Genomic DNA, 72,089 nt, shown 5'->3' with positions numbered 1-72,089 from the left:
ACCTTTTCCCTTTCATTTTAGGCCTTTGCATTTCATGCTAGTTATAGGGTCCATTTGCCTGAGAAACCCCCTTGGGTAAGGGAAACGAGCGAGTGTGGCTACTCGATAGCCTTAGCACGCTAGTCTCGCCTTCTAATCAAAGGGAAAATCGAAGTCGAAAAGTTAGGAGTCATTCCCATACCCGACCTGATGCATTCCCTTAGGTTCATTCATTCTCATTTATCACTTACTCATCCTTTTCAATTCACATTTTTCTTTCCTTATTGTTCATTTTGATTTCTACTTCACAAAATTGCACTTAATTACACCTATATGCACTTATCACTATATTTCATACACTTGCACACAAACACTTGGATTTTTCATACAATTTCACACATGCACCTTTTCATACACTTGCACACAAACACTTGGATTTTTATACAATTTCACACGTGCACCTTTTCGCACACATGCACACTTGCACTTTAGCCATCATTTGCATTAATCGACCTCTATAAGGTTTTCCTTCATTGGCCGCCACAACTCATGTGGTTGGGACCAAAAACCTTACAAGAGACATTTTAGAGTCTAGGATTGCATTTTTCTTTCCGTTTTGCATTCAGTTATATCCAACGTGCGAACATACATTGGGTAGAAAAATTAGGAAAATTGGCTTAAGTCACGCAACTAGCCTTGGTTAGGTCGAAGGGGTGCCTTGGATTTTTATCCTTGCCTTCCCCTTCGTCAAATGTGACTCCCGAACCTTTTTCTTTGTTTTACGTGGACTAGGAGTTGTTTAAAAAGGGTTTTCTTACTTTTTTCTTTAAAAATTTCATTTTTTTGGGTGACTTGGTACACCCTAACTCTATACCAAGTGGCGACTCCATTTTTGATACAAAAAACCCTTTTGAACTTCACTTGGCCAAATCGTCGCATTCTAAGTCCCATGGCCTTTTACTTTTCATTCCGCACACGTTCACATGTATATCACACACACTCACACCACCACTCCACAACACTTTTCTACGATCAAAAAGTGGGGCGCGACAGTTGGCGACTCCACTGGGGACTTCCTAAGTGGGTCCGAGCATTTGATTTAGCCATTCGTTTCCTTTTTCTACCCTTTTTATGCATTGCATTTGGATATTAGGGTTGCATTTTTATATAGGACTTTTTCACCTCGTGCGCGTATCACACTTTTCCCTCACTCACGTATGTGTGATTGGTTGATTGGATGTTGTTTACTTGATTATCTCGCGCTTGCATTGCATTTGGGGGGGTGTGTCACCTTTAGAGCCTCGTGTGGTTCTCAACCCCTTCCCTCAAAATAGGGGAACACTTCATACGTGCATGTTTACTTGCTTTATCCCATTTTATTTTTATTTTCGTGGGCGTTTCCCACACCACCTTGTAGGATTAGGATCGATTGCCTTGGGTAGGCGGCTGGTGTGCTCTGCGCCCATAGCGCTACCTAAGGGATCACTCGAGCCACCGATCGAAGGCCCTGGGAGTGATGACCCTTCGCCTTTAGGTCTGAAGGCTTGGGAGCCGAAACTTTATCGAGTCTAGGCATTAATGAACCAAACCTCATGCATCCATATTAGCATTTTCCTAGGCTAGAGTCAGCCTCACCCTATTTTAAGCACATTAGGCACGAGGGAAGGGGTTCCACCCCTTTTACTTGTTTTATTGTATTTCTTTTCTTAATTGCTCCCAATGTGTTATGTGTACTATCAATTGCACTAACCATTCTTTTGTTTTCCTGGCTTGCATTCATATGCCTTAGCAATAAGAGGCCTCTTTGGCGCTCTTTTAGTGACTCATCCACTAGATGACTCACATGTCTAAATTTCAGTCTTTGCACTTACTTTTCAGTGAATACATTTCATGTTTAGACCTTTTCCCCCCGTTGCATTATTTATATCCTTTAGGCCATATTTGTTGCATATTTACATTGCTTTAATAAACTGGCATCATGCATTAACCATAGAAAGGGAATGCCACATAGGGAATCCCGTGTTTAGGAATAAGCCACCTTGTGTCTCGGATACTTAATCCAATGAGACTTGCACGTTTATATTTCATGTACCATCCAAAGGGGTAGTGCACAAGGTAAGGTAAGATCCGATCATTTTCATAGAGTGATCTTTGGAATATGAGCATCTAATAATCACTTTTTGGCCATTGCATAAAAAATTGGTAAAATTCCCTTGCGTAAAAGGACATTAATTCGAAGAAAATTCACAAATGATTCCTCATTGTTGAGACGATAAATATAGAGGCCAAATTTTGATTTTAGAGGCTCATAGACCAAGGCATTGTAATGATTTCTTGAAACCACCCAGTGGGCGAATAATTCAATCGATTTTTGAACAAATCATCCATCTTATCCAATCCATTTTTTTTTCAATTCATTCAATTTTAGTACAATCTAATCATTTTTGAATAAATTCATTTCATCCAATTCATTTGACCAATTTACCCTTTTTAGGGTTATTTGGTCGATTTTGAATAAATCGTCAATTCATTTGACCAATTTACCCTTTTTAGGGTCTTTTGACCAATTTACCCTTTTTAGGGTCATTCGGTCGCTTTTGAATAAATTAACAATTCAATTGACCAAATTACCCTTTTTAGGGTCTTTTGACCAATTTACCCTTTTTAGGGTCATTCGGCCGATTTTTGAATAAATCCCTAATTCAATTTCATTCATTTGACCAATTTACCCATTTTTAGGGCAACCGAGCCGATTTTGAATAAATCAAGTTTCGTTCAATCTATTTGATCAATTTACCCTTGTAGGGTGATCTGATTAATTTTGGATAAACCAAATGTCATTCAATTCATTTGACATGTTTCCCTTTTTAGGGTAATCCAGTCAATTTTTAATAAATTGTCAATTGACCAATTAGGGTTTCGATATCAAATTTCAAATTGGGAAATCTAGTCAATTTTTGAGAAAACCATCCATTATATCCAACTATTTAATCAGTTGGGTTTTTGACTCATGCTTCACTGAGGAAATTTGTCGACAAATTCCAATCTCTTCGATAGGAGTTCGTCAAGGTCAAACCCATGCGTTTTGCAAATCAAAGGTGATCAATCTATTCGGACTTGTCCTCATTTTGACAAATCCCTCGTCACTCCAATGGTCAAATTTTTCAAATTATTTTTCACTCAATGAATTGATCAGATCCGTCAGGTATGGTATAGTGCTTACCCTAGAGGATTGCATTTTCATGCTAGGCCTACCCTTGGCATAAAAAGGGCTCCCCAATAGGACATGCATCCGAATTTTTTGGATAGTTACTAACTCTTGCCTTTTTCTTTTCCTTTTCTTTATTTTTATTGGAATAACTAAGCAAGGGTTGAATCTAAAGACAATTCCTTTCAAAATTCTCAGGTAATATTTAAATATAGCTTCTCGTCGAAGCCCCATCATAACGCGATCCCGTAGTCAAGCCCAGAGGAGTCGTGTAAACATGAGTTCACAACCGGAACAGTCAGATAGGTCTGCTACTACCGCTCAACCCGAGACTGCAAGTTCGGGGATTCAGTTGACTGAGATGCTTACCAAGTTTGGAGAGATGGCGTCTGAGATGGTCGCCCAAAGGAAGTTGAATGATGAGCTCATTAGTAGCGGAGTTCAACCCGAACCTGTACCCGCCAGACAGCCTGAGCAAGAGCCGTTTGTCCTACCTTCGGCCCATGCCACTGTTACTCCATCATTTCCTATTGCACCCGAAGAAACTTTCACCTATCCCACCACAAATTTGCCATACACTTACCCTCCTCATCCTTCATTTTCTCTTACTCACATGCGAGGTCCACAACCCCAAATCACTTCAAATGTACCACCTGAGCCACATACCTTTTATCACCCTGTCGCTGAGCCATTCCTACCAGACCATATTGTTCAAACCAAGGCAGAAATGGGGGAATCTTCTGCTCCCGTTGATATAAAGCTGCTCAAACGCCTTGATCGTTTTGATGAGTTTATGAGGAAGAGTCAAGGGTTGAACAAGCAAGGAGTCCTGGACTACGATGAGCTTTGTCTCTTTCCCAATGTGCAATTGCCCGAGGGGTTCAAAACTCCGAAGTTTAACAAGTACGATGGGACGGGTAATCCCAAGACACACCTCCGACTATTTGCTAACAAGTTGGGAAAGTCTGTAGACGACGAGAACCTGCCTCTAAGGTTGTTCCCGGAAAGTCTGGAGGGGGATGCCCTCGACTGGTACTCAAATTTGAAGTCCGAAGAAGTAAAAACCTGGATTGACTTGTCCAATGCTTTTGTAAGGCAATATGAGTATAACTGCGAGCTGGCTCCGACACGAACCACGTTGGAAGGAACAAAAAGAAAACCCTCCGAGGATCACAAGACTTATGCCAAGAGGTGGAGGAAAATAGCTGCAAAAGTCGAGCCACCGATGACTGAGGACGAAATCATACACACTTTCATTAAAGCACATGATCCCCCGTATTTTGAAGAAATTTTCCGCATGACTGGATGCTCGTTCGCCGCCATTGTCAATAAACTTGAGGAGTACGATGACTTCGTGAAAGCTGGGAAGATTGTTAATGTCTCTACCCTCAAGTCACAGTTGGATGCTTTGCAAGGTCAGGGGACTAGTGGGAAGAACCCGCAATTCCAAAAGAAAGAGGGGGAAACTGTTTTTGTCTGGGATCGAAACCCTGTCCCAAGACCCAGACCTCGACAATACCCTACCTACTCAAACCCTTACCATTCAAACCATCATCCCGTTTATCACACCAATACCACTCATCCTCGACCTCGCCCAAATTATGCCAACCCGCCTACAACCCCTTTCCAAATATCTCAACCAAGCTTTCAACAAGCTCGTCCTCGGCCTCCTTACCACCAAAGATTTCCCCCACCAAATAGACCCACCTACAACTATCCCCGACCCACTGAAACCTACAATCAAAGCCGTACCCGAACCTTCACCAACCTAGGCAGGCCTTTGGACCAATTGTATGAGCAATTGAAGGTTGTCAACAAAATAGGCGTGATTCCCCCTCCAACTTACCTTCATGGCATGCCTGCTGGGTACAATCCACATGCTATTTGTGCCTATCATTCGGGAGTACCTGGTCACTCAACCGCCGATTGCAGGGCACTTAAGCACAAAGTCCAAGACATGATCGAGGCAGGAGAAATAGTGCTAAGGAAAAAAGGTGAACAAGGGCCGATCATAAGTACAAATCCTTTTCCTGAACACCAGGACACCTTCGAGGCATCCACCTCCAACGACGAAATTTGAAAATCCTGAAGGAGCTTTGCACAATTTGGATGGCCGAGTATCTTCCCTCTCGAAGGGAATTTCGGTAAATCTAGGGGTTGTTATTTACTAAAGTTCACAAAAACCATTTCTTGCATATGTGAATAGCTTCATGAAAACATCTTTCGCAATTAAGTTTTTGTCTTGTTTCCGCTTTGATTAGTTTTTCCATTAAATGCACAATTTGTTTATTTGATTATTGTCCTGAATTTTAATTCTTTTAAATGGCCAAAGATGAAATTATTTGACCCTTTGAATATCACTGTTCTGGATTCCGATAATACCATTCATCCAAAAGTCCCTTCATTAAGAAATCCCTTCATTGAAAAATTCCTTCTTTGAGAAGGTCAGAAATCCCTTCATTGAAAAATCCCTTCTTTGAGAAGGTCAGAAATCCCTTCGTTGAAAAATCCCTTCTTTGAGAAGGCCAAAAATCCCTTCATTAAAAATCCTTCATTGAAAAATCCCTTCATTAAGAAAGCTCTTCATTGAAAATCCTTTCGTTAAGAAAGCCTTTCATCAAGAAATCCCTCCTCTTCCAAGTTCTAAGCTGATTGGTTAAAGCAGCGTCACCGACGATTGATTTTGATGGATGAAAAGCAGTTGAATATCGTATGGCCTGTGTTCATAACAAAAAGGTCCGCCACCGGTCCTTTAGAGAAGAAGGACAAAGAGTTAAAGCGAGATTTGCCAATGCAAGATGAAATCAAAGACGAATTTGGCCTAAACTGGTAAGGCCATTTGTCATTCAAAAAGGTGCTACCGAGTGGAGCACTTATCCTTGAAGAGATGGACGGACAAACAGTCTCTCAACCTATCAACTCAGACATGTGTAAGAAGTTTTATTTTTGATTATGCAAATTTCTTTTGGAAATCATGCAAGGGACGAGGCAAAGGTCAGGCTATCTTCCTTTCCAATCAAAACATTTCATCCCTAGTCATCCCTTTTGAGCTATCAGAACAATAATTTTCGTTTGGCAGCCCCTGAGGATTGCAAACCCTACACTGGGGCAAATTCATTTTGGAAAAAGAAAAGAGAAAAAGAGAAAAGAAAAATGATCAAGGCAAACCCCACACTGGGGCAAATTTATTTTTGAAAGAGAAAAAAAAAGAAAAGAGACGACAAGAAAACCCACACTAGGGCAAATTTAGCTTTGAGGAAAAATGTAAAAGTGAGGGAAATGCAATGAAAAATGCAAAGAGAGAGAATTCAATCAAACTGGGGCAAATTTCCCTCAGTTTCGTTCGAAATTGAAGATGATTTCAAAATGATGCAATCTCAGGTTATTTCACACCTTTCATCATACCTGCTTTCAGGCCTCAACCTTTCTTGAAACATCCCACCTGACCTCATTACAAAAGACAAAAGTCCTGACTTTCGTCCCTTGCTGTATTTCTATCAAGAAAATTTGCTAATCAACTGGCAAGTGATGTCCATAATGCCTTCGCTTAGGTTTATAAGAGAAGCGCATTTTACTGATGTCAGCAATCTTCAACTTACCTTCCTGAGTCGATCATGGTCAAGCTCTTCCATTTGCTGCCGTAGGTGAAAATCCGAGAGTGCACCTTAAAAAAAAAAAAAGGTGGGGGCAACCTTGGTAAAAACCCGAAAGGGCGCTAGGTAGGTTTCTTCAATGAGCAAACACGAGGAAGAACAGTTGATGACTTGGTTCATTTGGAATTTCTCTTCATAATACTTCTGCCAGTGTCGAATTGCAGAACAAAGATATTCAGGGACTCGAATATGACATCCGTTGGCCAAAACTGTGTCGTTTTGTAAAAATATTTCTTTAGCAAATTCATTCTTAGGAAGCTCATTTTTTCTCAATTGCTTGTATTCATGGCATTTTTGTAGGCTTTAAGCACAAATGGTTTGTATTTGCATTCTTTCACATATTCATTTCTGCATGATAGGTGAAATTACTTTTTAATCATCGAATTTTTGGTGAATGATAACCCCATGGTTTATTCAAAGCATACTTGGGTTCAGTCATCTTGCGAAAATGGTTGAAATTCAGCAAGGTCGGTTACGCAAGCTTCACAATATGGCAAAATGCACGCTCGGTTAGTCGGGAAAAATCAGAGACGTTTAGAAATGACAAATCCAACCAAGTCAGATGCCACGGTCAACTTTGACGAAGGCATCCAAAGACTCATGTTTACACGATTCTCAAGGACAAACGGATCAAATAATGGTGGCGATTCCTTTGTTTTTTCTCTTTTGCAGGAAATTTCATGCATGGATGAAAACAATCACACCTTGCACTGAAATCGGTGTCGGAAAGAGTCCTAATGAACAAAGGCAGATTGAAAATGTCGCAAGCAAATTTCATCAAAAAATGCAACGGCATGGCAATACAGAATCAACTCTGGACTCACATTGCAAAAAATTCATCATACTGGGGCAAATTATTTTTTTGGAAAGATTTTCAAAAGTCAAAAAGAAAAGTTAAAAAGAAGCAAAAATCATCAATCAAAAACCAAAATCGAATCAAATTTCGTCACGGCAGGATCGGGTTTAATCCCACTGACCGATGATCAAAAACATTTTCGGGTCAGTCCCTCGATCAAAAGCATTTTCGGGTCAGTCCCTCGATCAAAAACATTTTCGGGTCAGTCCCTCGATCAAAAGCATTTTCGGGTCAGTCCCTCGATCAAAAGCTCATTCGGGTCATCCCTCGATCAAAAGCATTTTCGGGTCAGTCCCTCGATAAGCAAAAACATTTTCGGGTCAGTCCCTCGATCAAAAGCATTTTCGGGTCAGTCCTCGATCAAAAGCTTTCGGGTCAGTCCCTCGATCAAAAGCATTTTCGGGTCAGTCCCTCGATCAAAGTCATTCGGGTCAGTCCCTCGATCAAAAGCATTTTCGGGTCAGTCCCTCGATCAAAAGTTTTTCGGGTCAGTCCCTCGATCAAAAGCATTTTCGGGTCAGTCCCTCGATCAAAAGTTCATTCGGGTCAGTCCCTCGATCAAAAGTTCATTCGGGTCAGTCCCTCGATCAAAAACATTTTCGGGTCAATCCCTCGATCAAAAGCATTTTCGGGTCAGTCCCTCGATCAAAAGCTCATTCGGGTCAGTCCCATGATTCAAATATTATTCGGGTCAGTCCCACGATTCAAAGCTTATTCGGGTCAGTCCCGCGATTAAAGCTTGTTCGGGCCAGTCCCATGATTTGAATTTCCTTCTCTAGTCAGTCCCAATTTTAAATTTCTGCTCGGGTCAGTCCCGTTTTAATTTCCTGTTTGGGTCAATCCCATTTCAAAAAAAAAAATGTGTTAAAGAGGTCGATCCTCATTTCAGAAGCGTCCATTGCAGCCGAATAACACAGGTAAGTATTTGGTGTCTACTTCTTTGTCTCAAGTTTTTTCAAAACTCAGACAAAGAGGGGCAAACTGTAGACACCAAATTTTGGTGTAATTTCATTTGCTGTTTATTTTTAATTTTTTCATTTTAGTTTTATTCGATTTTTAGTTTTAGTTTCTAGTTTTATTTTTATTTTTAAGCTGTTAGCATAGAATCTCTTGGAAAATGAATGAAAATGAGAAAGTGAAAAGAAAAGAGGAGAGAAAAGAAAAAAAAAGAAGAAAATTGCCCACAAAATATGTTTTATGTCTTCTAAATTCAATCTTTTGGCATTTTGTTTATTTTTGTTAAGTTATTTTAAAAAAAAAAGAAGAAAAAGAAAAAAAGAGAAAAACGATGAAAATGGGAAATGGAAAAGAAATGGAAATTGCACTTTATTGTTCTAGTTTATTTTTCATCAAATGTTAATTATTTTGTTTTGGTTATTTCTTTTTATTATTATCAATTTTGTTTGTTTCAAAAAAAAAAAAAAAAAAAAAAAAAAAAAAAACATCTCCATTTCTGCCGGAGTGCCGACCAGCTCCACTCACAACACCTCAATATATACATTTCACCTCCCTCATCCGAGACAGAGTTTTCCATTTTCAGCAACCCCAACACTCCACAACATAATACCATTTCAATTCACCTCACTCCTTGTCTCGGTATCATCGACAGGAGCAAGAACCGAGCTGTTTAATTTCTTTTGCTCCTTTCAGTCCGAAAACTAGAGTGAGAAAGGGAGAGCTTCACCTCGTGATCATCAACGAGAGAGAGAGAGAGTGAGCTGCACCTTGCAGCCGAGAGGAAAGAAAGAAAAATCGCGAGCTGAATCTTCTCTGGTCTGTCCGTGAGCTTGAGGGAAGAAAGGAGAGAGCAAGTGGAAATCGTGGGAGCTGCTGATCGTCACCACCTTCATCAGTCCCAGCCGCAACTATTGCAACCAGAACCAGCACTTCAAGCCTTGCGCGCGTGCCGAGAGGAAAAAAAAAATTCAGCTCTGCCGTGTGAGTGAGTTGCACTGTGAGGTAATTTCTGGGCCATTTTAGGTTGATCAAGAGGTAGATTGAGCCATCTAGGGGCATGCATGTATTGTTTGTGAAATCGGATGATGAAACCAAAGCATTAAAGAAATCTGATTTGGAAAAGAATTAAAGCTGTCGAAAGTTTGAAGCTGGAATTGCAGCTTGTTTCTGGAAATTTGCTGGAAAATGGTTGACTTTCACTTGGGTAGGTGCTTGACTAATTAAAATCAGAAGGTTAAGCTTTGCATGAAATTATCAGACCGGCTAAGCAAGAGAAATAAAATAAAAGAAACCGAATCTGTTACATGCATGTTTCATCCGAGACTTGTTGGAAAATTCTGAAATTGTGGATGATAGTAGTTGCTGTCCGAACTTGATTTAAACCAGAGCTGATAGTAATTCCATTAATTAGTCATGCATGTTGAGTTTGAGTACTTAAATCACTGAATGAGCCGAGGAAATATGTGATTTAAGACTAACGAGCTGCTGGAATTTTTCTTTGGTAACCCAAGAGACTTGAGCTGGAAAATTTAGATGACTATAGTTGTTGTTTGCATATGATAGTGAACTGGAAATGCTAATCCGTTAACTAAGTGTTTACAGGTCAAATTTGAGTAAGTAATACTACGTTTTAGCCAAGAAAATATTGGATTTATGAACACTTAAGTTCTGGAAAATTTTGATGGCCGTGAGTTTGAGCAGGGAATTTCAGCTTTAGTTTGTTTGATGATCTGAGCTTAGTCTTGAACCAATTTGATAAATAGCCTTTTATTTGGTTTTTGCTATGGTGAAAGGGATAGAAAATCATGGCAGAAAATGGCAGCAAATGAAACATTTCAGAAGCTGAAGTTTCTTGCCATTGCACGCATGCTTTCCAGATTTTTTTTTATGATATTTGGCTGAGTTTTGCTTGTTTGGATTGGGATGTTTATGTGGTTAGTTCCTTAGCCTAAAACTGTGATGTTGGGAACGAAATGCAGCTGGTTTCTTTCTCAAATTAGTTGCGGAAGCCTGTGCATAAAAGCTGCTGCAATGAGCTCAAAGCTCTTGGCCCTGTTGCAGCAGTATGCGCAAATATCTTTTCATTTCCTTAGATGGCCGAAGCTTTAGCTTTGTTTCAAACGTTTGATTTGATTTGTAGCTTGACTGAAATGTCCTGTGCATGATTGGTAGTTTGGTGCCGAAGGTCATCAGTAATTTCTGGTTTTGATAAATTAGTTGGCATGATGAAACGACAAGTTTGGAAACAAAAAATGCAGCAGTTTGGTTTGTTTTGTTGCAAAAGCTTTTCGCCTTCTTTTGTTATATGAGACCTGCATAAAGTACTCCAAGAATCCCATTTGTTGTCAAGTTGTATCCATGTTTGATTGGGAATAGATCAAAAAAGTTGCATGAATCTTGCTTGCCGAGAGTCGCTTGGGGTTGTGGTAGCTTTTGTTTTGCTTTGCTTGCATGAAAGTTTTCTAAAGTTTGCATGATCTCAGCTTCAGTTTGTATGATTGGAATGATGAATGTTGCTGTTGGTTTGGTTTTAAATTAAGACTTTGATGTTTGGCCAAAAAGGATCTTGTTCAAAAATGGTTTCTGAGGCTGAAACCTGCGACTAAGAACTGAAGTTGAAGAATTGCATGCGAATGGTTGCAGAAACAAATTTCCCACGTAGCTTGCATGAACATGCATGGAAATGTTCTCCAAATTTTGCACTTTAACCCCTTAATTTGGGTTTAGTGCCACTATGGCCCAATTAGTTGAATAATTTAATCAATTTTGTCATTTTAGAATCTTAATTGCTTTTGGTACCTTGATACGATTTTGGGTAAGACGTTTAGTGAGTTTTAGGATGCATTTTGAGGTTCAATAAGTTTTGATAGATTTTTAGCTTGGATTTGTGTTCTAATCACATTTTTGATAATTTTGATGTTTAACTGGAACAAATAGATTTCCATTCACTTTTGATGAATCTATATCATTTGATTTTAATAGGTCTCATCTTAAGCCATTAATTTTAGTATTTTTATTTTAGACCCTTTCATCAATTAATCTAATTAAGTCCTTGTTGCTTTAGTTTCTTGTATGTGGTTGGCTTGTCTATGTAAATACTTTAGTTGACTTAACTTAGTGTTTAACTTTCATTTTTCATATTTAATTTTTATTCCCTAATTTAAATGGTACCTTAACCCGTTTATTATTTTGGAGGGTAAATTAGTAATTTCATTTCATTAGGGCGTCAATTCAAGGGAGGTACACTCTATCCCTCATTTGCACTTTATTTGACCCAACGTGCTCCTACGTGTTATATGAATATGCATGTCTACTTGTTTTACTAGTTTTCTTTTAATTTCTTTTATTTATTTCATTTACTTTTGTTTTTTTTAAGTTATTCTTTTTGCTTTTTATTTAAGTTATTCTTTATGGGGTATGTGTACACCTCTTGGTTTGTAATAGATAGGGCTTGGAGGAGCATTTGATGAAGACCTCTTGAAGACATGTGCCTAGCTAGCAAATGTAATAGTTAAGGCTTTAATTGTCTTATGTGTCTTGCATGCTTAGTTACTACGTGTTAATTTGCTTTGTTAGGGCCTTGCATCTAGTCGAGCATGCTAAATGTTATGTGCTATGTGTTTATAAGTGTTTGGCATGTCTACTCGCTTTCCATAGCCTGAATGAATGTGATGAATGAATGTACGTTTCCACTGGTCCAACGCTAGTCGGAATTCATAGAATGGGCTAGTCCAACGCTAGGCCCTTAGGGATTTCCCCTCGTTAGTACATGTTTGCATGTTCACTACATTTCATGCATTTTTTAGTTTTTTATGGCATTTGGCATGTCCCTCTAACCTTTTCCCTTTCATTTTAGGCCTTTGCATTTCATGCTAGTTATAGGGTCCATTTGCCTGAGAAACCCCCTTGGGTAAGGGAAACGAGCGAGTGTGGCTACTCGATAGCCTTAGCACGCTAGTCTCGCCTTCTAATCAAAGGGAAAATCGAAGTCGAAAAGTTAGGAGTCATTCCCATACCCGACCTGATGCATTCCCTTAGGTTCATTCATTCTCATTTATCACTTACTCATCCTTTTCAATTCACATTTTTCTTTCCTTATTGTTCATTTTGATTTCTACTTCACAAAATTGCACTTAATTACACCTATATGCACTTATTCTATCTTCATTCATTTGCACACACAAACACTTTGATTTTCATACAAATTCACACATGCACTTTCTTTACACATTCGCACACAAACACTTTGTTTTTTACATCATTTCATACATGAATCTTTTCATACACTTGCACACTTGCACTTGAGTCACCATTTGCATCAATCGACCTCTATGAGGTTTCCCTTTATTGGCCGCCACAATTCATGTGGTTTGGGACCAAAAACCTCACGAGAGACATCATAGAATTTAGGATTGCATTTCTCATTCATTAGTCTTTGTCCAAATTGCAAATACATACTTTGGGTAGGAAAAATTAGGAAAATAAGGGTTAAATCACGCAACTAGCCTTGGCTAGGTCGAAGGGGTGCCTTGGATTTTTATCCTTGCCTTCCCCTTCGTCAAATGTGACTCCCGAACCTTTTTTCTTTGTTTGCGTGGACTAGGAGTCGTTCAAAAGGGTTTTTTTATTTTTTTTCCTTTAAAAATTCACTTTTTGGGTGACTTGGTACACCCTAACTCTATACCAAGTGGCGACTCCATTTTTCATATAAAAACCCTTTTTGAACTATTTTTCTTGGGTCAAATCGTCGCATTTTCAAAAGTCCCATTTAGACCCATTTTTGTTTTTATCAACAAAATTCATTTTTCCCAAATCAATAAAATTCAACAAAAAAAACAATTATTTTATTTTTTTCCAAAAAAAGTGGGGCGCGACAGAGAGCTTTTTTGTATATTAAGTATTCCACATGGGGTTTTTTGTTTTTAACCCATTATAAAATCATATCTTTTTTCACCTGAACTTGCAATTTGAGGTGGTCCAAATAAATCCAAATGTAAAAGTTCCAAAAGTCTAGAAGTAGTAACACAATTTTTTGGTTTAAAAGCGATCTTTGTTTGTTTTTCAAATTGACAAATATCACAAATCTTATCTTTTTCAAATTTGATTTTTGGCAAACCTCTAGCAAGCTCTTTTTTGGAAATCTCATTTAACAAATCCATGTTAAAATGACAAAGTCGCCTATGTCACAACCAACGTGTGACAGCTCCACTTTCCCCTAAGGCGAACCAAAGGGGTTAGCGGACTGCCTGCCCAACTCTCACCAGGACTACGGATCAGTTGACGTCGATCTAATACGTTCCGGAACATACTAACGCGCGCAAACCAGTCAAAATCACAAAATAAAAAAAATGAAAATCGAAGCCGAAGATGATCAGTACCGGCCACGTCAGAATCCGGCCGGAATCTGGCCGGATACTGGGCAGAGAGCAACCAAGAAAATTTCAATTTTTTTTCAGCAATCCGGCCAGTTTCTGGCCGGATTTGGCCCTGTTCATTCCCGCCAAAAAAATTTTCCTTTGCCGTTTGAAATACGAATCGATCCGAGATCCAACCAAACCTCAACCAAACATAAATACATTGAAATTCAACATTTACAAGCCAAAGCAGCATACCAAAATATCCAACAAGTTCATACATGTGCAATTAGCAAATTACAAATCAACCATTGGTTGAAACAAAACACTTAGGGTTTTCACCCTCAAGGGGCTATTCAAAATATACATTTACATGAGCTCAACTTGACAACCAACTAGCACAACCTTTCCCAAAATAGTCATTTTTCCTGTAAGGAAAACAAATGGAACGGAGTGAGCTAAAGCTCAATGAGTTACTACCACATAAGCAACGAAGAGCATATAGCATAACCTTTCATTTCAAGTACACAATTAAGGAATAAAACAAATCGGTAAAAGGATATGGACGGCTCTCAAGAGCCCCTTTCCACGCTTACATTCTTGATCCAAACTCATTGACCCTCCGTCAATGTTTAAGAGTACCAACCGTAGACCTCACTTCACTTCCATTCCTTCCACCCAACATACCCCAACCGGGCCCGTACTCCAATCAGTAACTTTTGGTAATACTCGAGTTTACCGGAATCAAGAGTCTCATTACTACAAGATTCCCCAGTACAGTCCCCGTGGCATGTCAATTTTCACGACCAAGCCCTTGCCGGCTCGATTCATTTGACTACCAACGGGGTTGAGCTCAGTAACACAGTAAGGCCGTTGGATATTCGTCCAAACGACACCAAATCAGGTTTCCATGAAATGGAATTCCATAACTCATATATCAAGTTCAGTATCACAGTGAAACGGTAAACAGTCATTAACAATATCAAAAGGGGTGAGGGCGGTCAAGTACACTCTCACCTTAACCAATTCCAATGGCCAAGTAAGCCTTCACGGCATCACAATCACATATATCAAAGCCACATTGTAAACATTCATGTGAGTAGTACACTCACCAATCAAGTAGGTGATGTTTCATGCACCGTCGTCAAAAGTACGTCGTGAACCACCGTCACGCCCTAGAACACGCAAACAAGTACAATGAGACTCGATAACGAGTCATAAAGCAATGCCAATCACAACTCCAATAGGGTTTCATAAGCATATACAAGCATCATAGGTAACCAGAAAAATCAGGAAATGACATTAGCTTTAACCCTGATAAAACAATGTTTGACCTCATTTTGCGGGAATAGCACCAAAGACACTATGACTATCGGATTAGGGTGTAAGACCCACCGTTTCAAAGCTAAGAAACAGGGCTACAATAATGTAGAAGGTCACTCAGTCCAATTCCTAGCACAACCAGGTCGAATGGGCAAGATACTAAACCAGAACCACAATAACAGGTTCACAAATTACATTCTGCTGTAATCAGTACAACTCAGTCTATACAGGTCCAAATCCAGAAATTCCAAAGGCATACGGTAGCTAAGACATCAAGCTACATTTCATCAGAAGATCTCAACAGCCAAATCCAAAACAATTCCAGCCAAAACAACCAATTTCAGACGCAGTTCTTACATTCGGATGAATCCAGAACAGCAATAGTGATTTCGACTTTTCTCATTCTACACTACTCCATTGACCTGAAATTTTACAGGCACCTCTAACACATCAATACCTACAACTTTCATGTTTTAAGCCAAGGCCAATTCGGCCTCTAACCATGAGATACAAAACCGCGACAGAAATGAGGGGTATGAAACCCTAACTTTCCACATTTCCTTCCAAACCCAAAATTGCTTGCAATTACCAATCATGTACACCTACTAGAGTCATTAACCATCATTTCCAACCATCATAGATAGCCACAACATCATGATCACATTAAACAGAAAAATCACCAATAAATGGAAAACTTCACCACTTCATCCAAAATCAAGAAATAAACCACAAAATTCAACATTTTAACTACCACTAAGCACAAATTAAGCTTCATTAAGTGAAGGAGAAGGTTCATTCACTACTCACCTAGTAAAACAAGAGAGGGAGAGTTGCTTGTCACCTTAGCTTCCCCAAACACTTCACCAAACCACTTACTATCACCAAATGGAAAGGTTTTATGAAGTAGAAACAAGATCAAATGGTTGGATGATTACACTTAAGCAAGATGGAAGCAAGAACCTTGAAGAGTTTTCTTTCTTCTTTGCTCAAGGTGGCCGGCCACAATGGAGAAGACAAGAGTGAATTTTTGGTGATTTTTGAGATATTTATTCAATTGGTAAGAAAAGTCAAAAAGGTGGATAATGTCCAACTAGTGAAACCAATCACCAAGTGACACTTGTCACTCCATAAAAGCATCCCAATCCTTTTGTTTCCTCTCACATCAATCACATCTCAACCTCTACTTATCTTTTAACACCCGATAAATTTCAACCTGTATCCAAAACTTAACCTTATTGGTCGAATTTTTCCGAACTTTTCGCACTAGTGGGGCCCACGTCCGTTATATATCCGTAATTTTTCAAAAACTATCCAATACTAGAAAATCATCTAAAAACTATAATTACTCTCATAAAATTCACCAGGAAAATTTTTCCTAAGCCAGAAAATGCAGAAAACATGCCATTAAAGGGGAAAAATCCTAGGAAAATTATTAGGGAATTTACGGGTCACACAACGAGCATCATTTGATACTTTGAGACATTTGATTTTGGAATTCTCAATCCTTTCAAGATAAACTATATAAATATCATTGTATTTTTTTCCTTGAAAATGACATTGAAATTAGTATCAAGAATTAAATTTCATACTTCTTAAACAATACATAGAAATCTTTATCACATAATTGATTAACACTTAACAAATTGTAACCCAAATTATCAACTAAAAGCACATTTTGAATGAAAGTTTCACCATTTTTATCATTGTCATCTACACCAGTGGTTTTGGTCTTCTTATCACCTCCAAAAGTGACATTTTCACTACTTTTTTACTTTAACTTAATGAATTATAAAGCATCTCCGGTCACGTGTTTTGAACACCCACTACTATATACAATTTTGATTCTTTAGTGGTGTTTTTCATACATGCTACACAAAAAAAATTAAGAAATAATATTTAGTATCCTTTTATCATTGGATCCATAAGAGTTAGTATAAGGTCTAACAATCCACATAGTTTTCGTATCTTTTCTCATATTCTTTCTAACATGACATTCATTTTTCATGTGACCTAATTGACAACAAAAATTACATAGCATTTGCATCTTTCACACCAGTAGTCTTAATAAATCTTGTTTCTCCCTTCTTAAGAATAGTAAACTAATTGGTTCAAAGTAAACTTTTCTCTTCTTTTGTAAAAGAATTTTGTTTTTTGTTTTGAAGAAATTTATTCAAGTTATCCATTCTTTTTCTTAACAAATGCTGCTCTTCTCTTATCTTTTCATAATACTTTGATCTTTCATCCAATTTCCTTTTGAAATCACTTTGACTGCAAACAATATCAATTTTAAGCTTTTAAATCATCATTTTCCTTTTTCTACCTTTTGTTTTCTTGAAAAAAGATTGAATTTTGCTTTGTATGAAAAAATGATTTTCTGTTATTGTTGCTAGTACTACTTTCGCTTTTCAATTCATTATTTTCATAGTGCAGCCAAGGGAAGCTTTGACTGATTAATGTAGCTTTGCAGTGAAGGGCCAAAAGAATTACAACAACTCATTTACTCGAAAAAAAATTGAAAGTTGGATCAAGCTATTACAAAGACGGTTATATTTCTACTCACAAACATTGTCAAAACTCTACATGAGAATAAGCAAAAATAACGGATCGCTAAAATGCAGCAGTGCACAAAAGCGAGCTCATATAACAAAAAAACTACCAACTCAATTAGGTAAATAAAGGATCCACTGGGAAGTCATGAAGAATGCATCAAGTGCTTGAGCAAGATTACTCCACACAGCCCCTCTTTGCCTTCTTTGATTTAAGACGCACAATGATAGATAGATAGCTGTATATTTTATTTATAAATACATCTCTTAAGAAGCAAAAGATTGTGTTCATTGATGAAGTCTACTAATATTTTGTGTTTGATGATATTTATAGGAATTTGAAAAAAAAAAGAGTCTAAAAGGGAATTTTCCAAAAGGCTGTACATTATAAAGCGTGAGCACGTCTACAAAAGCCATGAAGTCAAAAATTTAGGAGACGCTATCTCGATTCTTTGCCTAATAAAAATCGATGTTAGTTCCTTATTTTCAGCAATTAGAGATGGACTTTGAGTCTTTATTAGTATAAATCTTTTATTTCCTATTGATAGACCAATTAGTCTTATTTTGTCTTATTAGGAAGTAGTATTATTAGAGTAGGATTCCAAAAATAAAAGGATAGACATTTCCTTACAAGAGGAGAGTAGAGAGCCTTGGAGGGAGACCTTTTTTGAGCAGCTCTCTCTTCCTCTTTCTTGTTAACTCTACTTTTCCATTTTATAGTGTTCTTCTCTTGTTACTTGCTTTTCTAGTTGAAGGGTAATTGAAATTTTGTTCTGTAACAACTGCAAGAACTAATTTGATTTTATTGTTTCATCAATTTATAAGTATTTATATATTCTCTGCTCATTCTCAAGATGATTATTTTGTATGATTAGATAACTTGCCACTATTTGTTGGTTAGAATTGATAACTTTTTTAATAACTAATGCCATCGATAAATTAAATTTTAAGAGCTTATTTAGAGTAGGTCAATCGGCAACTTCAACACTACTCTTACTCTTGCTCCTACTCTAACCTATTTAAAGGAGGGTCCAATTGGGCCAAGGAGAATCAACGAGAACTGAACTACCATCGAATCAGACATCATTTGAATTTGAAGAAACCCATATTAGTGGCAAGTGATGAAAGGTAAGAATCGAACTTTTCACCTCTTACCCCACAAAAACACTTAAGGTTGTTGTGATGACAAATGGCTAGGAGACCGTTGGTTAGGATTCTCTTTTTTTTTTTTTTTAGTGTAAGCAGGAGGATTCGAACCCGAGACCTCTCACTTACACTCCTCCCCCTGTACCGCCCAACCCAACCCTCCCCCCCCTCCCGTTAGGATTCTCTAATTAACAACGGAAGTAATCACAGAGCCTATTGTGATGACTGAGACAATAAGGAGAAGTAAGTTGTTGAAACCTGTTAACAACCACAACCAATTTATTTATGAGTAGATGATTTTTATCCTTGCATCAATGATCAATTAAATGAATCAAAACTAAAATTAATCCTTTGACTAGGAGTTTGCATATTATTAATTTATTTTTATTTGACTTTTCATTATTTTTAAATTGTTTTAATTTAATTTCTCAAAATCCCTTCATTTTACTAGTTGTTGTTTTTGCAAAGAAATGAATCAGCCAATTTTTGTGGATGCAACCCTACTTACTATTGCATTCAAAGGTAGATCTTCAGAGTAGGTATTTTGTTTTTGGTGATTTCTATGCCCATCAAATAGTCACTTCTATATTTAATGAAGATAGATTCTCTTTCGACTGACTTTTGTCAATGTCACTACAATAACTCATGATTAGTTTGTCTTCCAAATATAGGCCTTGTTTGGCAAGCAAGTTTTTGGCCAAGTTTGTCTGTTACAAATTTTTTAACAACTTTAGCAACAGTAACCTCAAAAAACTTCTAAAAATTTTTAAACTATGCACTTCAAAATCTTACACATTTTAAAAATTTTTTCTACAACTTCTACAATAAGGTACAGTAAAGTTTTAGATAAATATCCAAAAAACTCACTTATCAAATAGGGCCTAAATTCCACATTATAAATGATATTTCTTTTTTCTAAGCGGGAAGAAGTTTGACTTTGGAGGGAATGCATTCACGATTCATGCTACAGTATACCATATTATATATTAACTGATTCTTTGAATGCCCTAAATCTGAGAGCTTGACATTATTTGATAGGTCTATCAACCTAATATCAGATCCACAACACCAACGTGGATGTAACCGGAGTTGCAGGCTAGAGTAAGACCTAATTTATGTAGTGACTAATATGTTATATGTACAAATGATTACATGAAAAGCGCTGCAAATTTTGTCTTACAAGATTATATTATTATTATTATTATTATTGTTAGTGTTGTTGTTAATAAATAGGGGAAGGGTGGAATTTAATAAGAGAGGAGAGGGAAGAAGGATTTGAATCTAAACTCTTTATTTTGTGAGATTTCAATCTTAGCCATTAAACAAGAACTCATCAGCAACGTTAAAAGATAAGACAGTTAATGCTTTTCTTTTCTTTTTATTTTTATCATCCTTGATTTCCACGTCTTTGGTGAGGAGAAGTTTAGATAAAGTTTTGTCTTCCCATTGTCATCAGCAATTTGATGTGAAAGAAAGAAAAGCAAACTATGGTAATTCTTTTTTCTTACAAGACAGTTATGAATGCAGTAAAATGTTAACTCAACAACATTATAACACAAAACCACACCAAAAAAAAGGGCTCAACCCAAATGTAGCAATCCTGCAAATAAAAATACTGGTATAATTATAATTAGGCAACTAGAGGATCACTTGAAGCTGAGGGTTGATCAACTTCTCCATCCACTGCAAAACAAGTATGGATATATACTTTAGACAAAAAATAGGAGTAACAACAACTAAAAATGTCTTGAAAAAAAATTGAGAATAAGGAAAGATTAAAATGACACATTCATATGCATACAAACATGTCTAAGGGAATACTTAAGCTAGACTTAGGCAAGAGTATCCTATGTTTCTTCTGCCCATGTTATTACATAGTCTCACAAAATTCAAGAATAGATAACCAAACTATACCACTTTGAAACACTGACTTTGAAGTTCAATGGGGGATTGGGGTAATCCCAACTCTACCTAGCTCTAGTCCACTTAGTAGCTAGGAACTGGGGATAACTTGTTGTAGAGGGGCCTCACGCTCTGCATGAGGTAGCCCAGATAAGTACGTTTATTTGTGGTGCATATGCATTGTATACGTAGAACTGGTTACTATTGCAACAGGGATCATATATTTACAGAAGTCACATTTGGACATAGGCTATATAGCCCTTGTATTTACGGTGATATTTGGGATATACGCTGCTAACAAGGCCATCTGTTCATTGAACAGCGCCGCCTGTTCCTTCCCCGGTATCGCTCTTCTAATGTTGAGTCTTTTTTTTGGCGGCATTTTTAGCAACTTAGCATGTACTAAGTGCTAACCCAGTGCCAACGGTAACAAGTAATGGTTAACTATCATACAGAACAATCACTTCCAGAATAATATTGTTCAGAATCTTCAGATACTAATCGAAGTAAATAAGCAATAATATCATGCAAGCAAGGGGCCACAAATAAAGCATGGCATCATAAATGAAAACAAGCAGTCACCAACAGGCAAACGGACGACTGAAATAATCGTATGCAAGAAATGTAGTTACTGCATTGGCTTTCTGTATCCACAAGTATAGTCATCAAGATATTGTGTAGTTGCTAACCTATCATCCGTTGCCATAGTAAGCTGGAGAATGCCAGATGACAGTCAAAATGGAAAGCCGCAACAACATATAAAGAGAATGTTAACAATGGAAATAATGGAGACGTTTATTTCAAAGCCAAGCTTGCAATAGAACTATCCATGTAGATAGTGTTTGGTGCATTATTTATGCTAGTTAGCTGAATCAGCAGATAACCGAAGCACAGGTTTAACGTGTGGAAATTAACTATAAGATAGCCCTTTGCCATTAAGTAATAAGAACACGGAAACTTAGGGTGTAAATTATCTTTTAACACCCCTGGTGATTTGGTGTTTTACCACATTACCCTTTAATAGTTTAAAAACTTATATATAACTCTCTCATAATTTGGGTTAAAATATTACCGTTAGTTTTTCCATTAAAACTTATAATCAATAGTAAAAAGTCAAAGTCAAATTAATAAATTGACAAATTTTTACACTCATTACTTGTTTTTTTCCTCCAAATATAAAAAGAAGATATTGAAATAAAAATATAGATAAATAAGAATTAGAAATTTTTTTTGGGTTTAGAAACATATAATGATATTCATAGTAAAAAACGATTTGGCATTTTTTGTTTCTTATATATATATTTTTATATTATGCTTCCATATTTTATTTATTTATTTATATTTTTCTTACATCTCTTATGTATTTGGAGAAAATTATGATTTTGTAGGCGAAAGTATAGGTTTTCAAGATCATCTCTTCTCTTTTCAAAAAAAGAAAAAGAATAAAAAAGTAATGAAAGGGTGAATTTGTCAATTTATTAGTTTGACTTTGACTTTTTACTATTAATCATTAGTTTTAATGAAAAAACTAACTATAACACTTTAACCCAAATCATGAGAGGGTTATATGTAGATTTTTAAACTATATGGGGGTCATGTGGTAAAGTACCAAATTATAGGGGACAAAAGATAATTTACCCAAACTTAGGTGATGTCAGTTATGCCAAATGCAACATCATTTGGTAACCCAAACAAAACTGCATGGGAATGGACTAAACTTTTGCAGTAAAGTAATAACAACAATCTAATTCTTTTGATTAAATTAGGTAGAGGCCAAACAAACCAAAATCGAATAAGTAAAAGGGAAACAAAGTCAAAGCACACAAATAAGACAAAAGGGAAAGGTATTAAAAAAAATCAAGGAGGACAAAATTGTTTGGGTCTGGGGACAGTAAGTAGACAACGTTCTCAATTAACGATGTCCAACATTGTTTCGTTAGAAAAATAAAACCGGCGCCCAAAATAGTTCAGAGAAGAGAACTATAATGGAAGTAAATTAACCAGCGCCCAATTGAAAAAAAAGTCTATAGCTACCAAAATAGCACTATAATATAACCCAACCAGATGCAGGGTATGGTACATTATTTGGTAAGGAAATGAAACCAACATCCATAAAAGTACAGAGCACAGCATTTCAAGCAAATTAAAAGCAGCTCAATAAGAGAACGTTAACAATGGAAACAACGGAGACATTTTTTGTTCAGTAAAATTTTTTTCAAATCCAAAGTTTGCATTATTTATGCTAACAAAGTGAATCGGTGGATAAGTGAAACAAAGGTATAATTGATGTGTGAAAATGAACTATAAGTTAGCTTTTTGGTATTAAGTACTAAGGACATCGCAATGTAGGTAATGCCAACATGTCATGTCATTTTGCACTACAAATTAAAGTAAATAATCTTGACTGAATTAACACAAGCTTTTATTGTTGGTTTTGATATCAATAAGACTTGAAGGCAACATGATTCTTCTTTATCACCAAATGCTAAACAGATTTTAAGTTTAATCCAAGATATTTGATTAAATAGGGATGGTAATCTAAAACAATTACTTGGGAAGCACAAATAGTTTAAATAGTTATTAGGCATTTTTTACGCCATGCAACATTTTTTTGTAGATGAGTACATTATATGACGGTAACACATACTAATCCATTAAATTTAATTTATGAGAGATTATGTCAACCCATTTCTAAAGATGAGGAAATTAGCAAAATATTTTGATTTCACCTTACAATACGGAAGGCAATGCTTTCAAATATAAACTTACTTCCTCATCACCAAATCCCTTAAACAGTCACGGAACAAGAATTACATTAGATGATGTATTAGATAAACAAAAATAAATATTTTGGAAGATAAAACTAAAAAAAATCTCACAAAGAAAGTGCTATGATCCTGTTTCTTCCGAAGAGGAAAAAAAAGTTATAAAAAACACAATAATCGTTAAAAAGACAAAAGAAAAATATTGAATGATGTTGGTGAAGCTTATCGAAATTGAGATTGCTAAGAAAAAGGGAGTTTTAAGAACCATAAATTGAATATTAAAAAGAGAAAAATTGGAGAAGGAAAAAGTAAAAGGAGAAATAGAGTACCCGTAGATATTAACTGATCGCACATGACTTATTTTATCAAAATCTTCTCCATGTTGACCATTCTCTCTCGTAACTCTGTTGCTGAATTCTGCCGGCATTCTAAAAAGAGATACCTCTTTTAGGGTGGTTACATATCTCAATCCATCTGGAATCATTTTCAATTTTTGACAGTCCGCAATCCATAAACTTGAGAGCTTGGGCATGGCTCCCTCATCCACTTTCCACTCCTTCCAGTTACCCAAACCATGAAGCGCGAGACGTTTTAGTTTGGAAAATCCCATCGAGTGGCAGATCATTTCTTGGCCCACAAAAGAATTTTGCCCAAGTTCCAGTTTTCTTAGGTTAGGAAGCTTCTCGAGTGTTCCCATTGGGTCTTCCTCAATTTTAGTCCACAACAGCTTTAATTCAGTAAGGTCAGGAAACATATGGAATTGGTAATCCGGTAACTTCTTCCAGAAAGTATATCTGATCGCTAATTCATGAATATTCCTACTAAACAACACCCTTGAAAGAACATCCAAACCCCTGTTGTTGTCATTCGAATTGTTGGAGTTGGTCCAGCCAAAATCACAGTCAACGATCCTAAGTGAGCAAATTTTCATAGCCAAGCAGTCCAAGTCTGATATGTGATTGATGATGCGTGCCAAGTCCTCAAGGTTTTTATGCACTATTGCTTTGAAAGCTCTGAGATTGGACAATTTGCATACATCTTCATGATAGCAAAACCTGTTATGGATGATTCAAGTATCTCCAGCTGCTTGCTCAACCGCAGCTTAGGCTGAGGGCACCACTTAAGCTGAGGGTCCCACCACCAGTCAGGAAGATAAAGATATCTCAAACGTTTCAATTTCCATAGGACGTTCGGTATTCTACAACGATGACTATCAGATAAATCGAGAGTTTCCAAGTATTTTAAATTGCCCAGGGAATATGGCAAGTTTATACGATGACACTTCAATTTCAAACATCTCAAATGGATAAGATTACCAACACATCCTAGAGGTGATTTGAGATAACAACTTTGGGAACCCATTTGGAAGGATAAAATTGCCAAAACTCTAAGCATCTTCAAATTCTTGAATTGGGACATTATTCTCACCCCTTGATTAGAATAGTGCTGTTCGCCTACCAACGAGTCACACAAGAATGAGCGAAGATGTTTAGTTTGTTCTTTTGGCGGAAAGTTGTATTGAGAGATATCCTCTGGAAGCAAATGAAGGACTAAACCATATTGTGCTTCAGTTGTAAGAGAAGAATCTCGTGAAGGACTTCGATCGACCAGCTTATACAAATTCTCCTCTTTTGCCTTGGCTAAGCATAGATCTCTCATAAAATCATGAAGCCGACATGACTCCAACTCTGTTACTGCATGCTTCCCCTCCTCATATGCTTTAATTTCAACCATGCATCTTATTGCTAATTCTTTCAAGTAACGCTCTGCAACATCCATCATTGTTTCTTGCTCCCTTCTATCATTCTCAAATATCATACCTTCTCCTATCCACATCTGATATAAACTCTCTGCTTTAATGTTGGAATCTTCCCTGAATTTACCCAAGTGAAGGAAGCATGGTTTTAGTTGCCAAGGGAGGTCATAATAACTGTAAGCTAAAACCTTGGGCACGTCTCCTTCTTTTCCAATTTTTTCTCCTTTATCCAGATAAGATTTGATATTCTTATGCACTTCATTCCATTCCCTGAAAGTTTTTTTAGTTCTAAGAATTCCACCTAGAACCACCACGGCCAATGGAAGACCACCACAATTATTCAACATTTCCTTTCCTAACTCTACCATCTTGTCCAAATCTTCATAACCTGTGTAGCATTAAACAAAACTAAGTTAATATCAACAACAACGAATCCATCATTCATTTCTCATACAATCCTTGGTTCAATCAAAGTAGATCTTCCATAATGTGAAATAAGCATCATGGCTATCATTCAACAACTATACAAAAACCTTAACGGACTTTTAACCGAACAAATCTTCTAACCCCAAAAACTTTGACCTATCAATAGTCTTGGAAAAAGGCTATCCTAAGAGACATGTTTTTAATTTTTTTCAAATCTACTGGATTGTATGAATTTTAAAAGAAAAAAAGATAAAGTTGTTCAATTAAATGGTAACAATGCAAAAGGAATTATGTTTCCATTGTAGTATTTCAATTATTATATATATATATATCCACGGCATTTTTACACAAAATGAATTTAATGTGAATAAAGGGGAAAAATTTACCTTCACCACTGCTCTCCCTCAATGATTTCTTTCGTAGCAACTCCCAACTTTCGTCCTCAGTCAAAAAGCGGAGTTCATGGCGATAACCAATTGGATCAACATGTACCGCCACGTCTCTGTTACGAGTTGTGAGCAAAATTTTGGTTCCATGCTCCGAATCTGGGATTGCATATTTTAGGCTATCCCAAGCATCTGTTGACCAAATGTCGTCGAGGACTATCAAACATCTCCTAGCTCCCAAGTGCTCTCGAAGCAGCTTTGCTAGCCCAACTTGTTCGCTCTTCATTACCTGTTCGCTGTTTTCAGGAGTAAGCTCGAGTAGAATGCCTTGCAAGAGATCTTTTGTTTGCCACCGTTGTGATACACAAACCCACGCAAAACCTTTAATATACTGCTTCAATTTCTCATGGTGATATACCTTTCTAGCAAGAGTGGTTTTGCCTATACCTCCCATGCCGACAATCGAAGCCACACTTATTTTGCGCCCTGTACTTTCACCCTCTTTCAGCAAATGTTCAACCAGCTTGTCAACATCATTACACAGTCCAACCTCATCCTCCTCAGCCACAAAGGAGTAAGTATGCCTTAATTGTTGCTGCCTGGATGGAGCATTCGACTCTCCTTCCTCCGTTCTGGCAATTAAATTTACATACCGGCCAAAATTTTTGGTGAGATTAGAGATCCTAGTTCTGAGACTTTGAATCTCCAAACCCAAATCATGAAGGGTATAACCTTCTGTGGCGATACGAGAAATCCTCTTTAGAGTACTTGTGAAGCCTTTGTTGCTTGAAATTGAAACCCTCCAAGCATAATCTTCAACCAAATCACTTGCTTCATAAGCGACAGCTCTAAATTTCGGAACGCACTGTTGTATAGCGTCCCTTGCAATCTGTTTCGTATCTGCATATCTTAAGAACATTTGTATCCATTCCAGATCGTCACGAAGGAGTGTAACTTGCTCGCGAACGCCTTGTAGAAAGTTTCCTTCTTCAATAAGCAATTTACCTATATTTTCTACTGCAGAGGATAGGATCGAGGACAGGATTGCTTCGGCCATTTTGGATGAGATTGATGTATATTTTCTGTAATGGGTGGAATTCACTAGCAAAAAATGATGGTTTTACTCTTACATAGCAAAAGCTTTAACAGGATTTGTGTTGTTAGTGTTATTCGACACTGATTTATGTGAAGATAAGGACAAGTTATCAGTATAGAGAGACAGCTTTTGCCTTTTTTATTCCCTGATTCTGAAGACGGCAACTTTTACTTTTTCTAATTCCTTCTACAAACGGAAACTGATTTATGTGAAGACAAGGACATGATGTTATCTACTTTCGCTTTATTTGATTCCTCCTCTACCAAAGAGAGACAACTTTTACTTTTTTAATTCCACCTCTACAAAAAAATTCCCCGTCTACGAGAAGGGAACAGGCAAAAGAAAAATTCTTTGGCTTTGCATATAAACAACTTTTGCTTTATTCTATTCCCCCTCCGCAATAAGGTAACAAACAAAAGAAAAATTCTTTGGCTTTGCATATAAACATCATCTTGCATTATTGCTAGTCCAATGCAAAAATGAAAAAATCAAATTAAAACTAAATCTACAATCAATTCTAGCTCTTTGTGTATCTTAAAAATTGTAAAATATTTAACATTAACAGCTAAAAAGTTTCACAATAATAGATGAAAATTACAAGAATAGTATTGCTAAATGATGCGACAGAAAATTGAAAGATTATTTTGTGAGATATTATTGTTGAGAAATATATCAAATGTAAAAAATAAAAAATGAGGTCATTTTCTCATCCTATTTATACTTTACTTTCATAATCGCTGTGTTTTGTAAAATTAATGATAATACATAAAGACCCTAATTGTTTTTCCAATTAGTCCACCTAAATTGGGTCTTAGATTTTAATCCGAATCCAGCTGTTGTTTGGCACATACTCCCCAGCTCGAGCTCCTTGCCAAGTTCAAGTTTTCTAGAAAGATAATTCATGTCCAAGTAAAATTTAAAGTTCCTTTAGATTGCAATTTTTCTTCAAAAAATTTTTACATTTTCTACCTTTTTACTCTCATATACATCAAATCGTTACAATATAATTTTTTACAAAAACTCCAAAAAATACTAATTCAAATACGCTCATTCGCCTGAAGGACACTACTTGGCCAATGGTTCCACAGCGGTGGAAGTTAATTTCTATATGGATCCTTGAGGCACTCTTGAAAATAATTTGATCCCTAAGCAAATTTTTTTTTGGTTATTATTTATTGATTAATCATTAAGGTACAATGCATTCTCCTTTTGGCAACGTGAATTAAGGTCGCTTGACTTTCATATAGTCGTCATTGTATTTTGGTTATTCATTTTTTTTCCCATTTCAAATTGGTAATCAAACTACCATAACATTGCGCCTATTCCACCTAACTTAATCTATGGGTAAATGGTTTTGTCAATTGATGGTCTCACATTTAAATAAAGGATATTTACTTTAGTTACTTTAACTTTAATAGTTTCATAAAATCATTAAAGTAATTATCTATTTAAGGCTTATTTTTCAGCTAAATAATTTTCATATTTGTAAGCTAACATAATTAACTGAAAAAATGATCCCCGGCAAAAATAATTTTCCTTCCTCTGAACTTTTTTTAGACAGCTTGTTGGAAAAAGTTGCACCTGATAAATGTGATTCCATGACATTGTAAGGACTTTTACAGAGTTTAGCGGTGAAGTTTTTCGAGTTTACCAATGGTTTTTTTTTTTTTTTTTGCTTTAACAAAAATAGGAACATATAATGATCAGAGTGATACACAACTAAATATTAATATAAATGAATTTACAAATAATGGAAGAATAAATCAAAAATTCAAATATAATGGCACTCAACTCAGGATCTCTTGCACTCACAGTTTTAAACTCTAATTGCTAAATCAAAGCCTCATGGCACAGTGGCCACTAATTATGTAGCTTTGCAGTGAAGGACCAAAAGTATTAAAGTAATTTGTCTTGCTTTAAAATCAAATCCGAAGTTGGATAAAGTTTTATAACAATATGATATCTATTCAAAAACGCTTTCAGACCAAAACACGAGAATATAGCAATAACAGCTAACTAAGTTTTTTTTTCCAAAATAATACTCTTTTCAAAAACTATTCCCAAAGTGATTCAATTCCAAAATTTATCTCCAATGATGCTTTTTTGAGTCTATTTTCCAAATAATCTTGTTTTGCAAAATATACCCAAACTGATCTAATTTCAAATTTTATTGCTTTTCTAATTTTTTATTTGCCATGGTGGAAAAAATAAAGCAAAACTCTACTTTCTTTTTCTAATCTTTTATTTGCCAAGGTGAAGAAAATATACTATACCAATTTGATATATATGAGATAAAAAAATGATGATAAAAATGTGTTCAGAAAACAATATAAAAAATTTTCGTTAGAAAACTGCAATCCAAACAACATCTTAACAACTTTGAACAAAAGGGAAGCCATGTTAAATAAAGAAAGGAGTAGTTGTTCCAAGTGTTAAAATCAAACAAAAAAAAATGAGAGGTTGTGTGCAGTAGTAGTGTTTTGATTATATCAATTCACTTTTATGCACAGAATTTGGCAAAGATTTCCAGGTGCATTGCTGTACGTTTTGCTCAATTAGTTGAATTAATTTCTGAAATAATGTTATAATCTGATGCGAACTCGATTCTCCAAGGGCCTCTCGAGAAGAAACAAATTGCATAGGCAGCGGAAGTATTTATCTTGATCAGATGATCGACAAATTGGATGGATTCTAAACAATCAAGGACCGCTCGAGATTGATTAGCAAGGTAGAATGACGCCACAATTCAACGTGGTCTTGAATTAATAAGCCAAACTTGAACAAAGGAGACATAACTCACTTTGTATCAAAAGAAGTTCCTAAGGAACAAGAAAGAGAAAAAACTCTCAATTTTTATTCACCTCATAATTGCCTTACAATGGAATAGAAAATGCCTATTTATAACTAAAAGCAAAACCAGTAAAACTAATCCAATTTGGATAAGGATTGAGTCCTTATTTCCCTAACTACTTTTGAATGGCTCAAATAGCTCACATAGCTGGCCATATTTATTCATAGTAATGACTGCTTAACCAACCAAACAAGAAAAATTAAACAAAACAAAAGAAACTAAAAACATGAAGATCAGATAGCTAGCGCTCCATCCCTCCACGACTTCATGCATTCCAATAGGGTCTTGAACATCATGGATTGGATTGAAAAAGCTCTCAAGCATCTTGGCATGAACTAGTGATGGTCCCATTGCTTGTATCATTTCCCTCCTCTTGAAAGTGATTCGTCCTTGAATCAAGATTTGACCAAAAGAAATACACATGTGTAGCAATAATAGAGGAGTTTTCGTACTGTAAAGGGGGATGGTAATGAAAATAAACTGAAAATTTCCCTTTTTTTCACACAATTAAGGATTGAAAATAATAGATTTGATGGACTCCCAAAGATGCTAGAAATTGGACAGCAAAGGAAAGTTGTGCACAATAAAAAAAGGAAAGTCACGAACTTGCTAATCCTAAACAAACTAATAATTGGAAATTCTAAAGGCTCTTCTATAGAGAGACAACTATTGCTTTTTTTTATTCCCTGATTCTGAAGACAACTTTTACTTTTTCTAATTCCCCCTCTACCAATGGAAACTGATTTATGTGAAGATTTCTAATCCCCTCTGCCAATGGAAACTGATTTATGTGAAGACAAGGACGTATTATCTACTTTTGCCTTTTCTTTTTCTTTTTTTTATTCCTCCTCTACCAACGGAAACTGCTTTATCTTAAGAGAAGGAGATGCTATCCGCGTAGAGAGACAACTTTTGCTTTTTTAAAAATCTTTAAGAGAAGGAGATGCTATCCGCGAAGAGAGACAACTTTTGCTTTTTTGATTCCAACTCTACAATAAAATTCTCCCTCTACAAAAAGGGAACAAGCAAAAGAAAATTTCTTTGGCTTTGCATATAAACAACTTTTGCTTTATTCTATTCCCCCTCTACAAGAAGGGAACAAACAAAAGAAAATTTCTTTGGCTTTGCGTATAAACATCATCTTGCATTATTGCTAGTCCAATGCAAAAATTGAAAAAAAATTCAAATTAAAACTAAAATCTACAATCAATTCTAGCTCTTTGTATATCTTAAAAATTGTAAAATATTTAACAATTAACAGCTAAAAAGTTTCACAATAACAGATGAAAATTACAAGAACGGTATTGTTTGCAAGAGAAAATTGAAAGATTATTTTGTGAGATATTATTGTTGTGAAGTATATCAAATGAAGGGAAAGAAAAGAATTAAAATAAAAAATAGGCCATTTTCTCATCCTATTTATACTTTACTTTCATAGTCGTTGTGTTTTGTAAAGCTAATCATAATATCCCTAATTGTTTTTCCGATTAGTCCACCTAAATTGGTTCTTGGATTTTAATCCATCATCTAAATCCGAATCCAGCTGGTGTTAAGTACATACTTCCCAGCTCGAGCCCCTTGCCAAGTACAAGTTTTCTAGAAAGGATAGTTCATGTCTAAGTAAAATTTAAAGTTCATTTGTATTGCAATTTTTATCAAAAAAATTTGTATGTTTTCCATGAATCTATTTTTTAATCACCTTTTCACCCTCATATACATCAAATCATTACAATATAATTTTTTACAAAAACTTAAAAAAAAATAGTAATTCAAACATGCTCATTCGCCTGAAAGACATTAGGCCAATGGTTCCACAAACATCGAAGTTAATTTCTATATGGATTCTTGAGGCACTCATGAAAGTAATTTGATCCCTAAGCAAATTTTTTTTGGTTATTATTTATTGATTAATCATTAATGTCCAATGCGTTCTCTTTTTGGCAACTTGTCGCTTGACTTTCATATACTCATCATTGTATTTTGGTTATTCATTTTTTTCCCATTTCAAATTGGTAATCAAACTACCATAACATCGCGCCTATTCCATCTAATTTAATCCATGGGTAAATGGTTTTGTCAACCGATGGTCTCACATTTAAATAAAGGATATTTATTTTAGTTACTTTAACCTTAATAGTTTCATAAAATCAATAAAGTAAGGGTTAAAAAAAAAACTCTTGTGTTAAAAAAAAACTCTTGTGATTTCAAAACGTACAAAATGATACCTCATATTTTAAATTAAATTATAAAGGTTATGGAATCCGTTAAAAATAACATAAATGACTTATTGGAACCTAAAAACAAATTTTTTATACCTAATTTTTAACAAATATATATGTTCTACCCCTTAATCCACAATTTTCTTTCTCTAGATAGTGAAACAATTGATTTTATTGAGCTGCCTTTTGCTTAGTTATATTAGGACATTTTTGTCATTTCATTATTAGAACCTAAAAACAAATTTTTTATACCTAATTTTTAACAAATATACCTGTTCTACCCCTTAATCCACAATTCTCTTTCTCTAGATAATGAAACAACTGATTTTATTGAGCTGCCTTTTGTTTAGTTATATTAGAACATTTTTGTCATTTCGTCTGTCTCCGTTAATTTTAATAGAGTTTGTCATCTTTACAATTTAATTCAAAATATAAGATGTCGTATTATACGTTTTGAAATCAAGAGGGGTTTTTCTGTATACTAGATTTACTACAGGGGTCTTTTTTATTTTTTACCCTCAAAGTAACTATCTACTTAAGGCTTATTTTTTTAGCTAAATAAATTTTTCATATTTGTAAGCTAAAATAATTAACTGAAAAAATGATACCCAGCACAAATAATTTTCCTTCCCCACAACCCTTTTTTTAGACAGCTTGTTGGAAAAAGTTGCAACTGATAAGTATGATTTCATGACATTGTAAGAAGTTTTACAGAGCTTAGCGGTGTGACAGGTGCCGAACCTGTGCAATAATAATTACTAAAAAGTCCTAATTACCACCTCAATTAAATAATTATAGAACAAATCCAAGTACTGGAGCAGGGACCCTAGGTGTGCAATGGGTTACTTGATTCACCCTGTTCCCGAAGAGTTTGCTTGATCCGATATACCGGATTTGTCTATAAAAATACTAATTTTGCGTACAATGGCAAGTAGGGTCGATTCCACAGGGAGCAGGTAGGAAATTATTTCTTTCCAAATTAGTAGAACGAAATTGGGGGATTTTCAATGGGAGGCAAATAAAAATAAAATAAAATAAAACAAACAAAATTTAAAACTAACTCACAAAGCACAATTCACTGAAAATAGCAATTAACAAAAGTTCTACCCAAAGGATCAACTGCGCAGGCACGGTCCAATTAAATGATCATCGATGCAAAGATATTTCATCCATTTATCACTAGGTTGGTTATAGTTATCAATAAGCTCTGACAACCAGTTCTTCCTTACCTTTTCGACAGTCAAGGTACGACCATTGACTGCTTCCCTAACCAGATAACAACCCTAGGTACGACCGTAGGAATTTAATTACCCAATTGCATTAAAGCTAGAAGAACCCAACCCTAACCAATAAACGCGTTAAGAGGGTTTATTTAAGCTAGATCCTGCGTTTCCCCATCATAAAACCAATTATGGTGGTTGCCACGGGGTGTCAATTAAATGAACAATTACGGATTCTATTTAATTAACGTGGCAGTAGGCTATTAAATTAAATCAAATACCCGGCCGTTGATATTCAATTAATCAAATACCCATGAACAATTAATTCAGGAAACGCACGAATAGCAACAAAATTGGAGGAAATAATGAAAGCTTGATTAGATCTCACAGATATTATGGACCGCGCCCTTGTGTCAACCTTTTGGGTAGAGGGGGAAATTAGCCGCTTCTCATCATTTCAATCCCTCGTGATTTAATTGAATTCATTCAATTATTTGTCAAGGAATTGGGAAAGGGAAATTAACTGCAATAACAACCGAAAAGGCCCTGCCTTCGTCCCTGCTTCGGAGTCCCAATTACAAAGCCAAATCTACGAATGAATTGTCCAGCGGAAAAGTTGAAAGTAAGAAGAGGAAAGCGACGTCTAGCGCCTGGGAAAGAGAAAACTAAAGCTACTGTTTTTTGATTCAATGTCAATCTAGCTATCTAATTTGCTGCCGAAGAAAAAACAAAAAAGAAACGACGGAAAGCGTCTGACAAAAAGTAGACAAGGAGAATTAAAGCTAAGGTCTTGATGATGTGTGAATCCTGCTTCCTCCCTTCTTTATAGCCGCCGCCCAAGAAGAGTCAAAGAAGGAAACGTCTGGTGCAAAGCCTAGTGTTGTCCCCAGAGTTCTGATCCCACGCTCCGGGTTCACGTGGACCACGGTCCGTCTTTCGGTTTCGTCCACCTTCCAAGGCGTGGCCACGCCTTGGAACGGTAAGTCTTCTGGAAATTCACCCCGCGAGATCATTTTTCATGCCTACCACCTACAATTCACACAAATATCGAATATGAGTGAAATTCCAATTCTTAGTACCATAAATAGTCAAAATTAGGACAAGATAGTAGTGCAAAATACGCCAAATAACCGTTCTATCACGGTGAAGTTTGTCGGAGTTTACCAATAGAAGCATTTCTTCTTCCTTCCTTGGTCTTTAGAAAAGAAGCTTGATAGTTTGTGCTATTGGCTTTTTTTCCATTTTTTGCTTTAACAAAAATTAAAGGAACATATAATGATCAGAGTAATACACAACTAAATAATAATATGAATAAATTTACAAATAATGGAAGAAGAAATAAAAAATTCAAATATAATGACACTTCAACCCAGGATCTCTTGCACTCACAGTTTTAAACTCTAATAGCTAAATCAAAGGCTCATGGCATAGTGGCCAAGATAATGACTAATTATGTAGTTTTGCAGTGAAGGACCAAAAAGTATTAAAGTAATTTGTCTTGGTTCAAAGTCAAATCCGAAGTTGGATGAAGTTTTATGACAACATGATATGTACTCAAAAAAATTTTCAGACCAAAACATGGGAATATAGCAATAACAACTAACTAAGCAAAACGTACAGCAATGCACCGGAAATCTTTGCCAAATTCTGTGCATAAAAGCGAATTGACATAATCAAAACACTACTACTTACCACTGCACACAACCTCTCATTGTCTTGTTTGATTTTAACACTTGGAGCAGCTACTTCTTTCTTTATTTAACATGGCTTCCCTTTTGTTCAAAGTTATTAGACATTGTTTGGATTGCAGTTTTCTAATGAGAATTTTTTATGTTTTTTCTGAACATATTTCTATAATCATTTTTTTTATCTCACATATATCAAATTGGTATAATATATTTTCTCCACCTTGGCAAATAAAAGATTAGAAAAAGAAAGTAGAGCCTGCTTTAATTTTTTCACCGTGGTAAATAAAAAATTAGAAAAGCAATAAAATCTGAAATTCGATCGGTTTGGGTATATTTTTCCAAAAAAAATAGTATTTTGGAAATAAACTAAAAAATGCATCATTGGAGATAAATTTTGGAATTGAATCACTTTGGGAATAGTTTTTAAAAGAGTATTATTTTGGGAAAAAAGAAACTCCCAAACGATAAGTATCACTATGGTTAGGTGTGAAGTCTGGAATGAATTTCCAAAATAATGTTATAATCAAAACTATTTTCCAGTATAACACTTTTCTAAAACTATTCCTTAATCTAATGCTCCTCGTGGTTTGTTTAACAAACTATAAACACCAAACTTAGCACTTTATTGTTCCTCACAAACCATAGCCATCATTATCTTCTATCCCTTTACCTATGTTTCACAATTTTTTTTTATGTTCTCCTTTGGTTGGATTTAACTATTCAAAAAATTTGAGATTTTCTCGTTAGAAAAAATTTATTAAGCAAATCTTCATAAGAAACAATTTAACTTTCCCCACACCCAAACCAAGCTTTGTATTCAGCTAAATCCCCAAAACTAATATCCCTCAAATCTCACTTCTCCATTATTGCAATCATCTTGAGTATATCGTAATTTAACAATAAAATAGTGTAATAATCACATTAGTAATTATGTGATAATAACTTATGCATTTTACCAAGTACTAGTACTTCAGCTAGAAGCATAACCAATTGAGAATGGAGAGGTGGAAGAGAATGTTTGTTTGAGTTAGAATAAACCCAAAAAAAAGGTGAGAGACGTTCAAAAGTGGAGGACAAGAAATATTCAAGAGTAATGAGCAGATGAAAAAACTTGTAGTGGGATAAAGTTAGAAAGCACAGAGGTTAGACAACAAGGTATTAAATTAGAAAAGGTAGAGGAAATGTTGTGTCAACATGTCCTTGTAATTACAAACTTTTGAAATAGGGTTAATTACATTTACCTCCCCTGAGGTTTGATCATATTACCAATCAATCCCTATAATTTGTCCAAATAACGGTCTCACCCTTTGAATGATCAAACATTTAACAAAAACCCCCTTAATGCCGAAAATGCCCTTATTGAGACCATGTTGCATTAAAAAAAGAACATATTTTTATTTTATTAACCTTGAAACAATCCAAAAAAATAGAAAAAATTTTTGCTTATTATTTTATAAAAACCATATCTTTGCTTCCATAAATAGTTTTGAATCAATAATTATTTTAAACCTTAAAATGAATATTAAAAATGAGATAAATTGAAAGAAAAATAAAAAAAAAAAATTATTTTAATTCCTGAAGTATGGTTCAAATTGAAGAAAACCCTTGTGCTCTCCGCAACATGCCTTGAACCACAAATTCAAACCATACTTGAGGATTTAAAATAATTGCTTCTTTTTTATTTTTCTTTCAATTTTATCTAATTTTTAATATTCATTTTTAAGATTTAAAATAATTATTGATTCAAAATTATTTATGGAAGCAAAGATATGGTTTTTTATAAAATAATAAGCAAAAACGTTTTTCAATTTTTTTGAATTGCTTCAAGGTTAATAAAATAAAAATATGTTCTTTTTTTAATGCAACATGGCCTCAATAAGGGCATTTTCGGCATTAAGGGGGTTTTTGTTAAATGTTTGATCATTCAAAGGGTGAGACCGTTATTTGGACAAAATACAGGGATTGATTGGTAATATGGTCAAACCTTAGAGGAGGTAAATGTAATTAACCCTTTGAAATATAATTTATATTTTTGTTCACTTGCTGCAAGTCTGCAACTCACGAGTATTAAATTGAGGAATAGTTTTGAGAAAGTTTTACATCAGGGAATAATTTTCATAATTATATTATTTTGGAAATTAACTCTGAAGCATGAAACCCACTTATCAAACACCCCTAAATGTCACCTTAATGTGAATGTAGTAATTGTGCAGATATTTTGGCTAAATTCAATCAATTTTGCACTAAGTATCAAGATGCGGCAAGGAAATTTTAGTATTTAAATTATAATTAATCTTTTTTACACTGACAATATATACACTGTCAATTTTGAATGAATGACAATTATATAAAATTTAAATTTAAAATTTAATTTTTACACATATATCATAAATTCAACGTTGATAATATATACACTATCAACATGCATAAAATTTACTCTTGAAACTATACTTTACGTAAAAGAAGTGACTGCGAAAGAACAAGAGGCTTAGACACAAAATATCATAGCTCTGTCAAAGTCATAGTTAGCCAAAGTTGTCTCAACCTCATTTTGTGGACTTGGGGCGGGCACTGTTCTGATCTCTTACCATCGCATGTGATATTTGTTTTTTTTTTAATATACTATTTGATATACAAAATCGGAGGAGGGGCACCCTGAAGATTTATGACCAAAATTTGACCAAAAAAAATATGGTTCAAATTATATTTTGTACATCACTTTTCACACCATGTGTGAATCTTACAAAATTGTATTCTATTGTTACATATTATTAAAAATAAATTACACAATATATATACAAAGTTATATTTTATGCATTTTGCATAAAATTGGTCCAAACGATTTTCTAACAAAATCATATTAATTAAAAATCATATTTCATGTGATTTTGTCCTACAAAATCATATTAATTAAAAAATTAGTTTTATATAAATAAAATATTTCATGTACAATCTACTGCAATGGTACACTAAATACTATAACAAATACAGAAACCCAATGGGACCGCACAGTACAGTGTCATAATACTGCTTCTCATTAAAAGAACAAGGGTTGTTTTCAATAAATCCCATCGAAAAATGCATCCTCATCACATAGCCCCTATTTGACAAAAAAAAAATCACATAGGCCCCTAAATGTTTAATTGAATTAATTCACTCCTTGTGCTATCATAGTTTTTTCATTCACTCAAGTATAATTGGATCAACAGTCTAATTTCAAACTAAATTAAGCATGTACAATGCATATGATTTTGTGAATTAATCAAATTACCCCTATGTCCTCAATTACCAAAATTTTTTAATTACTAGCCCTTGATAAAAAATTTTCAAAACGATCTAATCACTCCCGCTAATTTTTTGAGGCTTTTAGTTAATCATAGTTGAATGTAATTTTACCATATATCAGCTTATGACTACTAATCTCATCATGTTTGTCATAATTTCAAAAAATGTAATTATTAAATACATCGTACTTCATATTTCATTTCATAAGTTTAAAAGTTGTTATATTAGCACATCTTGACTTCTTTTATTAGTTTAAAAGATTGTTTAAAATTTTTTGTGAAATTTTATATAGCATGGGGGTGGATTTGTCGGTTTACTCATGAAACCATGTGCATTGCACGTGCCAAATTCAAGCCGAAATTGTGCTATTCCCCCAAATTATACCTAATGGAGAAATTTATAATTGCACAAGGGGTGAATTGATTCAATTAAACATCAAGGGGGTTTATTTGGAATTAACCCAAAATGGTTACGCTCCTCTCCTGACGCATGCTGACAGGTAACTAGCTTATCCCGCCAAATCAACTCCCAAACGTCTCTTTCTCCAGCACAAACAAACTCCCGTTCTCTTCTCTCAAGGTCAGTTTTCTCTCACTCTCTCTCGCTCTCATTTCAGAAAATCGTGTACTTTAATTCTTAATTTCACCTGGTTCGATGCATTTATACTTGTGTATGCATTCCAAGTTGGAAAAGTATTGACTGAGCATCCATTTTGCCAGTGATGGGGTTGGATGGAGTTGGCGGTGGTTCATCTACGAATGCTTGGTGTATTCCGCAACCCTGCTGGGGGAAGGGAAGTTAGGATGTGTGTGGTTTGGGGAGCTAGTGGTAATTGAAATCAATGGTGGGGCGGCTTGCAGGGATTATGGGAGGAGGAATGATCAGGGGCCTGAGTGGTTATTAGAGAAATTGCAGGTGGGCAGCTCGTGGCGGAGGAGATTTTTCCCTTTAAATTGGTGTCGTCAAGATTACTTGCTGGACTATTGACTATATTTGTTGTTTCAGTTTCTATATTGTTTCGTGTAATTGAACACGGAGCAATTGTTGAGGCCCCGGTCCAGGAAAGGGTGGGGTGTGACAGGAATTTTTAGCACCACGAATGCTGTGAGGTGCACATTTATTCCTTTTAGCACTTCTCATTTAATAGGCCTCACTGTACAGAAATGTTCGCGCGTTTCTTGTGTGGATTTTATGTTTTCAATCTAAGTGCAGCAAGGTTTGCTTATTAAGTGTTTGATGTTTTTGTTTGCAGAATGGAGTTTCTACCATCTATTAAGTGTTTGTGTAGTTGAAAATTTGATGGATATGATTTTGGAAGATGGATTGTTGCATTTCTGTAATTCTTTGTGGGGACTGCATGCATAGTTTCCATTAATTTTTTTTATTGTCTTGTAGTTCATTGAATCTTGATCCCACCTTAGGTGAAGATCTGCTATTTCCTATTGATGTTATGGATGTCAAATTAATTCATTTACAGAAAATTGGATTATAGTTTAGTTTGTCATGTTTTGTGATCTTTATCCCTTAGTTGAGAACATTTTAAGGTATGATGTTTGTGTAGGGCAATTGTATAATAAAGAGCAGCTAATCTATTCTACATTACTCCATATAATAACTTAGGCATACTGGAAACCACAGTCTGGCATCATATGGAGTATGCTACTGTGTCAAATTTGTACAAAAGAATTGATTCAAAATGTCTTTATTTCAGTTCCAAACACTACTAACTTCTGTTATGGGACTCCATATGGCAAACAATAGGCACTAGGGTGTGGGACTTCAGCTGGCCACAGGTGCCGCTAGATTTCATATGGTTAACCAATGAAAATCAGCGGGAACAGGTGCTACTATATTTCAAACTGACAACTTCACTCCATGATCAAGGCTACCAGCAAAGCTTCAACCTCGATTCATGTAGCATAGACTCTCAATGGCAGTCTTGAAAGCAAACCGAGGAGCATAATATACGGGCTCAAATCCTGTCTACAAAAGAAGTGTGTTGCCTTGTGTTCCATCACTGACAAACCAAAATAGAGGTCCAATGGTCATATTCCAAATGATAGTCATAGTAAAACAACATAAAAAGCATAATTCAGAGGAAGAATAGGTGGAGAGAAAAGTCCATTGTGTAGTTTAGGTGATGTCATGGTGGGAAAGTAGAATGGAGGCTGAGGTAGTTGTTAATGTAGATGGGATTCTGTTTGGGACGCCCTTACCGACTATAAGCAGCTTGCTGATTTCATTCCCAATCTTGTGGGTATGTAAACTCATACACACTTTTTTTCCCCTTCCAATTGATGGCAAACTTTGAGTAATTTTAAGCTTTTGGTAATGCTGCTACTGGACTTGCATTTCTATGGTTCTTTTTTTATTTCTTGGTTAAGGATGCTACAATCTCTTCACTGGCATAATTTGCTATCCTTAGAGGAGAAGTGAAAAAGAATGTACTCTGCAACAGCAGTTCACAATTACAAAGAGCTTGGTTGGCTTGTAATTGAAGAATAACTGGAAATTAGGCTTGTTTCTATTGTTTCAGAAAAGGTGTGATTCATAAAAACTTAAATGCTTTAGAATGCAGAAATACACAATATAAAGTTAATGATAGTACTTCACTTTTTCGTCTCAGAATATTGGGATATGAGTGAGGGACTATTTGTATGCACAGCATTTCGTTTTGAAATCTTTTGCCTCTAGAGGATTGAGATGATTCTGACTTAGTAGTACAAGTCACCAAGCAATGGACCATTTAATGTAGTAATGGAACGTCATGCTATATCAGGAAAAAAAATGGTAGACAGCTACCTTGTTCATTATATTCCATGAAAATCTTTCCAGAATTTATTTGGAATTTTGAGGAAGCATAAATTTAAAGGGCCCCAATCAATCCTAGCATGTGTTTGTCTCATATGTCCGGATGATTTATGGCATTGCTCATATTACAAATGTCCTTTTAAGCTTTAATGGTTTCGTTGGACTGTTGTTGTTCAAGAATCTATCAATGGAGATATAGTGTAATTAGAGTTTACTTCCTTCGACAATGTTGCACTAAAAAACTTCACTAGATGAAATTGCTTTGCAGGAATTAGATATGCATTATGATAATGCTTTAGAATTGTCTCTTGTTGCCCTTAAATGTTCCATTGCCTTGAGCATTAGAAGCTTCCTCTGATTCTTGTCATATAATCAAAAATTGCAATCCTTTTGCTCTTTCAACCTCTGTTAATATGTACCTTATACTCCATCAACATTTTCTATGGGTCATATTCAATTTGATTATTATTTTCTGTAATATCACTTACAGCCTCTTGGGAAATGATGGATATTTTAATGTTCAATCACATTATGGTATGCTTCATGTGCTACTAGTATCCTGTAAATGTGATTGTATTAATTAATTGATTCTTTTTATTCATAACCATTTGTCAGCAGGAGAATTCCTTGTCCACATCCTGGATGTATTTGGTTGGAGCAGAAAGGCTTGCAACGAGCTGTTTATTGGCACGTAGAAGCTTGGGTTGTGTTGGATCTCCAAGAGTTTCAAAATTCAGTAAGCATGTTGAACTACACGATGGCATCCATTTTAGATGTCCAGTTAAAGATACCAAAATTTGTATTAAGCAACAGATGGGAACTAAATTTGAAAACCATCTCCAATCATAGATTTGCCTTATGTTACTCAATATGCCATAACTGCATTTTTTCAGTCTACTATATGAGCTGCAATTTGCTTTTGCATCTGTTACATTGAAACTTTCTCCAAGTGAAGAATGTTTAAGTATTGAACTTTGATAAAGATATGAGTAGGGTAAAGGTGACTATACAAGGTTTGATCCTGAGGGATCTTGAAAATATTTTGACCATTCAAGGAGCTCCATGATATTAGTTATGATGCATAAGATTTTAGAGCTGTCCTATCCTTCTATATTCCATCATTTTATTACTGATATTATGCAGGAGAAATTCTAATAACAAAAGAGCTCCTATCATATCCATCTTCCTTTCCTATTATTTTCATTTCCTGACGAGCAATGCTTCTAAGAAACTCAATTCGTTTGCACCTTCCCTTAGTTGAGAAGTTAACAGGAAGGCAAGGCAGAACTGGTATTTCCACTACTTTTAAGGACAAACAAGACTTTTCCAAGAATTTATCTGCTTGTCCTTTCTGGTAGAGTAGGTAACTGTAATTAGGCATACTTGTGTGATAACTTTATCTCAGTTTTTAACTATATGCAACTGACTTTTATTTAGGCAAATGATTGTGAACTCCAGTTTTTCATGGTTGATGGTGATTTCAAGAAGTTTGAAGGAAAATGATCTGTCAAATCTGGTAAAAGGTAAATTTTGTGGTAACATATTTTGCACCTCCTTCCTGGTGATTGTGTTTCTAAGGATGATTACAGACTCAAAGTATCATTTGGTTCTTAACATTTTTGGCAATCCATGCTGTATTTGCATCTAATTGGCAAACATGTACCTCAAACTGTGCTAAATAATTGATTAATGAACCTTAGCTGAGGGACGCCAATGACTATTCTCATATTCACTCCAAAAAAATGGTGCAAAAGATTGAAACTGAATGAAGGAGCATAAAGTCATACGAACTTCATGAAGGCAAGGATTATCTGGCCCCCAACAACAAAAAAAAAACTTTGTAATATATTTAACATCAAGGTGGTCATTGCAAAAATTATTAAAATAATATCATAATGATGAATGAATCCCATGGTACTCTTGCATAAAAATGCAGCCTCTTCTTTTGGAGTCTTTATTCAATGAAAATGATATTGTTTACCTTTACATAGCATTGATAAGCATCTTTAAATGCCACCTTGACATGGACAAACATGCCCTGAAATTTTGGTCATCCTCTACATCTTGCTTGCGATGTAATCATATTTACTTCCTTTCTTGCTTCCTTTTTACAGTTGCAAGATGATGGTGGCTTGATCCAGAATAAGTGTTCTTTGATGCAAATCTTGTACTTTTACCATGAATGTTGCATAACAAACCATTGACATCACATAATACTGTTTGCAGCATTAACAATTTGAACTTCATGACTGATCTGGATGATCACATCTAATAATTGTTTTAACTTTACGCACTTCTGTTGTTGTTGTCATGTAAACTTGCATCTTAATCTTCTTATGCAGAGACAAATATATCATATTTACGAGTCTTTTTTATTTTTATCTTATTTTTTCATTACAACTCCATCTTTTACCATTATAAGAAACTGATAAATAAAATGATTACCACAAGGACTGGCCTTTATTTCAATATGAGAGATGATTTCTTTATCACAAGATATCCAGATTGTCTGCTAATCATAGGAAGAAGAGCAAATTATCTGGATGGCCACCAAACTTTTTAGAATCGTTGAGTTTTGACTATTGAACTATTAAAAGTCTGGTTTTGGCCATTGAACTATCTAAAGTTTAGATTTTGGGGCATTCCATTAGATTTCATCGTTAAACATGACAGATCTGAGTGCTTGCATGATTCACAAGACAAGAAAAGGGCATAGTTAATGATTAAATCTAACGGAATGACCCGAAATCTAAACTTTAGATAGTTTCGTGGCCAAAACTCAACGGTTCTAAAAGTTCAGTGACCATCCGGATAATTTGCTCTAGAAAAGAATGACAAAATTCTTTCTTTGCTCTTCAATTATGCTACAGTTGGGTCACACAGTTGTATGAGGTCCTGTTTTGGATGGCTTGGTTTATGCATGATACTGCAATGGTAAATCATCAAGGGCTTTTTCACTTAGTATAGGCAAAATGTAACTAATAAAATCACTTCGTCGCTAGTCAGAATAGGCAAACAACTGATACAATTACAACTAAAAAGTTTATTTAGATAAGCTTTAAGCAAATGATGTCTAAAGGTGATCAGCTTCTCTTTCAGTCACACAAATGATGCAGACAATATTTTTTTTCCTTTGGTTCATAATATCCTCTTTGTGGACTTGGCAGGTCCTCAAAGACTACTTTGAGTTATGAGCTAAATGTCACACACCAACATTCAATTTTCCTGCAATTTTCTTGGAGAGAATCATCAGTTTAGATCTTCCAGTGAATCTTCAAGCCTTGGGTAGCAAAGCTGAAAGTAGTTTCAAGAACAGCCAGAATTCATTGACTGATGAAGCTCCTCCAGTTACAACATTAGCAGACTCCCTTACTTCCACAAGTTCAGATGTCAGTGGTGTTACGCTTGACTAGAGTGATTTTTCCACTGGAGAATTAAAAGAAATTAGTCAAGGCTACCTTGAGCCCCTTATCTCCAGCAACAAGTGAGTTAACAGTAACTGGGCAGTATTTGGTAAAGTATGCAAGCTTGATAAGCCATGTATGGTAGATGAAGTTCATCTCCGTAGATTTGATGGACTTTTGGCAACTGATGACTCTTTAGGAAACCTTGCATTTACCTGTGAAAGCCATGTCTGAGAAAGCTGTCTAACCCATCATTTGGTCTTCTTGTGAAAGAAAATGGAGGTGTTCACCGTTGTGTTATTGCTAGCATCACTGTAAAAGCTCCAGTGTGTGAAGTTTGGAATATTGTGACCGAGTATGGGAGATTCCCTGAGTAGGTAACAAAAGCTTTCAGTGGTGACCTCTGAATCCTGGAGAATAGTAGGTAAACTAATATATTTTGTGCATGTCCTTTTCAGTAACCTGAAATCATTGTCCATGTTTTAATTGATCTTGAACCATACAATAACTGGATCATCATGTGATAAGTGATATTTTCTCTGTAAATAGAGTGCTATTCATTCCTGGACAAATTGAATTTATTGAAAGCTTCAGTTTTGCAATACATATAAGAATACTAAGCAACAAGAAGAAAATATGCTAAACCTCACAGGAGTAGAAATTTAGGCACTAGAAACTGCTGTCTTGAAAGAAATTAAACTTTCTTCATTGCAAGGTCTCTAGATTCAAATTTTCCTCTCTTGGTCCTCTCTTTCCACCCCACCCCATATTAGAACAGAAGTCAACATAGGATCATTGTTGAGAAGAGTATGATAGTTTATAGTTTTAAGCACAGACTACAGAATTTGGCAACCTTGAGAAAATTGTTAGCTTAAAAAGTTCTAATTAGCAAGAGAAAAAGAGATCTTCTGAATACTCTGCATGGTCTAGGTATTTTTACAAATATGAGTCTAGAAGGATATGGTTTCACTTGGTATGTTATTTAGCTTAATGACATCTAAAAGGGAGAATAAAAGTGATTGCAGTATCTCTTTCTTTTTCTCATCCATGATTTTGTTCTTTTGAGATTAAGGAATCATGAAAGCTTAGCTATCTATTATAATCACTAAAACGAACTGAAACAGTTCACATCTACAAGGAGTCTAAGGTTGTAGGCTTTCAAATAAAGAGGTTGGATCCATTGAGTATGATAAGGTCTGCAAAGAGGATGGATCATTCTGAGTTAGAGCCCCAATGCTTTTTTAGTTAGAACCATGGTGCTTAGCCCATGCAAATGATTATTCTGTATTTAATTATAAAACAACGGCCCCTGTTGTTTTTGAACCCCCTGTTGTTTTTGAACACTTACCTCATTTAACTATCAAACTAGAGTGGAAAAATGAGGAAATTCATGCAACTGTGCATGTGGGGAGAAAGAGAGACAGGGAGAGAGAGTGACAATAGTAGTAGTAATGGAATGAAGATTGGCATATTACAGGATAATAAAAAGAGAGGAAATTTTTATATGTTTCCTCTGAAAGACGTCTTCTATGTACACACTGTACATAAGAAAGGTTTTATATTTTGGATCCAACATCAACAAAACTCTCTTTATTTCCTTTTAACTGGTGCAGGATGGTTCCGAACTTAGCTATCAGCAAGATTCTGTCACGCGAGAACAATAAAGTTCGCAATCTTCAGGTACAAACTTCTGTTTTCGCACTAACAATTAATGGTGAGATATCAAAAAGTAAAGTAATTGTGTCCATGTTTGTCTTATATGTACAAATCTTATTGCTGGATGCAAGGGTACTATATATGGTACTTCATGCACGTGTTGTACTTTACTCGTGTGAAGTACTTGAACAAGATAGTAGCTTTGAGCAGGTTGAAGGCGATTTTAATTCATTCAGAGGGAAATACAATTTAGTGTGTAAGGGTTGCAGAATCGAAATTAAAGGGTTAGAATTCTAGACCTTGACATACTTGCAACAGTGTCCTTGACTTCTCTATTGGAATCTGTGTGCTGGATTAATGTCTAATTCTACAGATAAGTTGATTGCAAAAGAGTTGGGGAATGGACCCATCATTCGTGCCCAGCAGAAAAGCTTTTGAGCAAGCAGGTGTAAAAAGTACATTTCATCTTGATTTCTTGTCATTTCAGTGATAATGTTTTAGAATTTACTTATAACCAGGAAAAGACTCAACTTTTGCACTAGCTGGTCTAGCTTGTTCTTATGCATTAAAAAGTTTGACGAACTCTTATTTGTAATCCTTTTATACACACGAAATGAAGTGTAGATATGCTAGAGTGATCCTGATGTGGAACACCATCAGAGCATGTAAATGTCTAAATAGTTCTTCAGCAAGTACGCACTTGTAAAATATCTTAATCAAAATATACTTTCTTGCAGGCCGCTATGATATTGGGCATGCATTGGAGAAGTGGGGAGGTCTTCATGAAGTTTCACGTCTTCTTTCACTTAAGGTAAGGCATCCTAGCAGACAGGCAAGCTTAGCAAGAGAAAGGAAAATGGAAGCTTTGGTGCCTAATAAAGACTAGGCACCGTCTAAGCCATATGTTTCGCAAAACACTCAGAAGTGGCTGACAAAAGTGAAGGAATTTGACATAACTTCGGTGGAATGATGTCTGTATCTGTTGTTCTTGATAAATATGTGTTCGCTATAAATTAATCAAAAATGTCAGTGGTAAGGAAGAGTAAGATTAGTTACAGACCATGTTTCAATATAATCAGAACATTGTTTTGCATTTGTGGCCATTGAAAAGAAGTATTTGATTTTTTTTTTTTAAATTCTCAACGATCATAAGGTCCCAAGGTCATTCATTAGAAATCTGTCCGATGCTTTCAATCAAATCTTCTATGCCAACTGGTATTCCAAGTGATGGTATTTTCAAGAAATCAATTTCCGTCATCTATAATGAATAATGGTGTCTGAGAATTTATTATGGATAAAAAATAAATGATACAAAATTTTTGGTGTCTACACAACCTATGTAACATTAAACAAAACTAATTTAATATCAATGCATCTATCATTCATTTCTCATATAATCCTTGATTCAATCATAGTAGATCTTCCATAATGAGAAATAAGCATTATGGCTATCATTCAACAATAATACAAAATCCTTGACCGACTATTAACCGAGCAAGTCTCCCAACCCAAACGCTGAGACCTATCAACGGTCTAGGAAAAAGACTATCTTAAGAGATATGTTGCTTTTTTCTTTTTAATCCACTGGATGGTATAAATCTTAAAAAAAAAAAATCAAGTTATTTAAGTAAACGGTAACAATGTAAACGGTATTTCAGTAGTTATATATATATATATATATATATATATATATATATAGCTTTAATGAATGACGGAACTACGGCCCAACACGGTGGCCCAATTATGGAGCGGGCCTTTTACATAAAATGAATTTAATGTGAATAAAGGGGAAAAAAATAAAAATGTTACTTTGACCACTACTATCCCACAATGATTTCTTTCGTAGTAACTCTAACTTCCCACTTTCTTTCTCGATCAGACAACTCAGTAGAAAGTGATAACCATTTGGACCAACATATGCTGCCACGTCACTATTACGAGTTGTTAGCAAAATTTTGGTACCATGCTCCGAAACTGGGATTGCATCTTTTAGGTTATCCCAAGCATCTGTTAACCAAATGTCGTCGAGGACTATCAAACATCTCCTAGCTTGCAAGTGCAGTTGAAGAAGCCTTTCTAGTCCATCTTGTTTGCTCGTCATAATCAGATTTCTTTGTTCAGGAATAAGCTTGAGTAGAATGCCTTGCAAGAGATCGTTTGGTTGCCATTGTTGTGACACACAAACCCAAGTTAAACCTTCAAAATAATGCTTCTTTCTTTATTTAATATGGCTTCCCTTTTGTTTAAAGTCATTAGACGTTGTTTGGAATGTAATTTTCTAACGAAAAATTTTTATGTGTTTATTGAACACATTTTTAAATCACTTTTTTACGTTATATATATCAAATCGGTATAGTATATTTTTTTATAAAAACTCTTAAAAATAATAATCCAAACGGAGCAACTTTTGATTGGTTGGGGATCAAACTATGCACTTTTGAGGTCCTTAAACCCAAAAGCACACATGATTTAATGGATGTTCATGATATAAGTATATAACATGGCTCTAACACACCATACTATATAAGAGTTGATCTTTCAAGGCCTTTAAGCCCAAACGTTTCATATGATTTGTATAGTCCTTGTCTATTAATCTAATATTTTTCCGCAACATAAATGTAAGGTTAAATCACATTTTACCCTACCGTGGTCTAATGCTTTTTGACAAAACTCTCCTATGATTTTAAAAGTTACGTATAACTCTCTCATAGTTTAAGCTAAATTGTCAAAATAACGGAATTTACAATCCATAACGAAGTTAACTAAAATATAAAAAGTACCCTACATAAAACTGAAAATTACTAACAATAGGGGGGTTATATATATATTTTTTGAAAACTATAGTTGGGTTATGTGAAAAAGTATTAAATTATAGGGGGTAAAGTGTATTTTATCCTAAATGTTACTGGAGCTGTAGGCCATGGTAAAACCTGGTTCATGTGTTGAATAATGCGTTTTTAAGTACAAAATTAGGGCATTCCTATGAAAGAAAATGATTATATTAAACAGGGCTGGAAATTTTGTTTTATACAATCCAGTTATGTTTCTCTTTCTTTTTATTTCCATCATCCTTGATGCCCAGGTATTCGGCCAAGAAATTCAGCAGAATATTTGTCTTGGCCAGTCGTTTGATGAATGGGAAGGGGAAGAAAAGCACAATATGGCAATCTATTATGCTACCACAACAATTATGTAAAAGCCTAAGACTAAGTGATAAGCCTTAGTAATTGTTATTGTTACCTGTGGATCGCCCATAATTTACACTATACTGATTTAATGACCTATATACTTGCAATTGGGGATAATTGAAAGCTTTAATTTGAACATATAGTCCAACGTCATATTTTTAGTTGGCGATTTGTTTGAGATCCTCAAGATTGTGATATACCGTTCCTCTGAAAGACCTGAGAATCATCAATTTGGATAAGTCTCTACTCTCTAGGATTGTAAGACCTATTATTGAATGAGTCGAGTATCTCCAACAGCTTGCCAATCCATCGAACCGCATCTTAGGGTATTTTTCCAAAACATTGTCAGTTAAACCAAGAGAGGAGGGCGAAAGGGGAGGATGGTGGCGGATGTAGAAAGTGTTATTGATATGTAGCCGAGAGAGAGAGAGAGAGAGAGATAGGCTTTAAATAAAAAAAAGGTGCTAGAAAGATTTAAATAAAAAAAAGAGGAAAAAGATTTAAGTTCAAAGAAAAATCCTAACTGCATAGGAAGTTCGAAGAAATAAGCAAAATTTAATCAAAATGAAAAACAAGGAACGAAAGTCATTTGTTGATACAAGAAAGAAGCACAAAAAAAAACTGATTTGATTTGATTTGTCTACATGCATGTAGTTGTTTATTATCCTTTATTGAAAGGTATTGATAGATTTCAAATTCAACACGAGTAAAAGCTGTGAATTGCATAAAAAGGGATGGAATCAAGAAACTTGCATAGGGTTGTGGTTGCTCTTTTTTGGGAGAATGATGGATCTTATTAGGAAAAGTTTAGATTGGTTATGGTAATGTTTCTTAAAATACTAGAGAACAATGTGGCGGTGTCTAAATCATGGAAATTCAATTTTCGAACACAATTAGTTTTCCGTTTGGCCAACCCAACGATGTTTCTTAGTTTGGTATTGTACTTATTTAGATGATCATCTTAAGGTTAATAAAAAAGTCAAGGGATTTAGAAAGTTTCCTTATTAATTTAACCCTCTCTTCTTAAGAACACAAGAACATAGATGCCCTCCTCCAACTGCATTGGTGAATCTATGCCAACGGCTTGTGAGCAGAAGAAAAGTTCGAGCAGCTAAACAAAGTGAGACTAACCAAACCAAAAGCTAAAAATAATGACACATTATCTCCTTGTTAATCAAACACTAAAGTGAAGGATCAAATAACAAATTCGTATCTTTCCCTAATAGCTAAGTAAAGATGCTCGCAATACATACAAATGCTAGCTACACAAGAAGATCTAACCAACTTGCAATCTTGTTGGCCCTTGTCATGCTGGTTTCAGATCATTTGGAGTCCCATAACAGCTGCTATGTGCGACACAGAAACTGCAACATGCAAATGAAAGATGGTGCAAGATTTTAGGCAAGAGTTTTCAATACAGAAAATTGGTAATAGAGGCGACTATTGTTTTCTTAAGAAACCTGAGGCTCAGAATTTCCTGCAATGAATCTTAATAGTTTAACAAATGTTTCAGAGTTTTAATTAACTCTCTTTGGTGCCTAACTTAATCATTCGTCATTAGATTAATTTGTATGTATACGAGCACAGTACTCTGCCTTTTACCTTTTCTGGGACAATTAGCAGAGAAAATTTTCATATAAATGTTAGTAATTGTAAAGACTAAACAACCACAAAAATGAACGAACTGTAATTTCAGAACCTGGAAGAGTGGACAAAATCACATATTTGTGAATGAAAAGACATCACAGATTGAATTTTGAAACCTGAACTCTATAATTCCACTTCAAATCACATTAAATTTGGGGAAAAAAATGTGAAAACACCGTAAGCATCCATGTTACAAATCAATTACTCCAAGTTTTTCAAATAATATCCCTCTATCCGTTAAAATTTGCAGGAAAAAAGAAAAGAGATTAAGCAAGTTTAATTACCTCACATTTGAATTGGATGAGATCAGGGAAAGCCAGGAGATTCGGTGTAGAATTTTTTCCTTAAGACCCAGGGCTTCGTTAAACAGGATTGCTTGGACAAACAGTTTCTACTTCAAAACCTATTCTTCCGCCAACCCATCTGCATAACGACACGAAAATGAAGAGAAATAACCACAAAATTGAGCTCAATCTACTACTACAAATTTCCTTCAAAAAGCTGATACAAAAGTGAAAACTCTGAGAAAGACATGAAAAAGATTAAGCAGAAGGACAATAGATAAATAGCCATAAAATTGAGCTAAATCTACTATTAAATCTTACAAAATTTCTTCACCTTTTCGAAGTGGATCTATTTTTTCATGAAACAGGGGAATGACAACAAAAGTGTGTTGTCATAGCCAAAAAATTCATGTTATGACAATATTTTAGTGATTTTTCTCATAACAAAAATATGTGTTTTATTAATGACAATAACACAAGCTGAACTTGATACGGATTCCTATTTGTAATTTTAAAAAAAATGGAAACAAGATGATAAACAAATATAAACAGGACAAGCAAATCAAACAAATGTAAAGTCTGCCAACTAAGCTTATAAATTTATAACCAATAAAAAAATTGTCTTGCATCTTTTCCTACTTAACTTATATATTTCATTATATTCAATTGTAATTCTTTGGCATCTTATATTTAACAATCCTTTATATATATATATATATATATATGTATAGTTCAGTCCAATTAGTAATAGAAAATAATGATCTTAAAATTTTTCTATAAATATCTATAGTAAATTCATTCATCTTTAAGAAAAAAATTGATAACATTGCTGCAAAAAAAGAAAAGTTAATAAGCCCAAACCAAAAAAATCTCAAAAAAGAATTTTCCACCAACATTTTGTCCTCCCAATCCTCCACAGGCACCACTTGCATGGGAAATAATTCTAATAACTGAGAATGGAATCAAAGTGCATCATCACTCAACAAACATGTCATATCATTTTGTACTACGAATTAAAGTAAATAGTATTTGATTGAATTAACACAAGCTCTGATTGTTGGTTTTGATATCAATAAGACTTGAAGGCAACACGACGATTCTTTATCACCAAATCCTAAACAGATTTTAAGGTTAATCCGAGATATTTGATTAAATAAAGATGGTAATCTAAAACAATTACATGGGAAGCACAAATAGTTTAAATAGTTATTAGGCATTTTTTAAGCTATGCAACATTTTTTTTATGAGTACATGATATGAAAGGTAACACATACTGATCTATTAAATTTAATCTATGAGAGAGTATGTCAACCCATTTCCAAAAACGAGGAAATAAGGAAAATATTTTGATTTCACCTTACAATATGGAAGGCAATGCTTTCAAATATAAACTTACTTCCTTATCACCAAATTCCTTAATCCATCACGGAATAGGAATTACATTAGATGATGTTTCAAATAAATAAAAATAAATATTTGGAAGATGAAACTAAAAAGAATCTCACAGAGCAAGTACTATGATCCCGTTTCTTCTGAAGAGGGAAAAAAGATTTAAAAAAGCACAATAGTCATTAAAAAGACAAAAGAAAATATTGACTGATGTTGGTGAAGCTTATCAAACTTGAGATTGGAACTAGATGCTAGGAAAAAGGGAATTCCAAGAACCATAAATTGAAAATTAAAAAGAAAAATTGGAGGAGGAAAAAGGGAAAAGAGAAAACGAGTACCTGTGGATTTTAACTGAAGGCACATGGCTTATTTTATCATAATCTTCTCCTTGTTGACCATTCTCTATCCTAATTCTATTGTTGAATTTTTCAGGCATGACCCCTAGAGATACCTCTTTTAGGGTGGTTAAACATCTCAACCCATCTGGAATCATTTCCAAATTTTTACAGTAATCAATCCGTAAGCCTGAGAGCTTAGGCATGACCCCTTCATCCACCTTCCACTGCTTCAAGTTACCCAAAGACTTAAGCCCGAGATGTTTTAGTTGGGGAAATCCCATTGAGTGGCAGATCATTTCTCGGCCCAGAAAAGAATCTGACCCAAGTTCCAGTATTCTCAGGTTAGGAAGCTTCTCTAGTGTTGCCATTGGGTCTTCCTCAAATTCAGTCCTCTGCAGTTTTAATTGAGTAAGTCCTGCAGGATCAGGAAACATATGGGATTGGTAATCCGGTAACTTCTTGCATAAACGACCGTGGATCTCTAATTCATGAATATTCCTACTAAACAACACCCTTGAAAGAACAGCCAAACCTCTGTTGTTGTCATTCAAATTGCAGTGCCAGATCAGAAGTGAGCTAAAGCACATGCAGTCCAATTTAGATAGATGATTGATGATGTGTTCCAGGTCCTCAAGATTTTTATGCACCGTAGCTTTGAAAGCTCTGAGATTCGATAATTCGCATACATCTTCAGGATAGCAAAATCTGTTATCGAATCCGTCAAGTATCTCTAGCTGCTTGCTCAATCGCAGCTTAGGGTGACGGTTCCCCAGCATCGGAAGATATAGATATCTCAAACATCGCAGCTTCCATAGCACGTCCGGTATTCTAGAATAATAACTACCAGATAAATCAAGAGTTTCCAAGTATCTTAAATTGCCCAAGGAATATGGCAAGTTTATTGGACCACACTGCCTCAATCTCAAACATCTCAAATGGATAAGATTGCCGACATATCGCAGAGATGATTTGAGATAACACTTTTGGGAGTCCACATGGAAGGATAAAATTGCCAAAACTCTAAGCATCTTCAAATTCTTGACTTGGGACATCATTCTCAATCTTGAATTATATTGCGTACACAACGGATCATACAAGAATGAGCGAAAATGTTTAGTTTGTTCTTTTGGCGGAAAGCTGTGTTCAGAGATATCCTCTGCATTCAAACGAAAGACTAAACCATAATGCACATCAATTGCAGCAGAAGAATCTCGTGAAGTTCTTTTATCGACCACCTTATACAAATTCTCCTCTTTTGCCTTGAGCAAGCATAGATCTCTCACAAGATCATGAAGCCGACATGACTCCAACCTTGTTACTGCACGCTTCCCCTCCTCATGTACTTTAATCTCAACCATGCATCTGTTTGCTAATTCTTCCAAATAACGCTCTGCAACATCCATCATTGTTTCTTGCTCCCTTCTATCATTGTCAAATATCATACCTTCTCCTATCCACATCTGATATAAACTCTCTACTCCAATGTTAGAATCTTCCTTGAATTTACCCAAGTAAAGGAAGCATGGTTTTAGTTGCCAAGGGAGGTCATAGTAACTGTAAGCTAAAATCTTTGGCACCTCTCCTTCTTTTCCAATTTTTTCTCCCCTAACCAAATAAGATTTGATATTCTCATGCACCGCATTCCATTCCCTGAGGGTTTTTTTAGTTCTAAGAATTCCACCCAGAACCACCACGGCCAATGGAAGACCCCCACAGTTTTTCAACATTTTCTTTCCCAACTCTTTCATCTTGTCCAAATCTTCACAACCTGTGTGGCATTAAACAGATTAAATTAATATCAACTACGACGCATCTATCATTGATAGGCATCATGTTATCATTCAACAACTATACAAAACCTTGATAGTCAGTTAACCGAATAAGTCTCCCGATACAAAGACTTGAGACCTATCAATAGTCTTGGAAAAAGGCTATATTAAGACACATTTTAGTTTTTTTTTTTTTAATCTACTGGATTGTACGAATCTGAAATTAAAAACTTAAAAAAAAAAAGATCAAGTTGTTTAAGTAAATGGTGACAATACAAAAGGGGAAAATGATTATATGTACCATTACTCTCCCACAATGATTTCTTTCGTAGCAACTCCCAACTTTCTTCCTCGGTCAAACAACGCAGTTGATGGTGATAACCATTTGGATCAACATGTACTGCCACATCTCTATTACGAGTTGTGAGCAAAATTTTGGATCCATGCTCCGAAACTGGGATTGCATCTTTTAGACAATCCCAAGCTTCCGTTGACCAAATATCGTCGACGACTATCAAACATCTCCTAGCTCGCAAGTGCTGTTGAAGCAGCCTTGCTAGCTCATCTTGTTTGCTCGTCACAATCACATTTCTTTGTTCAGGAATAAGCTTGAGTAGAATGCCTTGCAAGAGATCGTTTGGTTGCCATTGTTGTGACACACAAACCCAAGCAAGACCTTTAAAATAATGATTTACTCTTTCGTGGTGATATATCTTTCTAGCAAGAGTCGTTTTGCCTATACCACCCATGCCGAAAATCGAAGCCACGCTTATTTTGCGCTCTGTACTTTCACCCTTATTCAGCAAATATTTAGCCAGCACCTGAACGTCATTAGGCAGTTCAACCACATCCTCGTCGGCCACAAAGGAGTAAGTGTGCCTTAATTGCTGCTGCCTGGATGGAGCGCTCGACTCTCCTTCCTCCATTCTGGCCATTACAGGTCCATACTCACCAAATTTTTTGGTGAGATTAGAGATCCTAGTTCTCAGACTTTGAATCTCTAAGCCCAAATCGTGACGGGTATAACCCTCCGTGGCGATGCAAGCAATCCTCTTTAGAGTACTTGTAAAGCCTCCGTTGCTTGAAATTGAAAGCCTCAAAGCATAATCTTCAACCAGATCACTTGCTTCATAAGCGACAGCTCTAAACTCCGGAACCCACTCTTCTATAATGTCCCTTGCGGTCTGGTTCTTATCGGCATATCTTAAGAACTTTTGTATACATCTGAGATCATCATGAAGGAGTCCGACTTGCTCGCTAACGCCTTGTAGAAACTTTGCTTCTACAATAACCAATTTACCTATATTTTCTATTGCAAAGGATAGGATTGGGGACAGGATTGCTTCGGCCATTTTGGATGAGATTGATGTATATTTTCTGTAATGGACAGGATTTCTGCAAAAGATGACTGTAATGGCAAAGGGAGGGCAATTTATCTCGACTGCTTGACTCGCATATTGACAAATGTTAGAAGACTTACACATATCTTGACTCTGAAGTGTGAAACCTTTCGTTTTGTATGCTATTGAATTTCTTCTTGACTGGCCAGCTCGTTCCGTCCCCGTCCCCACACGACGCATTATTACGGTGCACCAGACCACAATAAATAAGAGTGGTACGCTGCTGACCTGGCTGCTCGTTCTACGGTACACTGGACCAGAATAAATTTGGTTCGGTTGACGAGCATTATTGCTAGTCCAATGGAAAAAATAAAAAAAGAAAAGTCAGATTAAAACTAAAATGTATAATCAAATATAGCTATTTGTACATCTTAATCAACTAAAAGGTTTAAGGATAATAGATGAAAATTACAAAAAATGTGTGAGAGAAAATTGAAAGATTATTTTGTGAAACACTAGGATAGTGAAATATATCAAATGAATGGGAAGAAAAGAAATAGAAAATAAAAAATGAGTTCATTTTGTCATCCTATTTATACTTTACTTGCATATGTATGTGTTTGGATAGGAGTGATTTTAAAAAAAATTATTTACTAACTTTCCAAACATAAATTTCAACATATTTTTTTACTTTTCCAATCACTTTTTTATCTCACATACATCACGTCACAAAAAGTATTACAATAATTATTTCAAATAAATATTTCAAATAACCTCCTATCCTTGAATTTTACTCCATCATCTAAACCCGAATCGAATGTTGTTACATACACCCTCCCCAGCTTGAGCCCCTTGCCAAGTTCAAGTTTTGTAGAAACCACAGTTCATGTCCGAGTAAATTTTATAAAGTTGGTTTGGATTGCAATTTTTTTCTCAAAAAATTTTATGTTTTTTATGATTATATTTTTCAATCACATTTTTATTTCTGTATACATCAAATCGTTACAACATTTTTTTAACTGAAACTCCGAAAAATAGTAATTCAAACAGGGTCATTCACCTTAAAGACAATCGGCTGATAGCTCCACAGCTGTCGGAGTTAATTTCTATATGAATTCTTGGGGTACTCATAAAAAAAAAAAAAAAATTGATCCCTGAGCAAATTTTTTTTTTTAGTATTTATTGCTTAATCATTAATGTCCAATGCGTTCTCTTTTTGGCAACGCGAATTAAGGCCGCTTGACTTTCATATACTCGTCATTATATTTTGATCATTAATTATTTTTCTGCTTTTCAAATTGGTAACCAAACTACTGTGACTTCCCCCCAATGCCGTCTAATTTAATCCATTCGTATCATATTTAAATAAAATATATTTCTCTTAGTTACTTTTACCTTAATAGTTTGTAACATCGTTAAACTAACAATCTACTTAAGGCTTATTTTTCAGCCAAATAAAATTTTCATATTTGTAAGCTAAAATAATTAACTGAAAAAATGATCCCCAGCACAAATAATTTTCCTTCCCCACAACTTTTCTTTTAGACAGCCTGTTGTTAAAAGCTACAACTGATAAGCATGATTCCATGATTCCAAAGTGAGGTCCTTGAGCCTCACTTTGGAAAGGACCTCACTTTGGAGTTCACAAGTGAATCAGAGTGTGAGAGAAAGCGTAGAAACCAATCGCAGCATTTCTTCTTCCTTGGTCTTTAGAAAAGAGGCTTGAGAGTTTGCGCTTTATTTTTTTTTTTCTTAACAAGATTAAGGGAACATAAAATGATTGGAGTAATACCCAACTAAATAATACTACTATAAATAAACTCACAAATAACAGAAGAATAAATTAGAAATTCACATATGATGACGGTTTAACTCAGGATCTCTTGTATTTACAGTTTTAAACTCTAATCGCTAAATGTAGCTTTGCGGTGAAGGACCAAAAATATTAAGGTAATTTAACTTGTTCCAAAATCAAATCCAAAGTTGGATGAAGTTTTATGACAGCATGATGTCTACTCAAAGAATGTTTTCGGACAAAAACATGAGACTACAGCAATAACAACTAGTTAAAACCACTGGGAAATCTTTGCCAAATTCGGTGCATAAAAGCAAATTGACATAATCAAAACCCTACTAATTCAATTAGGCAAATGGAGAATTGACAAGGAAGTAATAAAAGATTCCATCAAGTTGCTTGAGCAATAGTACTCTTAGTACCACTGCACACAGCTTCTCATTGTCTTGTTTAATTTTAACGTCTAGAACAGTCACTTCTTTTTTTATCTAACATTCCCCTTTTGTTCAAAGTTATTAGACTTTATCTAGATTGCAATTTTCTAATGAAAATTTTTTACTTTTTTAATACATTTCTCAATTTTTTTTTATTTTGCATATATTAAATTGATACAATGTATTTTTTCCACTTTGGCGAAAGAGTTTTGATAGCCAAATTTTTTTCAAATAATATTTTTGTTATATCATAAACACAATTCTCAATTTGTCTTTTTATATTTTCAACTATCTTATATATATATATATATATATATCTTATCACAAAAAGTGCTACAGTAAGTATTCCAAATAAAATTTCAAATAAACACAAAAGAATTAGAAAAAAAAGTAGAGCTTGCTTTTTTTTCCACCGTGCGAATAAAATCTTAGAAAAGGAATAAAATATAAAAGTAGATCAATTTGGGTTTATGTTTTTTTCAAAACAGAGTGTGTTTGGATAAAAGATTATTTGGGACAATTTTTTTTAAAAATATTGTAACACTTTTTTGATGTGATATATATATGATAGAAAGGTGATTGAAAATTATGTCAATGATGCAAGCAAGTCAATATATGTAAATAATGTGTAAATAAGATATAAACCAAACACACTAAGATTACTCGGAAATAAACTCAAAAAAACATCATTGTGGGGATAAATTTTGAGATTGAATCACTTTGGGAATAGTTTTTGAAAAGAGTATTATTTTGAAAAAGAAAAAACTCCCAAAGCATAGGTGTCACTATAATTAAGTGCCTGTTTGATAACATAAAAAAGTGCTGAAACTGAATTCATTCAGACATTCAGATGTTGTGGGTGTTTGATAAACAAAAATTCACCTGCTGAACTTATTAAGTGGTGCTGAATTTGTATGTATTTTTTTCAGCACAAGAATCGTAGCTGAATGTTTAATTTGATAAGAATCAAGAGATTTACTTCAACTACTTTATCTTATTTACCAAATATATCCCTGTTTGTTAATTACATTCAAAATTCTTATCTAATTAAACAACCTAATATTCCCTGTTCAAAATTCTTATCTAATTAAACAAAACAACCTGATATTCTCTATTCAAAATTTTTTTTTTAACAATAGTATTTTTTTGTAGTAATTTTCATCCACAAACATTTATATTTTGATATATATTTTTTTGTGCAAATAAATATTATTTATGTGATGCAGCTTATCCACACATACGTGGCTTTATGACACCATATCGAAATATTAGATATTGGTTGTCTGATTTTCGAAATGCTTCTCGTCCAACATCAAAAGAAGAATGTTTTAACCAAACACATGCAAGATTGAGAAATGTAATTGAACATGCTTTTGGAGTATTAAAAACTCGTTTTCCCATTCTCAAAACGATGAAACCATACCCTTTTCCCACACAAAGAAACATTGTCATTGTATGCATTGCTCTTCACAATCATTGTCATTTTCATATCTAACAATTTTAAGTTAATTAAATCATAGGTTTTATTTCCTTTTTGGATTAAAGGATAGAAGGGCAAAATTGTACAATTTAGTTTATTAAGCATTAAGTTATGAATATTTATCAAACAGAATAAATAGATTCAGACATTCATATATCTCTTTTCAGTGCTTAAAATTCAGCAAATTAATTATTTCAGTATTCAGAATTCAGAATTCAGATTCAGTGTTATCAAACGGAGCCTTAGTGTGAAGTATGAAACCCACTTACGTTATCAAACGCCCGCGGATATTTCAACAATGCCGTTTTGACCGAAAAAACAAAAAACTAAATTCACTCAAATTTACAATTAGGTATCAAGATGCAGTGAGGAAATTTGTTAGCATTCAAACGATACTTTAGGTACGAGAAAGCGATTGCGAAAGCACAGTAGTTATCCTTATTTCACAGCTGTGTCAGCGTCATCATCTGCCCATCACGTGCGTCATTTTCATGTATTGCTTGGTATACAAAATCGTATTGATTAAAAAAAATAGTTTTATATAAATAAAACATTTCACTTACAATGCCGGTGCAATGGTGAATGGTAAACTAAATATAACTAGGAGGAGAACACCGAGCGATGCGCGGTGAAAATTTTCATGTTTGCCCAGTTATGCATGGTACATAATTAAATTTCAAATTTGTCCAATTATTTAGGTTTTTCCAGTTATACAAAGTACATAATTGTTGCAAATTATATTAAGCTGAATCATAAATATTGTATTCATCCATTCAAAATTTGATAAAGCTGTATCGTATTTATCCATTCAAAAGTTTCTAAAACAATTAGCAAGAGTAATTTTCGATCATACTGTAACTGTGAAGTGCATCCATGTTAGCAGACTTAAGAAAATGGACTCTCATCTAGAAAGAAAACGAAAAGTATAATTGTAAGTTACGGACTTACTGGATTTCTTTCTCCACCAGATTTTACCATTAGAAAGCAGTATCAGTACAATATTCTTAATGTTCCAAACGGTATAAATCATAAAAATACAAAAAGCCTATGAAATGCCCTTTTCTCTCAACTACTAACACCCATGAAGACTCCTTTTTTTAATGTAAATAGTAAGAGATACAAGACTCAAACACAATCGGGAGTGGAGAGCTGCATATGCTTCCAGTCTGTGATAAGATAAACAAGTCATTATCTCAAGTTTAGACCCTTATTGATACAGCAAATGAGATACGATAAAGCAAATGAAATAGATATATAATGGAAATATTTTGGGTGCATGATAACAACAGAGAAAGGTATCAATACCTTTCAAAATGGCATTTGAGGCCAAAATATTCATCCACTGACCCAACAAATTTTATCACTTTAATCTTGTTTTCCTACAACAGTTGAAACTTAGTCAAAACTGTTTTTGAATCTTGGAATTAAAATCACCAAAAGACGAAAGAAGTTCAATATCTTTGGAATTCATAAAAGGTAGAGACATAAAGAAACGAATATAGGAACTTGTAGAATAGAAAACTTGCAATATTATTTTTTGAACTAATTTTGACTATTTAAATAACATAAAGTAAGAACTCACCAAGGAGGCTTCATACTCTTGTTTCATCAAATGTAATAAAACATCTCTACACCACCAAGCAGATACACAACTATTTATTTGGCTGAGTTAGACTAAGTATAAAAATTGTGTATCTCATGTTTAAAGGTTTGAAACTGCACACTTGTCAAATGGATTTAAACCAAATTTTGCAATCCCACTTGTGCTCCCAAAAATGGACAAGATATTAATCAGCCAATATTCTGCAACTTTTTGTCATTACTTATGGGTTGTATATAAGTTCTTACTTGAATTCGAGAAAAGAAGAAAGACAAATTTTTTTTTGGTATAATACATACTGTATAAAAAAAAATCAATAAAAAAGAAAATGACAACTTCTTTAGTGCTACAATTTAAACATGTTTCACCTTTTTTGAAAAAGACAGTTTTTAAACCGTTTCAGCCATTTAATTAGTTAAACCACTTCCTAAATTGTCAAGTCCTTGTGCTCCAATGAAACAGCAAAAGTGGCATGCCACTTAAGTTCCCAATTTATATTAAATCTACCATAGGAATTTTCTCGTCCTGATTTTTGTGCTTATTTTAGTAGCCAAATTTTTAAAGTCAATGATTAAAAAACTTATTTACATAACACGCCAAACATCTTACTAAAGCAAGTAGCACATTGTGGGCATAATCAAACTTATGTGGGCATAATCAAACATATTGATACAAAACTAAGAAAACAAGAGACCAAGAATTTAATTTCACTTACTTGAGTTATAAATTGCTATCCAAAAGTGTGAAATAGCTGGCTACCAATCTCTCATAGTAGACCACGTATGCATAAACAGTTGCACCTTTGCACCTTTATCTTGGGCACAATTTTCTTACTTCTATTTTGAAAAGAAAAAAAAGAAATTTAGAACCAAGTTTTTACCATAGCCACGATGCACAGGTATTCAAAGATTCAAGAGTCAAAAGAATTAGCTTTCTGGATGATGCCCTTTGTGCCTTGCTTAGGAACCTTATATATGCTTCAATCAAACAAATTAAATTGCAGCAAGAAGCACAATTACTAACATGCATATCTTAAGTCATAACCATTTTCTTTTTTGTCAGGAAGAAATTACCTTATTTCTATGTGCTTTGGTAGCCATCAACCATGAGGAAAAAATGATCAAAAAGGATGTCCCATGATAGCTTAAACAAATAAAAGCTAGAACAAGAACAAAACCAAGAAAATGATTTGAGAAATCACCAAACAATAGAATCATTATGGGAACAAGAGGAGGTTCAACAAATAGAGCCGAGAAAGAGTATTCATTGCCAAGATATCATCAATATACATTATATTTAGTCATACTAACACAAAATCAATAAGATTCCAACATTAGTACAAGATGTCTTGTTTTACAACTAAACACTCACCAATGGAAAAAATGCAAAGATAATTTGGCCGCAACCAATTGTTTTTTATTTTGTATTGCTAGCAAAACAGTCAGATATTCCCCTATATATGAAGTTTCACTTGGAGGTTAATCTTTTTATTCCTACAATCCATTTTGCAGTTTCAGGGAATGCTTCAATATGATGCAAAAAATACGAGAAGAGAAAAACATAAAAAATAAAAATGAAATAGGTAATCTACTAACTTTAAATCTAGAGGAAATAGGATAACCTTCCCAAACAATCATCCTCCACTTTTTTCAAGACCAATAAATAGGGCAAAGCGAGAAAAAAATTACAATAAACTACTAAGGAGGGATGGGGGGAAATGAAGAGAACACAACAACATTAAAACACACCTTCATGGTTGAATGGAGAAAAGCAGCCTCCTTTTTCCTTGTTCCTTTATCTAGCAATAATATAGAGCAAACAAATGCTGAAAAAATCAAATTAATTAGGAAAAAGAAAAGACAAAATCAAATTAGATAAACTTTTTTCCAGGGAAAAAAACATAGTCTAAATAATGTGCACTTTGAGAAAAGAATTTCTCCAATCCTTTGTTGCATATCTTAATATCTTGTAATAAACATTTGGTACATATTAGAGCATAAAGGATAATTATAATTAATATGTTAGACCACCAAATCTAGCATAGGGTGTGTTAAACTACAATACGAAGCAAAACAATAGCAACAAAGCCTGAGGATTAGTAGGAAGCAAAGAACTTGTTTGCCAAACCATAAATAGGCATTAAGCACTAAACATTTGAATGCATTTCCAAAGTTTCACATCCAAATTGATTAAGAAACCAAAATTAAAGAAAAAGCCAACTGAAAAAATCAAAAAAAGGTAAAGAAAAAACAAATCCAGATTTTTTCATCAAAGAAAACTATCAAATTCCGCATATGATAAATTTCAACCAGCTAGACCTCTTGTTTCTTTTGGGTGGTTCTGCTTGACCAGCAATGCAAAACATAAAGGACCGAGATTGGAACCTGAAATATTAAAATCTCAAAAACAAGTCAACTTATATAATGCAAATACATGTTAAATACAAATACTAAAGCAAATCATATGATTTTTTCCCAAACAAAATCTGCTTGTTTGAAGCAAATCATGTCCACATCACGCCTGTGCTACCATACGTTTTGCTATAGCCATAATAAAAATCTCTTCTATATGATCATAAAGTAAATGACATCCCAAAAAAATGGTAGAAATAAATCTTGGTGAATAAATCAACATGAGTAAATGTTTTTTACACCTGCAGTCTTCAAGGCAATAAACAAACACTGATTCCTAAAGCAAAAATATTTACCCAAGCAACAGCAATATGTCGAGATCTAAAGACACTAAGCCAAGTATAACTATGCTAAACTTCTCTAGCAAAACTGCTGCATTGAGCAAATATGCAGCCATAATTTCCTCTTATACCTGTTAATGGTCTCTAAATACATGCTAGGAATAAACTCACCACATGTAATAGACTTTTATACACACACATACACATACTTCACCATTGTTCTATAATAATCTGGACTAAACATTTTAATCTTTAGTCTAAATCAAAACATCATATGCATAAAACAGATAGACACACAGACCAGTCATTTTTGTAATAACTGATTATCTAGGTGTGATATTTCAAGTAAACCTCTTTTTGTTCCTAATACAAGAAACACACATGGAACAAAATGTTATCCGGTGATTAGCAAATGAAAGAAAATGAACAAATTATACCTTAGCAGCATCTTTCAAGGATTTGTGGTAGAGTTCACTACTTAAATTCTGCAAAATGAGAATCAAGAACCACCAAAATAAATCAGCAGAATGCAGTGTTTTATCACCAAATTACATATACCTTAGGCAGCATCTAGTTGAAGTTCATACAGAGTTGCTCTGTCAATTGACAAATCTTTAACATGCCTTCTATGCTTGTTCTTTCCCATGTTAAGACTTCTCTCACTCCACTGCCAATTAGTCCCACTCTAACTTATTTTTTCTAACCTGTTAACATATTAATTAGTCATATAATAATCCTCTAATTGCTAAAAACACATGCCATACACAATATAAACCCAGAAGGAAAACCCGTCTAAAATAAGTTGCATGAAAAAAGGTAGGAAGTCTACTATTAACAAACTGTTCACTAATGAATTAAAGGAGTGAATTTCAAATTATTAGAGCCGATTTTCACATATCAGTTTCTACCATCTATAATTGAGCACAGACATTTCTGATTCATGACATTTGTTCAAAATCTAGTATTTTAATAAAACAGAAGGCTGAAGGGAAAAAATCATCAGAAGATTGCACCTATATAATATCCAACCTCACACTTTTTCTTTTGTCTAAATAAATAGACCAACCAAAATATTATGGGTAAAAACCCTGCACCATGACAAAGATTACACATTCGTACTCATGGGGAAAATCTTAAATAGAAGACCTCTCCAAGAGATTAGCATTTAAAAACAGATATTTTTTCCTTTTGTAAAACTACAATAGAAGAAGAGATTATATAAGCACATAAAGCTTCCCCTTTTTATCAGTAAGTGAAGACCATGAGAAGAGAGAGAGGAAATTCATGGATAGAGGAACAAAGTCTTTCGGTTGAAAATCAAGAAAATAGGTTACAGGGGACAACTTATTTCCAATTTTAGCTGCTATATAACAAATTAACAGTTTTAACATTTTGTCAAACATTTGATAAATTAAACATGATTATATCATTATAGTACTTTAGAACAGAAAAGGGGAAAAGGGAAAGAAGTAACCCCACTTACAAAAAGACCTAAAAAGGGGAGACCTATGAAATGCACAAATGAGTCCAACGTCTAGTGAGGATTGATCAATTTTAAGTTTAAAAGGCTCAAAGAAACATGTCATAAATCTAAACTTTCCAAGACAACTAAGAGGATAAACACTTCATGATAACCAAAATTGAAACTTACATCTAATATGTCATAACAAGAAATAAATGAACAAAAAAATCCAAAGCAATCTCTTTTGCAGAGAAAAAAATAAAGAAAAGCAGAGTATAAACTGTAATCACATATACGCAAATAGAAGAAGGCTCGCTCAAAATATTCACCAATATTATGCAAAATAGGTTGGGAATATGTTGATCCAAACCACCTTATTAGTAGTTTTTGAGAGAATCAAAGAAAATTCCAATTTTTGGACCTGTAACATCACCAAAATATACAAATTATATAATCAAACATGGGTAAGAAACTTTTTAAATCCATCAAAAAGAACTTAATCAAATTTGTTACATGCATTTTAATGTTTTTTAGTCACGGACGAAAAAGATGGAAATCAGGCAAAAGTAAGGGGAGGAAACAGCAAAAATAACTCTTCTTTTAGAAAATAACCATATAAAACCTACCTTCAAAAAACGGGGGGGGGGGGGGGGAAGCTTAGAAAATAGCATGAGAATGATGGAGGTAATCTGCAAATTTCATAACTGCAACATCTAAACATTGCAAAAGGAAAAAAAAAAGGAAATTAAAAAAGAAGGGAAAAATACATAAGGCTAGAGAAGCTCTAGAAAAAGAAGGAAAAATAAATTTTGAAGCGAAGCAAAAAATTCCCAACCATATATTTGGTATTGTTGTCGTCGATCAAAGGAAATGAAGGATAAGATAAGAAAAGGAGCAGCTTCAAGAGGGAAGATAGACTTACAAAGTAGTATGAGAACGATAGAGAAAATCTCCAAATTTCGTACCTGCAAAATCGCAACATCACAGACGGAAAAAAAAAAGACAATCTAACCCGTAAAAAAGGGGAAAAACAAAAGGTTAGAGAAGCTCTAGAAAGGAGGAGGAAGAAGAAAATTTTGAAACAAAAAAAAATACCAACCATATCTTGGTTTCGTTGTTGTCGATCGGAAAAATGAAGGATAAAAGAGGGAAAATGGCATCGTTGGTGATGACGAACAGGAACAAGAAGAGAGGAAGAAGAGCTTTTTGGGGAAGAGAGACAGACATCGAAAGAAAGGAGAAGAAAAGGCGTTGGTCTGAGCTCTGATGTTTCTCTTTCTCGAGCCCAACACCTTACCGAAGATTAGAAAGAAAAAATAATATAATAAATAACAGATGAGCCATGTGCACACCTGACACCACGGGAGAGGAATCTTTGGTAAATCCCAGTCTCTTGTACTATGCTTGGTTGATACAACCAAGTTCAGCACCTGTCCAATTCTCACACGGGCTGGACAACCATCAATTCGGAATTCCCACGGGCCGGACGATCACCAATCAACCAATGCAAGCAAGCCACGTCAGCAATTGAAGCCCAATTGAAGACAATGGCATTCGCCAATAGACTAGATATGTTAACAAATGCAAAAACGCGATAGAACCGCACAGTACAGTGTATAACACTGCTTCTCATTGAAAATAAAGGGTTAATTCTAATAAATTCCCTCAAAAAAATGCTTCCTCGTCACATTGCCCCCTAAATGTTTAATTGAATTAATTCACTCCCTGTGCTATTATAATTTTTTCATTCAAGTATAATTGGATGGAATTCACCATCAAAAGATGATGGTTTTACTCTCTGTAATGGATGGGATTCACGGGCAAAAGATAACTTTCACTTATGTTGACTCTAAAGTGTGAAAACTTTTGTTTTGTATGCTATTGAATTTCAGGATAATTTCACCAACCTCCCCTGATATTTTTAATAATTTCACTCAACTCCTTTTAGGTTTAAGAAATTACATTAACCTCCCTTGATGTGATAATATGACTATTGTAGACACCAAATTTTGAATAATTTGTATGTGGCATCTACTTCATGATTTTTATTTTAGATCGCTTGCATTTAGTTCATTGTTGTGTGTTTTGCATTTTTTAGTTGTTATTTTATTTTAGTTTTATTCATTTTGCCCTTTTAGTTTGTCTATTTATTTTTATTTTGTCATTTTAGGTTTTTAATCACTTTTAAGTTTTAGATTTTAGTTTTTAGTTTTTAGTTTTTTTAGTTTTTAAGCTTAGCATAGAGTTTTTTGAAAAAGAAAAGGAAAACATCAAAAATATGTTTTAGTCATTTTGGTTTTTATTCAATGCTTTCTTGAAAGAAAAATGGAAATGAAAAATCATAAAAAAAGGAGAAAAAAGAAAATGTAGAAAAAGATGGAAAAATGGCCATTTTTGTTGTTTTTAAATTATTTTCATTATTATTACCTGGTTTTTGTCAATTTGTTATTATTATTATATTTATTAAGTTGAAAGTTAAAAAAAAAAAAAAAAAAAAAAAAAAAAGAGTGATACGCGGCAGCAAGCTGCGTTTTTCGCAGCTTGCAAAGAAATGTTCGGCAGCTCCTTGGGCTGCAAATATAGAAGAGCTGGCTTGAAGTTTAGGGTTATCATGGGATATAAAAGGAAAGCTGAAAGGTAGCCGCAAGAGAGGGGAGCTCGGTTAGGGAAAAGAAAAACAGCAGAGGGAAAAGAAAGAAAGGCTGCGGGCTTTAGGGAGAGAACCAACAGAGTGAGCTTCATCGTGGGGAGAGTAAGAACGGCAAAAAGAAAAACTGAGAGCTGAGAGATTGAGAGTGGGGACAGCGAGAGAAAAACTGAAAGAGAGAGTTGGGGTTAGGGGTGATAGGAAGAAAAAGGGCTTAGAAGATCCAAGAAAACGAGAGAGGGAATCGGGGAGGCAAAGGGGGAGGTTGAGAGAGTTGACGGGCTGTAGGTAGAAACAATGGGCTAGGAGTAACAGCTGAGGGTAGAGGGCTGCAAACGAAAAAACGGGGACGACCAAGGAGAAAACTGGGAAGAGAGGGACGGCTGCAAACTGAAAGAAAACAAGGAGGAGGCTGAACATCCCCAGTAGATTTCCTCATCAGAAGCTGTTTCCCTATTGTCGTCGAACCCAGGATGAAGCTTCAACTCCAACGGCAGTGAATAGGTAACTTTCACCCTTTTGTTTGTCTATTGTCATTTCATATGAAATCTGAGTTCTTGCTCTGTTATGGGTCTTGCATCAATCGCATGCTGTTTGTGTTCTTTTAAGACATCTAAAAATTTGCATTTTAGCTAGAAATGAACGTCATTTAATTGTTCATGACCGGTCCCTTTTTGTTTCCCATTCCCTCCTCTCATTTATTTGGTTCAAAAAGCTTGCCCATCTTGTCCGTGAGTTGAAGAGCCAAGCAGATGCTTGACAATCTTGTTGGAAAGGCTATCTCTTTGGTCCTTATTGGTGTAATCTGGATTTGTTAGAGTTCTTGGTTTGCATGTCTAAGCTAACGTTTTATGATGATTCTGGAATCTAATGTAAGCTCACTGAATGGCTAATGAAGTTGTAAGATCACAGAGAATTGAGAAGAGTTTTGCTGCATTTTTGTTTGGGCCGTTATAAAATTTCTGCCGCCCCTTTGTGTCTTTAGCAGTCATCAACCTGAATTTTCTTATTTGATCTTGCAATGAGTGTCTTATTTGGCTTGGTTGTTGATTTGGGGAATGTATTATGATCATTTGATTCAAAAGTTGAGGTTTGGCTGGTAATGTTACGGTAATGAAGCACAGCAAGTTGCAAAGAAAAATTTCTGCTGCACTTTTTCCATTCTTTTGTTGATTAGTTCCTTTTAATCCCTGACGGTTTGCTTAGATTCTTTGCTTTGGACCTGCAACAAAGTCTAGCTATTGTTTTAGTTGATAGCTGAGAGTTAAAATCCTGGTATTCAGTGAACCTGTTTGCATGAAATTTGTCTTGAATGAACAAAGAAAGTTGCAGCAGTTTTGTTCTTCAGATTTTTGCATATTTTTCCAGTATTTTTGCATAAGATCTTTCCAAATTTCTGGCCATTGGATTGTGATCATCATGTAGTTTCGTTGCTCAATTTAAGTTGAAGTCTAGATGAATAGTTCTGGATTAAATCTGGAATCTTTACTTGAAAGGAAAAGGCAGTAGTGTGCGCCTGTTCTTGATTGTCGAAGGTTTTGCTGCATTTTTTTCTTTTTCTTTCTTTTGCTGTTAGTTTTTCTTTTGCTGGTCAGCTCCAATTTTGTTTGTTTCAATCCCACCATGAAGTTGTGGGTTTAGTTGATAATCTTGTTTGCATGGTAAACGGATAGAATTGCATCTGGACATTGCCGCAAGCTTGGAACAAAAAGTCAGCAGAATTCATTCCTTTTAGTTGCAGAATTTTAAGTTCTTTACGTATGCATGCATGAAATAAATTCTAAAATTGGACTTTAACCCCCCAAGTCTCTCCTTATTCCACTAGGACCCAATCAATTAAATAATTTCATCAATTTGGTCCTGGGTAATTTTAATTTTTGCAACTTCATTACCGGTTTGCTTCAATTAACTACCATGCTTTGTTTAAATTGCACTTCATGCATGAATTTAAGAGCTTTATGACCATGTGAGCCCGTGTTTGCATGTTTTCTTTAATTTTCCCAAATAAATTGGTACCTTGACCATTTCTTTTATTTTGGAGGATAAATAAGTGATTTTACTTCATTGGGGCCCAATTTCAAGGGAGGTACACTCTACCCTTTCACTTGCACTTCATTTGACCCTATGTGCTCCTACGTGTTATGTGAATATGCCTGTCTACTTCGCTTTCCTTACCTCCTTGCATGCGTTTACTTACTTTTGCTTTTATTTAATGTTTTTATGGGGTATGTGTACACCTCTTGGCTTGTAATAGATAGGGCTCGGAGAGCATCTGGTCCACTTCCCCTTCCCCTTGGTTGCTTGTTTTTGTTGCTACATGTTTAATTGCTTTATTAGGCTCTTGCATCTAGTCGAGCATGCTAAGTGTTACGTGCTACGTGTTTACGAGCGTTTTGGCATGTCTACTTGCTTTCATAGCCATGAATGAATGGAATGGATGAATGTACGTTTCCGCTAGTCCAACGCTAGTCGGAATTCATAGAATGGGCTAGTCCAACGCTAGACCCTTAGGGATTTCCCCTCGTTAGCACATCATTTGCCTGTTCACTACATATCATGCATTTTTTCTTAGTTTTATCATTTGGCATGATCCTCGAACCCCTTTTCCCTCCATTTTAGGATTTTTGCATTTCATGCTAGTTATAGGGTTCATTTTGCTTGAGTGTCCCCTTCTGATAAGGGAAACGAGCGAGTGTGGCTACTCGATAGCCTTAGCACGCTAGTTTCGCCTTCTAATCAAAGGGAAAATCGAAGTCGAAAAGTTAGGAGTCATTCCCATACCCGACCTGATGCATTCCCTTAGGTTCATTCATTCTCATTTATCACTTACTCATTCTTTTCAATTCACATTTTCCTTACTGTTCATTTTGATTTCTACTTCACCAAATTGCACTTAATTACACCTATATGCACTTATCACTATATTTCATACACTTGCACACAAACACTTGGAATTTTCATACAATTGCACACGTGCACCTTTTCATACACTTGCACACAAACACTTGGATTTTTAATTTCTTTCATGCACTTTCACACTTGCACACTTGAGTCACATTTGCATTAATCGACCTCTATGAGGTTTTCCTTTGTTGGCCGCCACAATTCATGTGGTTTGGGACCAAAAGCCTCACGAGAGACATCGTAGAATTTAGGATTGCATTTTCCTTTTCGTTTTGCATTCATATAGTCATATCCAACGTGCGAACATACATTGGGTAGAAAACTAGGAAAGGTAAGGTTAAGTCGCGCAACTAGTCTTGGCTAGGTCAAAGGGGTGCCTTGGATTCTATCCTTGCCTTCCCCTTTGTCAAACGTGACTCCCGAGCCTTTTTCTTTGGCTTACGTGGACTAGGAGTTGTTTTTAAAAGGGTTTTACTATTTCGTCTTTAAAAATTTATTTTTAGGTGACTTGGTACACCTTAATCATTACCAAGTGGCGACTCCAATTTCTCATTCAAAACCCTTTTAAAAACTGTTTTTTGGGTCGAATCGTCGCTTTTTCAAGTCCCATATTAGACCCATATCTTTTTCAAT

General features: G+C 34.9%; 3 protein-coding genes and 1 pseudogene across 5 annotated transcripts; 1 reads left to right on the top strand and 3 right to left on the bottom strand.

The window, feature by feature from the left end:
- Window positions 1-20,589: 20,589 nt before the first annotated feature.
- LOC113752122 (probable disease resistance protein At1g58602) lies at window positions 20,590-27,349 on the bottom strand. Its single transcript, XM_027296257.1, has 4 exons — window positions 26,258-27,349; window positions 24,716-25,833; window positions 24,019-24,683; window positions 20,590-20,705 (listed from the first exon to the last, which is right to left on the bottom strand). The coding sequence occupies exons 1-4, from the start codon at window positions 27,312-27,314 to the stop codon at window positions 20,690-20,692; spliced, it is 2,856 nt and encodes a 951-aa protein (XP_027152058.1). The 5' UTR covers window positions 27,315-27,349; the 3' UTR covers window positions 20,590-20,689.
- An 11,988-nt stretch (window positions 27,350-39,337) lies between these two features.
- On the top strand, window positions 39,338-46,925 carry LOC113752121 (annotated as a pseudogene).
- Window positions 46,926-50,818: 3,893 nt separating this feature from the next.
- Window positions 50,819-56,544, bottom strand: LOC113751371 (probable disease resistance protein RF45). Of its 3 annotated transcripts, XM_027295360.1 has the most exons (5): window positions 55,404-56,544; window positions 53,866-55,101; window positions 53,334-53,748; window positions 51,607-51,745; window positions 50,819-51,039 (listed from the first exon to the last, which is right to left on the bottom strand). In XM_027295360.1, the coding sequence occupies exons 1-4, from the start codon at window positions 56,452-56,454 to the stop codon at window positions 51,685-51,687; spliced, it is 2,763 nt and encodes a 920-aa protein (XP_027151161.1). In that variant the 5' UTR covers window positions 56,455-56,544; the 3' UTR covers window positions 50,819-51,039; window positions 51,607-51,684. The 3 variants fall into 3 exon arrangements, with proteins under 3 accessions (XP_027151161.1, XP_027151159.1, XP_027151160.1); XM_027295358.1 differs by having other exon boundaries at window positions 53,334-55,101; XM_027295359.1 differs by having other exon boundaries at window positions 51,612-51,745; window positions 53,334-55,101.
- Window positions 56,545-63,705: 7,161 nt separating this feature from the next.
- LOC113751498 lies at window positions 63,706-67,178 on the bottom strand. The gene is made up of 5 exons (XM_027295528.1): window positions 67,005-67,178; window positions 66,828-66,870; window positions 66,279-66,326; window positions 64,881-64,928; window positions 63,706-64,135 (listed from the first exon to the last, which is right to left on the bottom strand). Exons 1-5 carry the CDS (start codon window positions 67,130-67,132, stop codon window positions 64,064-64,066), a joined length of 339 nt encoding a protein of 112 aa, XP_027151329.1. The 5' UTR covers window positions 67,133-67,178; the 3' UTR covers window positions 63,706-64,063.
- Between the last annotated feature and the right edge of the window lie 4,911 nt (window positions 67,179-72,089).

The sequence above is a fragment of the Coffea eugenioides genome, chromosome 11 (assembly GCF_003713205.1).
Source record: "Coffea eugenioides isolate CCC68of chromosome 11, Ceug_1.0, whole genome shotgun sequence".
Classification (NCBI taxonomy): Eukaryota; Viridiplantae; Streptophyta; class Magnoliopsida; order Gentianales; family Rubiaceae; genus Coffea; species Coffea eugenioides.
This window is presented reverse-complemented; position numbering and strand designations above follow the sequence as displayed.

Coding starts and splice junctions, on each gene's coding strand:
- LOC113752122 (XM_027296257.1), bottom strand. CDS start 27,314: ATGGCCGAAGCAATCCTGTCCTCGATCCTATCCTCTGCAGTAGAAAAT. Junction 25,834..26,257: donor GAGGGAGAGCAGTGGTGAAG/GTAAATTTTTCC, acceptor AATGCTACACAG/GTTATGAAGATTTGGACAAG. Junction 24,684..24,715: donor TCATGAAGATGTATGCAAAT/TGTCCAATCTCA, acceptor AAAGCAATAGTG/CATAAAAACCTTGAGGACTT.
- LOC113751371 (XM_027295358.1), bottom strand. CDS start 56,454: ATGGCCGAAGCAATCCTGTCCCCAATCCTATCCTTTGCAATAGAAAAT. Junction 55,102..55,403: donor ATCATTGTGGGAGAGTAATG/GTACATATAATC, acceptor AATGCCACACAG/GTTGTGAAGATTTGGACAAG. Junction 51,746..53,333: donor CCTTCAGTTAAAATCCACAG/GTACTCGTTTTC, acceptor GTCGTTATGCAG/ATGGGTTGGCGGAAGAATAG.
- LOC113751498 (XM_027295528.1), bottom strand. CDS start 67,132: ATGTCTGTCTCTCTTCCCCAAAAAGCTCTTCTTCCTCTCTTCTTGTTC. Junction 66,871..67,004: donor AACAACGAAACCAAGATATG/GTTGGTATTTTT, acceptor GCGATTTTGCAG/GTACGAAATTTGGAGATTTT. Junction 64,136..64,880: donor CCTTGAAAGATGCTGCTAAG/GTATAATTTGTT, acceptor TTAATATTTCAG/GTTCCAATCTCGGTCCTTTA.